Source organism: Henckelia pumila, unplaced genomic scaffold (genome assembly GCF_033568475.1).
Source record: "Henckelia pumila isolate YLH828 unplaced genomic scaffold, ASM3356847v2 CTG_461:::fragment_3, whole genome shotgun sequence".
Classification (NCBI taxonomy): Eukaryota; Viridiplantae; Streptophyta; class Magnoliopsida; order Lamiales; family Gesneriaceae; genus Henckelia; species Henckelia pumila.
The window spans coordinates 11,211,993-11,284,081 of NW_027331831.1; the positions used below are offsets into that span (position 1 = coordinate 11,211,993).

Sequence of the window (72,089 nt, forward strand, 5' to 3'; positions counted from 1 at the left end):
TATATTTTTATTGTTCATCATGCGCGCATATGTAGATCGAGCCACTCGGATTTGGGTCTCTTTAAATGTTGAAAGACAAATATATCTTCTTTTCTTTTTTCTTTTTTCTTTTTTGCTTTTTCGTTATTATTATTTTATTTAATGCCAGTCATCACCAACCATTAAACAATTTTTCTAATTGGCCCTTCATTTTAGTGCCCAATGACTTGCCTCAAAACTTTTCAAATTGTACAAATCAACCCTAAAATTGTAATAATTTTTTACTCTTTTTTGAGAGGAGTTGTGGCATATTTACTTTTAAATCGAAATCCAAATCTTTTTAGCAGGTATTCTGTAAGAAGATCTCACAGATATATATTATTTAGACGAGTTGACTCGATCTGATTCTACAATAAAAATAATAATTTTGGCATAAAAGTGAATTTTTATGAGTCAAATCGAATATGAGATTAATTTAACAAAATTGATACACGATACAGTTTTATAAGATTTTTTGTTTTATTTTTAAAAAGTGCATAAATGTCAAAGCCTCGAATTTAAAATATTTAACGAAAATTAGAGTTTGGATCACCTAAACACTAATAAATACTTATATGCATCAGATTAGAACGTTCAAATGTTATAATCAAAATACTTGCAATTTTACTTCTTTGTTATAATTCATTTCTACGATGAATTTCTTGGTGGTTCATAATCTAATATATATCAGAAATGTTACTCATTTCTATACAAAACACTCATATAAACATTTGCAATCAAAACAAAAAATTTGAGATCCACTGCTTTTTTGTTTTGAAATAAAAAAAATTAATATTAACATTTTTTATATAAAATAACAAATGTGGCTCAGGGATGAGTTTATGCTGCCCTTCAGGTAGCCACAGTTCATGCTGCTCTTCGGGTAGCCGATAGCCACAGGATGAGTTCATGCTGCCCTTCGGGTAGGCTACCCGAAGGGCAATTGGACGGTGGCAGATCAATTACAAATCAATTGATTTGATATGCAAATTGATCTGCCACCATTAATGTTGACAGATGGACAATGCCCCACTGCCAATATTGACTCATCCGTGGCTCAGACCAAACCTATCACAAGCTACACTATATGGCCTTGTCACTACTCACTAGTCAGCAAACATAGGACATAGTTTTGATTAGTTTGGTCTCTAAGGAAAAAGTAGTGATAGAGGACTAGATTGATATAATCAAGCAACGAGGGGGTAAAATGCAAATATCCGTGGTTGAGAACTGGAGACCACTTAAATGAGATGATAACATCCAACCCCGCATGTTTTTTTAATATTTTCAAGGGAGCGGGCCCCACAAAGCTCCACCGTCTCCGCGTATGATAGGGTGCACGGGGTGCGCAACACGCATACACGCTATGGGGCCCAAATCTGTATCGGGCCCCCACGACAATAAAGGCCAATTAAAAATTACTGAAGATTGGGCCCACAATCATGTGGATCCAGGCCACCGAATTCTGAATCGTGGGTGACAAAAAGTCAGCATGATGAACGGTGGATGATGACGGATGGTCAGATCTAAAGTAGGAAAATAGTTTTAATTTTTTTAAACAATAATAATAAATTAAATCAATCGTGTAGACAGTATGGAAGGGGTTTCATTTTTGGGTAAATTTTATTGGATCTTTGTGAATTTTTTTTGAATTTTTTTTCCTGCAAAATATTTTACTAAATTTAGTTTTTTGCAAAATATTTTAATAAATTAAGTAAAATTGCCTTCATACGTTGAACATATGGTTAGATTATGGAAGGTAAATTACATCAGAATCCTCTTCATATATTTTTAAAAACAAAAAAATCCACTCCGTGACTGAAATTAATTGCATTTAAAAATTTGTGTTTTACAAAATTAAGCGTAAAACTCCTTGTATAAGGTAAATGCGCTCGAGTTTCTTTTAACACATGGTTAAAGTAGTGTTTGGAAAAGCTTTTATAAACACTTCTTAGTTTTTTCTTTACAAAATTTTGAAAAAGTTGAGAAATACTTCTTAGAAGCTCAACCAAACAATATCTAAATGCACCTGTAATTTGGGAAAAAAAAAAAGAGGATACATTATATTATTAAAATTTTTTAATGGATTTCCTTTCAAATTTTTTTTTTTTTTATGGATTTTTATGGGTCCTTTTTTTTCTCCTATTTTATGTATGACCTGTAAATATATTTATACATCCACCAAAATTCAAATGGTAGACCAATTCTTTTTCTTTTATTTTTTTATGTTATACCAATTCTTTTTAATAATAATAATAATAATAATAATAATAATAATAATAATAATAAATTTTAAACGACCGACTTACATTCTACCATATTAAAATTTGATCCATACATCATAGTTTGTGTTGAATAAATCAAAAACCAATCCGTGTAATTCATATCCATCCTATGACATTAATTAATGCTCATTAATAAACAACCTTAATATTTAATTGCAAGATCTCATGAATCAAGGCTATAAATTTTTCTAATTTATTGTTTGTGAACAGTAGTGGTCCACGATTATTTTATGGACCCATAGAGTAGGCAAATGTTTATATATATTGGTGTGCTATATATTAATGCTTTTAATTGACTATACCTAGCTTTCAAACTTAAGTTTCATTAATAATTGATGTGTGAGTGTGACTTTGAAGTTAAGTCTATGGGGGTAATTTTTCTCACGATATCATTAGATCATGTGAGTTTCACATTTTAATGAAAGTTAATGTCATTTGTTGATGATCGAAAAGCTAAAATTTGGTCACGTTAATGTCATTTGTTGATGATCGAAGAGCTAAAATTTGGTCACATAATTGACAGAGAATACTCATGATGTAAGGTAGAAAATCCTGACTTTGATAACATAGGCACCAAGAATCAATCACGTCTTAAAGATTAGCTCAAATCAATTAGAACTGTCCCAACGCGTAGTAATTACTTCGATTGGTAAACAATTTATTAGTTCTTCAATAAAATCTTGGATTCGAGTATTTTATAAAGGGATAAAAAATATATTGAAAAAAAGAAAAAGAATCATAATGTGGGTACAAGGAATAAATTTGAGCCCAGGGCTTCGAGAATGATTGGTTGGATTTTAAACAAATGGAGCCATTTTTTTTATTTTAATGTGATTTAACCATTATTAAGTCGTAAATATGTGAGAAAATAACGGGTGATACTATGCTACACCGAGTGAAACAATCAATATTTTTTCTTCACATGTTCGCGCGAATATAATGATAACAAAAAAAAAATTTACAGGCGGGATTATCCACATTATTTTTTTTCAACGTAATGTTCGCGCGAACATCTCAACAAAAACACAAAAGAAATATATTTCACCTAATGTAGCATAGAATCACCCGAAAATAGCAAATTGAGCTTATCAGTTGGATTCAGTTGGGTTTGGACAATATAACTAGTTACAATTAAGTTTGAATAAATTGAATGTAATGATTAATATCTTCAAAATTTTCTGTCAAAAAAAAAACTTTAATATATATTTATAGTACGTATGAGTCATGACACTTGTTGTTGTTGGCATAAAGTCGGATATTACTAATATATCAACATCATATTTTGGTGAAAAAATAACAGAATAAATTTATAAATAAAGCTAAATTTATCTTGCTGAATTTGTTCGACCCAATGGATTTTATTATTAATAATTTTAAAAATATTAAAATTAGGTTGAACGATGCAGCCTTATTTTTTCTTTTAATTTTTTTTGTGGTTTGTTTTTTGTTTTATTTGAGGTCATATTTCCTTATTATTTAATAAATGGGACGAGAGATAACATATATCAAACATGAGAGCTTCGTTAATTTGAAAGATAATTAATTTTCAAAAGATTAAATATCTTATGAGAAGGTATCACAACTTATTATCTCTGTAAAATTGATCAATGTGGTACATACTACATACTTATAATGAAAACTAATATTTTTAACAAAAAGAATAATAATTTTTATGGGTTGGTCGGTCGGATCAGGATTTGTCTCACAACTGACATCTATTTTTTTAAAAAATACTTTATTTTAAAAATATTAAGTAATCAATCTTTGAGAAAAAGTGGTATAATCTTTTCATATTTTCTAAAATAAAGTTTTTAACTTATTTAAATATGTTTTGGTTTATATTTTTTGAAAAATATATAAATAAATGTGTATGTATGTCGGTCCATTTTATTTTTTTTTCCAATATATAATTAATAGTTGTAATACTGATAATAATAATAATAATTTAAACATGCAAAATTCTTGAAAAACAAATAAAGAATGATGTGTATGCATGTCAGTTAAATTTTTTTTACTAGTAGTATGATTAATAAAAAAAATAAAATGAAATGATATTCAGAATAATAAAAACTAATAATAATTATTATTATTATTTAAATATTCAAAATTCTAAAAAAATTTCACACAAACTTCTTGAATTTTTACATTTTAATTTTTTTAAAAAAATTCATTAACTTATTTAAGTATATAATATGCAAGTTTAGTTCTAAAAAAAAAAAAGAATAGATGTGTATATGTGTTTGACCACTTAAATTTTTTAATTTAATTTTACTAGTAATGTGATATAATAGGTAGAATTTCTAGTGATATGATTAATAATTGGTATTATTTTAAAAAAAAAAAATAGACAGACACATTTACACATAACACACCTTTCTTTATTTTTTTTTCAAGAATTTGTATGCCGAAATTCTAGAATTTTATTATTGTTATTATTCCAACTATTGAACATATTACTAGTAACAATAAAATGAAAAATAACGTGGTCCGAAACAATTCACCATAATTTTTAAAATCACAAAAATCTTAATGAGACGGTTTCACATATCAATTTTGTGATATAGATTTTATGTCCGATACATTTTGTCATGAAAAATATTATTTATATGTTAAAATTACTCACTCCATCCCGATTATATATTTCATGTTTTTTGTTTGTCCCAAATATATATGTATGCATCATATTTAGTAATAGTTTTTTACACTTTTTTTACCAATATATGAAATAATAATAATAATTGAAACATGCAAACATGAAATATGCATACTCAACTAGAATATCTCGAATAGTACTCCGTACCTCTACTCAAGCAACCTAGCAACTCGGATACTCAATTGCAAGTTTTTAAGCAAGTAATTTGTAATCACCATGTCACTCTTTGCATACTAAAAGTCTTACTAGACAAATAATTGTTTCCATAAGCTAATTAGGGTCTAGAATTATACCTACATTGTCAACTCTTTGATGGTGATGCCCTCAAACTCTAGGCACGTGCAACATCGCTACGATCTCGGTAGCGCCTTGCTATTGCCTGGCCCCCGAATCGACGCTTAGAAGCCCTCAAAACCAACTAGAAATGAGAGAAATGAAAAAGAAATGAGCAATTTCCAATGAAAGTTTCGATCCCTATTTATAGGCGGAGTTCGAAACTTTCGATCCCAAGTTCGGAGCTTTCGATCGCACTTTGGAGCTTTCGATCGCACTTCGAAGCTCCCGATCTCTATCCACCACACACATGTCCCGCGATTAGACAACTCACTCCGCCGACGAGTTCGAACCTTCCGATCTTAATATTCGGAGCTTCCGAACTGTCATCCATCAAATCACCAATCAAAATTCATATCTTGTCTGACCGAGAGAGTTCGGAGCTTCCAAACTCACCCTCTGTATTCGAACTGCATCGCCCCTTTCGAACACTTCGGATCTTCCGATCCTATCTTGGTTCAAGTTCGGACCTTTCGAACTACTCGAACCCTTGATGTCTTCCAAACCATTTTCAAACGTTCTGAATCCGATTTTCCACTCTATAATCCCAAATGATGGTCTCTTAATTATGTTTTGGTCAATCAAACATGTTTAGATAATTAATTAACTTAATTAAAAATGAGACTACTACAATATGTACCGAAATAACTCATCTCATGACATATAAAGATCGTGATACCTTCACAAAAGATATCTGTTTTTTTAAAATAAAAAATTTTAATTTTTTTTAATGAAACTGACATGTTTGGTATGTTACCTAGGTCATAGAGTCCCATTTTATGCATAATAAAAAAACATGACTTTAAATAAAATAAAAAACAAAAATAATTTTTTTTTTTTTTTTAAAAAAAAACAAGTCTGCAGCGGTGCAAATGCACCACTTTTACGGGTGAAGCTTTTCAGTACTTTTGCAAAATCCCACCATTCAAACTAATTTTAATATTTTTTATTATTTAAATTATTAGTAAAAATTTTTTTGATCCGATCCATATACACAATTAAAAGTAATTTTTGGATTTTCCTAAAACATTCTCCATCTTATCAAACTAACAACATTGTTTTACTATATTATGATAATAACTTTTATTTAATTTTTAAAAAAATAATTCATTTTTTATTTATTATTTTTATAAAACACACGAATCACAGACACATGTGCCACGATCCACTAGATAATATAAGTTCAATGACAAAATTACTTGACCAAGAAAAACAGGAAATTTATCATTTCTTACCGACAGTAGGGCCCAAAAACAAATAATAACAATACATCTTTAAAATATGAGTAAATATGAAGTAGCAGTCTTAAATATTTCTGTCACAATTCATGAGTATATATATAAAATTGATAGATGAAATAACATTAGTACGAATATTTAATTAAGGTGTGGATCGGAATATATTCTCCAATGGATCGGAGTCCAATAGTGATTGAATGTGACATTGCCAGTCCGATTGTATTCTTTGTCACAAAAATGTGTTCATAAAAGCTTTAGGCGTGGTCACCAAAGCATGTCGACACATTTTGTATGTGGTCCAGGTGTTTGAACAAAATTATAATGAATTACAATTAAATAAGCAAATAAAAGACAATCTTTTAGAAAAGAAACAATTTGGTAGATTTTGTTATCAATTTGGTATAAATATATTGTTGTGGTACAATAATTGTTCCTGTTTGGTAGAGCGGTCGAACCATGACGCTTGAGCTGCTGTGCGATTTAAAAAATTTGAGTTGCACCATTACCACCAGCTAAAGCTTTTGGTAAAACGGCAAGCGATCGGTCCTACAATTGATATCAGAGTCAAGGTCATGAGTTCGATTTCCAATGATTGCAAGGAGTGCAATTACTGGAAGGGAGATTGTTGAGGTGCAATAATTATCTCAACTTGGTAGAGCGGTCGAACCATGGCGCATGGGCTGCTGTGCGATTTATAAGATTTGAGTTACACAATTACCACCAGTTATTGTTTTTGGTAAAGCAACAAACGCTCGATCCAACATATACCTAAAGATCAAAAGAAATTAAATGAAAGATAGATCTTATAGATCTCATATAAAAAAATAGATTTTATAGAAAACATCGTAATTTATCTTACAAACAAAAATAAAGAAAATAAAATAAAAAAGAAATTCAAAAAAATAAAACGATATATCCAAGAAATAAAATTTTTTGTCATAAATGTGGTAAAAAAGTCATTATGCTAATAAGTGTTAGGCCAAAGAAAATATTAAAAATCTTGATGTTAATGATAATATTAAAGAAGAATTATTTAAAATATTTTTAAATTCTGAAGAAATTAATTCAAAAAATTAGTCTTATAATTCTGAGGATCTAAATGCTTTAGAATATGATTCGGTTATTTTCGAATAAAAAACTGAAGACTGTGATGTTTATATTCAAGGACAAACATTTATTTATCATATTAGTAATACTGAGAAAGATAATGACGAGTTTTATAAACTTATGTCTCAAAATATATGGAATTTCTCAAATAATAAATGATCCGAATTTAAGATCTGATGTTATTGATAAAATGGATAATAATCCTTTAATAAAATAAGACTAATAATATTATTAATCTAACTTATTCTGTGACTGAAGTTAAAAAACTTCTTAAATAAAAATATAATAATCAAACTCTAGTTACTAACAAGATTTAATTCATGAGATTAATAATCTTAAAAAGAAAATTAAAAATTTACAAAACAAGAATATAATTCTTCATAATAGATTAAATAAAATTGAAAAATTAAAAAATAATAAAATAAAAGATAATTGATCAAGAAAATTATCAGGATCTTAAGGATCAGGTAAATTCATATGAAAATATACCCTTATTTGGTCATAACGATCTTTCTGTTCTTAGTATGATAATATCACAGAAATGGTATACAAATATCATTCTTTTATTGATAATTCTTATAAAAAAATTTTATTGCTATGATTGAAAGTGATGTTTATTTAAATGATATTCAAGAAGGTTTAATACCTACTAAATATTTTCATAAAACTACTCATTCTCTATCTCATGCGGGAGGAACATTCCTAGATATCAACTATAAATTGCCGAAAGATTATATTTGCAAAGACAAAACTTGCATTGCAACAAGTTTTTTATTAGCCAAAGATATTTCTAGCCAACTTATTCTTGGCCTTTTTTTATTTATAAAATTTGTCATTTAACTCATATTGATGAAAAAGAAATTACTGATATTGATGAAAAAAGAATTACTGATACTTTTGATGGAAAACCTCTTACTTTCCAGTTTATAACAAAACCTATACATAAAATTTTAAATGAGACCCAGATTTTAAATGAGACCCAGATAAAATTGATAGAAAAATTTTTCATTCAAATTCTTTAAAATAAGATATGGTTGTTTTAACTATTGATGAAAAATAAAAAAAATCCAAATTATATGAAAAAATTAAACTTGTTCATAATAAGTTTTCTCTAGAAATTTGTAATAATCATCCTAATGCTTTTTGGGATAGAAAGAAACATATATATTGTTTCTCTTCCTTATGAAGATACATTTGATGAAAAGAATATTCCGAATAAGGCTCGAATTTGTCAAAGGAATTCTGAATATATAGAATTATGTAAGACTCAGATAAATTCTTTAGTAGAAAAAGGTTAATAACATCTTCTCAATTTTCTTGGTCTTGTACTGCCTTTTATGTTAATAAACATCCTGAACAAGAAAGAGGTATTCCTAGACTAGTTATAAACTATAAACCTCATAACAAAGTTTTAAAATGGATTAGACATCCTATTCTTAATAAAAAAAAATATTTATTAGATAGACTTGTTCATGCTTTGGAATTTTCAAAGTTTGATTTAAAATCATGATATTGGCATATTCAAATAAAAAAAATCCGATAGATATAAAACTGCTTTTAATATTTTTATAAGACATTATGAATTGACAGTTATGTCATTTGGCCTTAAAAATGTCCCTTCAGAATTCCAACAGATTATGAATGGTATTTTTTCAATCCTTTCAGCAATTTTATTATTGTATATATTGATGATGTCTTACCTTTTCTAAAGATATTGAATCTCATTTCAAACATTTGGAAATGTTTAGAAATTTTTTTATTCAAAACAGTCTTATTATATCAAAGCCTAAGATGGCCTTATTTCAGACTAATATTAGATTTTTTGACCATATGATAGAAAAATAGAATATTATTCCTATACAAAGAAGTATAAAATTTGGTAATAAATTTCCAGATGAAATAATTGATAAAACTTAGTGACAGGGATTTTGAGAAGTCTGAATTATATATCTCCTTATATTCAGAACCTGACAAATAATTCTGCTATTTTATAGAATCAACTTAAAAAGAATCTTTCTCCTTGGACTATAGATCATACAAAAGTTGTTCAAAGGATTAAAGAAAAGGTTAAAAATATTCCTTGTTTTATGTTAGCTGTAGCGACTCGCACCGGAATCACCTACTAATCAGAAGCTTAAGCATGCAGTTAAACAATAATAAATCATAATTAGAGATAAACTGTCGAAACTAAAATAACTAAAATACCAGCATGTTAAAACCTAGTGGCTGACTCTGCAACCCTGCCTTGGTCACCACCCAATCTCCAGATCCCTAGGAGGACTACCTGCAACTCCCCGTCGAATGGGGTGTCCAAAAACAACAGTATGAGGACGTGAGCATAAAACGCTCAGTACGAGAGTATGAGTATACAATATTATATGTGCATGTATGCAAGTGTACGAGTATCAAGACTCGAGGTCAAGAATATCTGATCAAGAACAAACTTGGGCCTTGGGTAGGTAGCATGTTGTGACGTCGCTTCAGGAGGTGACCTACATACCCAACTGATGGTAACCTAACATAAGTCTACGTCTCCAACTAATATTGGTGACCTGACACGAGTTTATATGTCCAACCATATACTGACAGGATAGGGTAACCACCCTATTACAGGATAACATAAGGATACAAGCTCAAGATGATCATGCATGTAGCATAATAACATGTAGATAAAATCATGTCATATAAATAATGCAACACATAATACATGCATATTCAGAAAGGATATCTCGAACAGTACTTTCGTACCTTTCTAAGACAGATCTTAGAAGCTCCCATCTAGGTTCCAAACCTATATGCAGCAATACAATACATAATAACCATGTATTATCTAACATGCCAAACATCACCTATTATGCTCTAAAAGCCTTAACTAAGTCATAACATACTCCATATTTTTTATAAGGATCCAGAGCTATACCTTCGTCCATCGTTAGCCCATTGATGTTGAATGCCTCAAAGTTTGGGCACAACCTTGATACGACTCCTGGACACCTCGCCAGAGCTCCGCCGCTTGGCCACTACTACAGACACTGTCTGTTATATAAAAACTACTACCTGATTTAACCCTTAAAATAAGAGTACTCAAAATCCCTTAAAACAAGCTAACATGGGCCAAAGAGAGGTTTATTTGCATCCAAATGAGGTCATCCTCGGCCTTATTTATAGACTTCGATCGGACGCTTCGACCCCTAGATCGGACGCTCCGACCTATGCATGAGTGCCATGTTCCGATTGGTCAAGATCGGATGCTCCGATCCCACTTTGGAGGCTCCCATCCCATGCATGCAGCTACATGTTCAATTTCTATTGACACGTGCATGGCACTACGATCGGAGGCTCCGATCTCAGTTCGGATGCTCCGATCTGCCCCGTAGCTTTCGAACTCCAACGATGGCTCCGATCTGGTTTGGACCCTCCGAACTGCCCGATCCCAAAATAAGTCCATTAACCATTTGTCGGGCGTTTTGGAATCAATTCCTTGGTCCGTTAGATCATATTAAAATCCATTAATCATGTTTATTATATCTAAACATGATTAAAAAATTAATCTTGTAAAATATAACCGGACAATTACATTCTCCCCCACTTAAGAGATTTCGTCCTCAAATCATATCTTAAGTACCGAATGAACTTGAATAAGATCAACAGATTCTTATTCTCTTATATCATTTTACAAGATCTCACTGTAATCCAAATAATTTCCAGTAACAACATGGTCCCTCCACACATGTTAAATCCGTATCCACTGTACCTTGGATGATTGCAAGATGTAAGACTCATCTACCACAAATCACCACCACAGTGATACATCGAACACATTGTGGATACTAGACCCATATAGCGGCAATGCTTGTCGGTACTATATCTCATTTATTGTCCAACATCCCATTTGGACCAATAAAATCTAGAGATATCTTTCTGGTAAATCAGCTATATCAACCCCTGGTTGAATTAATTCTAGTCCTTCTAACTGTCGCTTCCCCACTTCTTTCTAGAATTATGAAGTATGACATCGTCGTCCGTACAATGTCTCAATTGGTGTCATACCAATACTGTGGTGATAACTGTTGTTGTACGCGAATTTAATCAGTGTCAACTGATCTTGTCAAGCTGGACCAAAAATCCAAAGTGCAAACTCATAATATATTCTCAAAATAAAGATATTACGTGCTGACTGGTCATCATTCTCCGAATGATAGGCTGTACTCACATTTGAGAATATTACTTGACTCATACTTGGAACTCCCCCAGAATCTGGAATATTAAATCTGAAATCTCATTCCCTGAAAATGCTTACTGGTATGCCATGAAAACTCACTATTATCTGAATATGTAATCAATCACTACTGTCAAAAGTGAAGTCTCGATTACACAAAACGAAATGTGCTATCTTGGTGAGTAGATACATCACAACTCTGATAGTATCATAATCCCTCAAGAATACCAGCAAATGGGTCACAAAGTCCATCGTGATAACTCTCATTTCCGCTCAGGAATTGATAACTATGATACAAACTTCCAGATTGTCGATGTTCAGTCTAAATCTGTTGACACACCCAATATTAGGAAACATACTGATACTCAAAACGTTTCATACCTTTCTACCAGAACTGAGTACACAAGTCTTTGTACATCAAAAGGATTCTCGTACTAATGACTAACACTTTGTCATAACACATGTGACAATGTCGTTGTCCACAATTCCTGATTTCCTTAACCCTTCAGTTTCTCTTCTTGGAATAACAAAATTCTCATAAGTTCACTAATCTTTATCTCCAACGATGTCAGACGATAATCAAAATTAGCCACTGGTGCAATTACTGCACCAATCTGGACCTACCACCAAACTATTCATGTCCAAACCATAGACATAAGTTTTATTAATCTTTGGACTAATTTCAATTCAAATGATCATACTATATCTTGTACAACCTCTATTATCATGGAAATCTCATTCCATATCTTTGACGAAGCCAGACGATAATCTAATGATCAATGATAACTTACATGGCTCAATCAGCAACTTTGATCTCGTTGCCATAAGTCTGCTAATTCCTAACACTTATAATTACAAAGTTCGCACTGAACTCAACATTCCTATTTATGACAGAATCAGACAATAACAATTTCAAATCCCTTGACCAGCACTATCCCAATACCCAAACTAAATCCAAAGGATTCCAACTATCGCTAAACATCCTTCTAATTGTTATATTCTTTGTTAAGACTGCTCATTTATGACTGAAGTAGCCTTCCCCAATAGCCTATCTGAAGCAATCCTTCCAGAGAACACTGCGCAGGTCGCGCTTCCCTTCCCGTTTCGAATAAGCTAGCACAGTTCTCATCACCTGATATAACTCATCTCTGAGTCTCTAATGAAATCTATCATTACAGAGCAACACCCCTATCCGGGTCAAAGTCCCATTACTGGTCTAGGAAAACCACCTATAATTAATTGATATGAAAAGAAGCACAAATCAAATCCCGAGTCTACAAACATCTGATAAACCAACCCAGTACATACCTTACAATTGGAATTAAATCCTAAAATCCCAAATCGAAGGCCAAAACCTATCTGTTCATAACGATCACTTGTCAAGGAAAATTCCTTCCAAGACTAATTCTGACAGCAGAAAATCCTTAATCTATATCTATGACGAAGTCAGAAGATAACTAATTTCCTTGGATACTAAATTTCAATATTAACTAAATCTTCAAGAGAGATTTCAAATATCGAATATCTATACCCCTACTGTGACTGTTTCAAATTACCAGACTGAGATAGCCTCCCCCTGAATAGCTATCTGAAGCAAGAAAAGCTCACAGACACCCTCTGAAGCACGAAAAGGCTCCCAGAGTAATAAGCATGGGGTCATACTTCTTTTCCGTCTAGTCATATATCCACACAGTCCACAACACTTGGTATAATTCATAACTGTGCCCCTGATGAAAACACATCATACTTGTAAAACACTAAGTCTCCATAGAATATTCTAGGAAATACATATAGAACTATTCAACTGGGAACATGCATAATTCAATCCTAATTATACACATGTTTTAAACAAATAACTGATCCTTTATTAAATAATATCAAGATAATCCCAAAGATTACAATTATAATACTTGAACTACTAACCCAGGTTCTTATACAATCTTCATCACAATCCCATGAAATAAACAACTACATCCAATTACATCGGAAGATGTACAATGAAATGAGAACTGATACATCAAAATGTCTAGAATCATTAATACATATGATTCAAATACTTACAACTGAAATACTGTTTACAACAAAATTTAATACAGTATTTAAAACCCCAAATACAATGAAAATCTTACAATCTGACTAAATGCAAAAATCTCTCATTTCGTCTACTGATCTTGAACATGAGGTTTTCCGTCTGCCACACACGAAAGCATCAATGCAGGCATGTCAGTAGACCTTCTCCTTCGCAAGATCTAAAAGATTTTATCCTACTAGCGATGCCCAAAGTCATGAGGCATTCTCTTGGCAGGATCTTCTGACAATCTCTCCAACTACTTGTGGAGAGTCTTTCTTTGGTTAAAGTCGGATGGGTAGTAACACACCATGTGCTCCAACCAATCTTCGAGGTGGCTTCCTTGGTCGAAGTTGAATGAATGACTACATGTCACACATTCCATTCAACCCTTAGAAGTGCCTGGAGTTGATAACTGGATTTTATCTTCCAGTTCCATCATGCTGGGATCCATATAATACGAAATTCTGATGCCAACTTTTACGATCTTGGAAAAGCCTAGGTATTTTGCTATTCCAATTCCTGATACTGCTATTGTCATTGAATCCGACTTGTAATCCTACAAAGGATAACCCAATATCAACACTAAGTCCCAAAGAATCTTATTGCATGCGCTGATACCATAAATATAGTGACCTGCACCGAAATCACCTACTAATCAGATGCTTAAGCATGCAATTAAACAATAATCAATCATAATCAGAGATAAACCGTGGAAACTAAATAACTAAAATACCAACATGTTAAAACCTAGTGGCTGACTCTGCAACCCTGCCTTGGTTACCACTCAATCTCCAGATCCCTAGGAGGACTACCTGCAACTGCCCCGTCGAATGAGGTGTCCAAAAACAACAGTACGAGGACGTGAGCATAAAACGCTCAGTACGAGAGTATGAGTATACAATATTATATGTGCATGTATGCAAGTGTAGGGGTATCAAGACTCTAGGTCAAGAATATCTGATCAAGAACAGACTTGGGCGCTGGGTAGGTAGCACGTTGTGTCGTCGCTTCAGGAGGTGACCTACATACCCAACTGATGGTGACCTGACATAAGTCTACGTGCCCAACCAATATTGGTGACCTGACACGAGTTTATATGTCCAACCATCTAATGACAATAAAATAATCTCCCTGATTTTATAACTAGAGAATATTTATCATGTTTTCACATATGAGTTTTTCAGGTCGAGGTACTTACTCATATAGAGGAAGAGGTGGAAGAGGATTATCTCTCAAGTTATTGCTCAGCATGAAAATAACAAGCTATTAGCTCAACACGATTGTAACCCATCTGGGAGTAATACTCCAGAAAAAGATAATTCATTATATGATGAATTTCAGGAATTCTTAAAACCGAAAAAATAAAAAGAAGGAAATACTCCTTACTCATCGGCGTCATATTCCAATATTACAAAAGAAGATGAGAATGATTCTACATTTACTGAAAGTGAATGTCAAGATATAATTCTTCTAGCTTATAGAAGAAAAAAAATATACAATGGATGAAAACTCTCTGCACTATCATGAAAAGATATTTATCAAACACATCATATGTGAATGGATCTTTTTAAAAAAAGAGAAATATATGAAAATCTTCTTTTATCCACAAAAACTGCGGAAATTACTCTTTTTTCTGGGAATACCCAACAACAACGAGTTTATAACTTCTCAAAGTTTATTATTAAAAATATTATATCTATTAAAGAATGGATAATTTCTCCGTTGGTTGAAAAAAAATTATATTTTCTATTTATAAAATGAATTTCAAATTCAATTATTGGGATTATGTAAAAGGTTTTAATAAAACATTATTCTATGAAAAAAAAAAAGCATTCTTTGTTTTTAAAAATCTGCGAAAATATTTTTTGAATCCAATTTATAATTGATTTTTAGACTGGTGGAAAATATTCGGCCCCTCTACAAAAATTATTCTATCTTCACTTGGTTCAATGGATATGATAATGTATGCATAAAGTATATTGAGATTATTGAATGAATTGGATTGGATTGAAATAAATAATGATATGTTTGATTTGAATGATTAATAACAGGATTGAGATAATGATAAAATATAAATTTATTTTTTACTCTTAACATTATAAATAAAATTTAAATATTAATGTTAAATAAATAATATATTAATAATTAAAATATGGTGAATAGTAATTAAATTAATTATTAAATTAGTTATATTATAAATTTTATTTATTTATTTATTATTATATTAATAATTATTACATTTTCACTCTTTTCAACTCTCGTCTTCCTCCCCCTCCCATCCTCAAAATCTCTATGAATTTACAGAAAAAATCACCCACAACTGCCAAGAAAACCAATGATGACAGCCAAAATCTTGACCCCCGATCAAGATTCCTTGCCCGAACCACTACCGGATATCACCGACCCCCAAGCCTGAACTCCAATCTAACATTGGAGAGGAATTCAAGACAGCTGAAATCAACGTCCAGGCTCCAAGAATCGTCCCCCTTGCCTCCTGATCTCAACAAAGTTTATGAAGAAATCGATCAATACATTTCTAATCTATTGCATCGAAGGGAGATGATCAATATACCCCCTCGACGTCTCAATTTTCGTCGAGCAATTTCATCAAGAAATTTGTTGTTCTTGTTGAAGCCAAGGAAAAAAAGGATAGTCACGTAAAATGTGTAAACTGATGAGGGTAATATTGTAAATCGCAGCTACTATTTGGGGGTACTGTACAAATATGGATTCCGAATACCTTGTTCACGTAGGCCCAGTTTGACTCGCTGGATAAGAGTGTGATTGGGTTTTTAATCACTACTCATCCAACGTTTCTTTCGTTTTTGGTGTCTTTTATCTAGTCCATGGGCCCGACATTATATTCTGAAAAGTAGGCAGTAGACATCCCAATCTTGCCGTGTGATGATTTCTATCAACATCAATAGTGTCAAAGAATTTTACAATTTTACCCTCGTTTAAATATATGAAAATATTAAACCTCACCATTTTAGATCTGATTCATTAGAAAACGCATGTGTTGGGCTTCATCTGCAAAAAATGTAGAGAACGAGATCGATTTCCACAAGGTAAAAATCATCGAACTCTTCTTCAAACCATGTATATCTTTGGAAATGGTTTTCACACACTGGAAAAATGTGGCAGGAAGGAAACTTTCAAGTGTTGAAACCAGTTGGGCGATTTTCTAACTCTCGAAGCTCTGGGAGGAACTAGAACCAGTGAAACACGGTTTACTGCTGTTCGAAAGAGATATCAAAAGTTAAGAATCCCGGTAAGATGTTAGGTTACCCAAATACTAGACTAATTTTGTTGAAAAACACACGTATTGCTCTTGTTTTTTTTATTTATTTTATATATTTTTTCTTCAAGAAATAATTCTTGATAAAGAAAATTTCTTGAGTTCATCCCCATTAGTGTTACACTTTACTGCCAATATGCAAGTAATGTACTGTCCTGATTTTTTTTTATTTCTTTTAGTTCTGGAATGATATTTTTTATAGATTGGTTTTGAAAGAAAATATAATTACAGATTTGAACAAATGCATACATAATAATCTTCCTATGCGCAGACCTCTGTTATGGATGTGAATTGTGTAAAATTATTTATATTCATAATATGGCAGAGTTGGTTTGCCATGCCTGAAGAAGATGGATATGCCCAAGAGTTGCTAGTACTACAACAAATCCTTATATCTTCATTTGTGTTCATTACTGTTGTATCACGTTTCTACATTAAGTTTGTATCTCGAAAAAAAAGTAGACTGCATAGAAGAGGCGTACGACACAATGATTCTGAAAGAATAAATGCTCAAATCAGTCACTTACATAGGATAATTGAAGTCGGAGACATTCAGTGTGTTGTTAATTTGAGGATGACACGTAATGTGTTCGCATGACTATGTTACCTACTCACCCATATAGGTGGATTAGTGGAATCTAGGTACGTACGAGTTGAAGAGAAGGTTGCAATGTTCTTGTCTATTCTAGAGCACCATAAGAAAAATAGAATTATTGGCCACGACTACCGACGAAGTGGCCATACTGTTAGCAGTCATTTCCATGAAGTGCTTAGATGTGTTTTGAAACTACACCCACTACTTCTTGTGAAACCAACTCCTGTGGAAGATAATTGCTCAAGTGAAACTTGGAAATGGTTCAAGGTATGTTTACTTATGCTTCTGTACAATAATAAGTTATTTCAATTACCATTAAGTATTCATTTTCTTATTACTTTGAATCATTTAAATCCAGTGCTTTCATCATTTTTATATAGGGTTGTCTTGGCGCATTGGATGGTACCTATGTTAGTGTTCAAGTACCAAATAAAGACAAGGCAAGATATAGAACAAGGAAAGGAACAACGGCTCTTAATGTACTGGGTGTTTGTGACCGCAATATGAATTTTATTTACGCATTAACAGGTTGGGAAGGATCGGCTGCAGATGCTAGAGTTCTTCGAGATGCAATTACCCAGGAAGATGGTTTAAAGATTCCAAGAGGTAAAATTTACCTTTCCTCTAATCTTTATAATATTATTTTTATTATAAAAATCGTATAATTAAATTTAGTGTATTCATTGTAGGGTGTTATTATCTATGTGATAATGGTTATGCAAATGTGGAGGGCTTTTTAACACCATATAGGAGAACACGGTATCATCTGAATGATTGGACAATTGGAGCTACTGGTCCACAGAACTACAAAGAATATTTTAATTCAAAGCATTGTCGCGCACGAAATGTCATTGAACGAGCATTTAGTTTTCTAAAGAGATGATGGGCAGTTCTCAGGAGTCCAACATTTTACTCCTTACAAGTGCAGAACCGTATGATATTGGCATGTATGCTTCTACATAATTTTATTCGATCTGAAATGCCTGAAGATCCACTGGAGGAGGTTGACGAAGCAAGTAATTGCAATACGGAAAATATTGAAGAAGATTTCATTGATAACATTGAGTCATCTCCATCTTGGGAGTTGTGGCGAGATGACCTTGCGATGTCGATGTATAATAGTTAACGAAATACTCCTGTCATGACCTACAACCTAGTGTCCTAGTATATTTTGGTTGCCCTCTTGTGTATTTGGTTTCTGTATTGACTTAGAAAAATTCAATGCTTTATCGTGACATAAATAAGTTTTTGTGGTGGCTATGATACTGATGTTTGATATATTCTATGTGATACGTGCTTGCTGTTTTTTATGCAATAATGCACACATTTATTTTGTACTATCGTTATCATGGTCACTTTATTGTTTCTTACATGTTTATTATTGGTGGTAGGTATTCTGGTAACATAATTACACATGGACATCGGAGCTTCTACTAATACAGCGTCAAGTCGGAGAAAGAAATCAGATAAAAGTAGAAGGGCGTGGACTATGCAGGAGGAGGAAGTTCTGGTACAAGCATTGAAGGATGCAGTAGCTAATGGCTGGAAAAGCGAGAATGGTTTCAAATGTGGGTACCTGAATGTATTGGAAAAACATATAATGAAAATATTCCCACATACTGACTTACGTGGAATCCCTCATATCAACTCAAAAATACATGTGTGGAAAAAAACTCATGGAACGTTGGTTACAATGCTGAGTAGAAGTGGAATTGGTTGGAACGAGTCACAAAAAATGATCGAGGCAACAAATGAAGGTTGGGAAGCATTTGTGAAGGTAAATAAAGTAGTCAGAATGTTTCTATGTATACCGTAACCATATATTATTTATTTAACTTTACAAATTCTTTCCTTTGACAGATTGATAATAACGTGCGTACATGGCGCTACAAATCGTGGCCTTATTATCCAGATTGGTTTGAGATATTTGGATGCGATCGTGCAACAGGACAACATGCACAGAATTTTGCTACCGCAGTGCAACATGTGCTTGAAATTGGTGATGACAAGGCCGCTGAAATGGAAGTAGGCTTAGAAGACATATTCCGTGATATCGAGGGGGTGGTGAATGTAATTCAGTCAACAATCCAAGTCCATTAAATACCTCTGGGAGTCAGAAGTCGACTTCAAAGAAGCGTAAAAAGCCGACGAAAGGTGAAGAACTATTTGTCGATGTCATCAATAACTTTACTGCTATGACTAAGGAGGCGATATCCGATCTTGGTAAACGTATTAGCCACGACCACGAGATTGCGGTACCTGTTTCAAAGGATCTATTGGATGTGCTTCAAGGGATTACTGGGCTGACAAGGGATGAACGACAAATTGCAGCTGAGATATTGATGGAGAAGCCGAAAAAGTTAGCAGTGTTCTTGAGCCTCCAAGACGATGAGAAATTATCGTTTATAAGGAGGATTTCAAAAAATTAGTGGCAGTGTTTGGTTCGTAATGTCAACTATTTTGTTATGTTATCTTCCACCTTTTGTTAGTGAACCATATATATGACTCATTATTTTGGGTACTGCTGGTACTTGGAAGGTAAATGCTTAGGTATGTGGAAGGTAATTAATGCTGAAGATAGTGCATATTAGTATAAAAAAACTGTGTGTTTAATGTTGTACAAAGTAAGAGCCATTGAACTGTGTTCTGGCTATTGTGTTTTGGGTCATTTGTATTGATGTACTATTTTGGAAGCGCTATAAATATGCACTACGTTGGAAGATGGTGCTCTTGATTCTTTTGTTATGTTGCTTTTGACAAATTAAATGCAAATGGTTTATCAAGCAATACACATTTGACTGATAATGCCTCGTTCAAATTCTCACTGACTTTTTTTTTAAACATGTGACAAGCACAACGATGATGGACAATGCGCAAATTCCGTTAAATTTACAATAATGAATATGACCACAATGTATGTTATCCCAATTAGATATGTGATTAATCCAAAAGATTAATCAATTGAAAAGTAGAAACAATGAAAACAACAATTAAATACACATATATTTCAACAGTAATATAACATTAGATGGAACCTCTTATATATGCATCACAACATCACAATATTTCCCACAAAAACCATCACCCACCACTAACTTTAACAAGACATCAGACAACCATAATATATCACAAAAACCATGACCGAACACTAACTTAAACAACGCATCAGACAACCAGAATATATCACAAAAACCATGACACCGACCTAACATAAGTAGAAACCAACCAACCATAACCTATTAACATTGTCCAAAAACAGCAAAAGAGAGGTCCCATATCATAATACATAACATTTCCATATGCATATTCACCCAAGAAGTTTCACAGTCTCACAACTGGCTTGTGAGCTTTGAAGTTCTGTTGAACTTTCTAGGAATTCTTCTGTTTCAATGACTGCCATGGTACTAGTACCTACACACTCCGAAGTCTTCAACTTGTTCTTCACCACAGGTTCGAAGTTTACGTTGTCAAGTACAACAGTCTTGGTAACCAATTTATCCATAGTATTTCTTGTCAATGTCTCTTTCACAGAGAGGGGTTTGTTGATCGCATATTTGTTAACATGAGCTTCAAGCATGCTTGTGTTTGGACGTTTCGCAGGTGTGGTCATGACAACTATGTCATCATCTGAATCGACATAGATAACCTCCACATTCTTATTGGAGTGACTCGGCTGCACTTTCCACCAACAATTTGTAACACTCTCTTCAGAGGAATGCTGGTATTTTGCAGACATTCTTAGTTTTCAAGGGATGAGGAAGATATATTTCAGATAAATAAGAAGTGTTTCATTTGGCCGATATATTATGCACACTGCCTTAAATAAAAAATTACAAGTAAATATTTCACTTATGAAGCATTTACTCTGTTTCTACCTTCCACAACCACCACAATAATGTGACAAAACAACCACTAGTCAGAAGTAGAATTCATTTACACTCATGTCATTCTTGAACAGTGACCTTTGCATCAAAACTGAAGAGCTTCATGGGTTAGGCAAATTTTGAGTAATTAAAATATTTTTTACAATTTTAACTTGATTAATTAAAAAGCAAGACTGGAGTAGTAGAAGCAAAATATTTCATATTCAAAATATGATGATCCAATACATTACCGTCTATTACAACTACAAAAACACTTACACCACAAAGGTTACAAACACTGCTATAACATATTTCACTAATATTAATCATCATATTACTTGGAGACAACAATACATAATATCAAGAAAAGTAAAACACAAAGAACTGTTGACACACAACCGAAACAACAACAAATTTCATCTCCAGTATATGTTGGGGGTGTTCGAACGACTCGAGGGATGTGAGGAGGTGAAAGTGACCTGTGCTCAGCGGTTGGTGTGGAACTCTCAACATTGGATGATGTTTCATTGACAATCACCTCATGATTCACAACTTTTCTATTCACACAGTTGCCCGATGTTCCACCACTCGATGCATTTCCAGTATACATAGTCTGCATATTAGGCACATTATGGATCCGATGGTAGTCATCATACCAAATGAACTTGTTTGGATGTTTCAAAGATGCTGGACAGATGTAGTAATACTTTCCAGGATGGCTATGAGTTCACCAGCTTGTCGTAGAATCATTAAACCATTCCCACATTGACATTGGGGTGGATTTTGCGACTCCATATCACTGATCAGTTAATAAATTAAAATGATCCAACCATAAAATATAATTAAGAATTGTATATGAACCATAATTATAAATTCCATAATTTGACTAATATTACGTAATGTAACAAAACAGATGTATGCTAAAACAGATCAACCAGGCGCAAAAATTCGGTTCTCATTGATGTTTAGTCCTCGAAAATCTACTATATAATTTTTTATATTTATTTTTAACCAATAATTTACATAGTGCCACAAGTTATCTTCTTATGTACGTGAATCGGTGAAAACAAATGGTGACAATTGACAAACAACAAAGATGAAGGTATGAGTATTGTGTTACATACATATCATAAGCATCAACATATGACTTATTTCAATGTTTGAAAGCGAGAATAAACATCTTATCCTTATTACCCAGAATGACAACAAAATAAATAAACTGAATGGAATAAAAAATTTAAAGAAACCAATTTTAGCAAAAACCCTAATTTTAATTAGGTCACTTACCACACAAATCAAAAAACATAACATGGGCTTACCGATATTAGTGGAGTTGGGTTGCCTCGCCAATTGAGATGATAAGTACTATTTTCAGAAGAGAAGAAAACCTGTAGTGAAGCTCTTGGATGGTGGCGTGAGGTAAAGAAAAGATTGAAAGAAACCATGAACTACATGAAAAGGTGTGCAGGGGTATTTTTGGCAATGAAGTCAAATGTACATTATCAATCATTCAAAATAAAATTCAGTCAAACACCATATAACTCATACTAGTATATTAATTGTCTACCTGTTTTTTTTCACAATCCCAAATATAATCTATCAATCTTTCATCCCATCTCACGTATCAAACGATACTGTTCTTAAAAACCAGACAAACACTAGACAAATATGTAATCCTAAGGTAATCCCTTCTACCAAACCGGGCCTAATTAAGAATTAATGGAGGAATGGATTGGTTGCTCTCCAAAAATTCAAGAATCTTCCTCACATGCTATTGAGGAAAAACCACATATATCTTCTTTATTGAATTTGGCATTTCATGGATTCGGAAATGAAAACCTCACTAATCACTATGGGTATACAAAAAGAGGCATTCACTATTTATATGGTGATGAAACCATACATAATATAGAAGAAAAAAATCAAAGCTTATAAGCATTATTTTTTTAAAAAAGGACTCATAGTCCATTCAAAATGATTATTCATAAATATTTTGAGATATATTCAAAAGAATAATATAAAATAATAATTTTAATAAAAAAAGTAATAAAATTAAAATTGATGATAAATAATAAGAATAATAATGACCATTGTCGTCTCTGAATACTGCGGTCATTTATATTGAAAGTTTACTTTTTATTTAGTGTTAGGTCAAGACATTAATAATTTAAATAATAATAATAATAATAATAATAATAATAATAATAATAATAATAATAATAATAATAATAATAATAATAATAATAAATAAATAAATAAATAAGATATTATTAGATAAGGGAATTTTAGGACTTTAAAATAATATAAGGTTATATTATAAAATTTTAAGTAAATATGACCACTTTTAAAAATTGATGTTTTTTTTAAAGATAAATACAATCTATTCATTAGTTAAGTTATTCTAGCTTACATCCACCAGCCAAGTGGGATAAGGATCTCCAATTCAAAACATTGGTGAAGTTTGATATAAGGCAAATTGAGCAATCCAATGAGCAGTTATTTGCATTTTCACTCAAACAATGAAACCCAAGAAAATCCCCCTGATGGCCCAGTTCTAAAATGTCAGAAATCACGTTGGCTTCAATATGATATACTCATCTTTACCATTTTTTTTAATTCACTGCTTGAACTGCAGAGCTGCAATCAGAATACACCATAGTGTTAGAAAGATACATTCGTGTTGCCAACTGCATCCCAAATAGCATAGCTGCTAATTCAGCAGCCGTCACCGAGCCTGGATGTCGAATACCTTTAGGCACCGTTTGGTTCATAGATTGAACGATGATGGATTAATAATATAAGGATTTTAAATCAATATAACTTGGATTAGATAATGGTGCATGACACTAATACTTGGAAGAACTTGAGCCAAGCATTGGACAAAGCAAGAATGATTAATAACTTGGATAGCTGATGCTGCACAAGTCCTATCTCGATGATTTCGGATCACCGCTCCCACACTAAAGCTGTGAGGGCCCGTTTAGGGGTGAGAAAAATATCGATTTAACTGAAATAACCTACCGAACCGAATTAAATCAAAAATTCGATTCGGTTTAATCGGTCAATCATTTTTTTTCTTCAAAAATATCGGTTAATTCGATTTAGTCGGTTCGGTTTTGGTTTTGAATTTTAAAAAATTGGTTAAATCGATTTAATATATATTTTCTAAAAAATTATTCTTGGGCTTAATTTGAACTTTGAATTCAGATTATTTTATATTGGGCTTTATACAACATGTCCAAAACCAAAAAAGAAAACTCATTTGTTGCCCTAGCCCAACTCCAACTTCATCCTGGCATCGTCTTCTTCGCAAAACCTTTCTCTGCGTTCCAGAGAGTCCAGCCACAAGTCATACAACTTCTTCCTCTTTGAACCAATAGACTAAAAAGGTTAGAGGTAAATCGGTTTTTGTTTATGGAAAATAGGTAAATCTACTTCATCTTCGAACCAACTGTATCTTCTCGATTTTGGTCATTCTCCTCGATTTAGGTCATGATGTGGCTTAAACCCAGTGACATTATTGATTTGTGGTGGTCTCTAAATTGGTTTTTGTTTTCTTAAATTTTTTTTAAAACATCGGTTATTTCGGTCGTTAACCGAAATAACCGATGTTTAATCGATTCGGTTAAGTTGGTTTCTATGCTAAAGATCGATCGGTTCTGCTGTTCAAAAAAAGATTTCGGTCGGTTTGGTTTTGCTAATTTCGGTTCAGTCGATTCGGTTTTGACCGATTGCACAACCCTAGTTCCGTTTCTGATTTATATTTAATCAGCACGCATTCATGATTAATTAGTGTAAACAACGAAAACGAGTTAAAAATTTGCTTTCGGGCCTACCAAAAATTCGGCATAGCCTTTTGAGGTCCTGGGAACTGCTGCTGAGTAGAACATCTTGGTTGGGAGAAAGTGGGTTGTTGAGCCAACTGAGGAGCAAAATGTCAAGGTGCTGGAGCTTGTGGAAACTGGCTAAATTGAGACGAGTTATACTATTGTCCTACCCCATTGTGGAAAACCTTGGAATAATGTCCCGGTAGGCCACACGTACGACAAACTCCTATACAATGGTCGGAAGAATGCATGCCCCCACACCTATTACACGATTCTTTGGGAAACCCTATAGATCCCTCACCACGTGAACTACTAGAACTGGAGGAAGTGCTAAATCACTTCTTCTTGAATTGCTTTCCCCTAGGCTTAAATCTTTGCGGCCTAGGTTGCTGAAATGATTGCTGGGGTGCAAAAGATATGTTTGCTGAAAATTATTGTGAGACCTCGGTTCTAAACATCTAAACTCGAGTAATAAAATCATACATCGAATAAATCAATGCTCAAAATAATTCAAGCAAGGAAAGGAAATTTTTTTTAAATAGTGCTGCGCTCGGGCGGTAGAAAACTACCGCTCGGGTGTGGCCAAAATCGCAACCTTTCTATTTTGCTCAATTGGGGGTGCGCTCGGGCTGCCAAAATTGGCCGCCCGGGCACCCCCTGCTGCAGACCCATTTTTGAAAAACAAAGCTCTGAACCTGATTTTTCAATAGTAAATCCATTCCACAACATGCCGGGATAAAATTACACGCATTGAAAATATAAAATAACATTACGTAATCAAAACGATACGGTTCAAAACAAGAACAAGCTCTAAACATGCTTCAAAACAACCAAAAGTCGACATGCTAATAGCTCCTAAACCAAAGTCCCACTTCTATTCCTCGATCTCGATGCTAACCAAGTCTCCTCTGACTCTATCCTGCCCCACTTGTTTCCAAGTACACATACAAAACAAAGCAACATCCAGATAACTCCGGTGAGAATGATATTCACAGTAAAAGCAACATATCATGCAATAACAAGTAATATATCAAAGACATGATATAAAGATAACATATTAAATGTTAATACGAATAAAATGCATGCCTTTAAAATCGGGATATCAACTCTGAAAATCGAATGAATTTTTGCTATTCTCTTGGGATCCCGAGGATGAGATCACGTAACAACTCACCGACTCTCTCGATCGAGGTGGTGTCCCGTATCTCCATCCTCTAGACTTTGGTGCGACTATAAGGAGTATGCTGACACTGGGTGAACTTATACAACCCAGGCCACTCGAATATAGCCCCCAAAATGTCTAAACAAAAAGGGTCATTCAGCCCGCTGAAATCAAAGATTTAGGATCGAGATGAATGCATATAGAAAACTCAAAGCATAAAACCATAATTCAATTAATAACAAGAGTTCAATCAACATAATACAAGTTCCCCATTTTAGAACAAGTATTGATGCAAGTTTGTGATTTAGGGGAAACTCAAGAACTATCTATCTTGAGTGTTCATTCCCACTTAACCGATGTCTACTTATACCTTTCGATTCAAAAGCTCCAACTCTGGATAAGCTACAATAAGAGATTTATATCAAAATCTATTCAACCAAAAAATCAAACGATCAAGGTATAACTCTTTACCGCTCTTCAACTAACTCTTCGACGATTCGAATTCTGCTAACTCTGGGCTCAACAATCTTCAAACCAATCTGTACGGAGGCAAATAGAGGATAAAAAACGACAATCAAACTCAAACTAACACGGTTCAATCAATTAAAATCAAACGATAACCCAAAACTCAAACCGGCGGCATAACTGCTATATTCTGAACAATTTGAAATCACAGACAGCAGTATAATATCGAAACCAACTAAATACAATACCAAATCATCAATAACAATTCCAATCCAACAAATCTCAAAACTCCATTTTTTAAATAGGCTACCAAAAATCATAACAATTCCAAACGACGCTCTTTTTCCGATCCGACTGAGAATAAATGATAAGAACTAGTTCAAGAACATCATACTCGAAACTCATTCGATTCTAACAACATTCGAAAAATGAAATATAACTGATCGGAGAAAAACTTACAATAGAACGAAGCTATCGATGCCGGGATCTCTAAACTAACTTCGAATTAAAATTCTACCGAACGGATCGACCGAAAACCGAAGAAGAAAAGCTTGAAGATCTCGCTCTATGCTTCAATGGAGGAGACAGCTAAGGGAGAAGAAGGAGATGAGGTGGAAGTGAAGACCAAGTCAACTTCCAAGTTAAGATATTATAACAAATTCCAATTTTGCATTCTAGTCCCTGAAAAATCCAAAAATTGCAAAATAGATCCTGATCAATAACAAATCGATCCTCGAATTCTATAATCTCCGATTATCTCAAATAAACTCAATTAAGATAAATTGGGGCGTTACAATTATGCACTGTCAGCGGGTGCTTGAATTGTATAATTGTGGTAGGCCCTTCTCAACCCTTATTCATGCCTAATAGCTTTGTCCACCGCATTGGCATTGTAGCGCCCTTACTCGAGACATCACTAAACAGACTAATAATCATGCATAATTAAACTTAACAACAACATAAATTAAACTCCGGAAACAACTCAAGTACTTTTACAACCCCAAACGAAAAGACGGATGATAATCTCAATTTGTAATATTAATACAATCACAATAGAAATCATATCTCTGCACGAGAAACAAAACTTCAACTAGATCACCACCGAAAACTAAACTGCTCTAGCCACTGCCCCGGCTGTCCGATCCGTCCAACCTAAGACCAGTCCTATGGAATGAGATGTCAAAGATGAAAACAAGAGCGTGAGTAAAATAGCCCAATACGAGAATGTACGAGTATCAAAACCGATATGATGCATGCAAATGCGAAATTCTCGGATATCAAGGATCAAGTCTAGAATCTCATGCTCAGTCTAGAGGCGCCTGAGTGTGTATTCTCTGATCTGCCCGAGGCATGTTTTGGCTCCAACACTCAACAAGACGTGGACCTACAATGTACAGGGTCATCATAGCTCGCGGGTCCCATTGGATACTGTAACTCTCGATACCCAACAGTCCAAAAAACAGAACAGGGCTGAGCGGCCCCCAACAATTAGGTATATCTCAAAGATATTAGGTTCAACGTGATATGTCATCTATAATATGCCAAAACAACAATGTTGTAAATGGCGGGAGGCGGTGGCGGGGCGGTCAGTGACCGCCTACCGCCTCGGTCGCCTAGGCGGTTGAATTTTTTTAACAATATTTTATAGGTAAATTATATATAATCAAAAAATGTAATTACAAATTGTCATAATTTTTTATGTAATATATGTAATTAAATAATATTTATGCATAAAAAAGCTTTATACGATATAATAAAATATAAACAAAGTGCAAATAAATATATAAATGCAAACTAACAAGATTATTAAGGTGGTGGCAGATGGCGGCAGCGGCAGCGACAGCAAAAGCGGGCGGCAAGTGGAGGTTTGAGACAACTGGTGGCTGATGGTGGATGACACTTGAGAGAACTCGAGAGAGAAATCGAGGGAAATATGTGAAGGAAATCAATGAAATCGACTCCTATTTATAGTCTTGATCCAGTTTGGTTCAGAAGATCTTGACTCAATCTAATCTGACACGTGTCACAATTTCATCCATCTAGTTGGATTAATTAAGTTAAGATAATATGAATTATTGTCGGGTGGATCCCACATTTTGATCCTCAATTAACTGATTAATTAATAATGCTTAATTAAAAACTTTTTAATCTCATCTTGAATATACTTTATTCAAACAAGGATTCGGGTCATTACAGGCATAATCATCTGGGCTGCTAGCCAAAACCAAAGAGTACAATTTCTGATTCAACTCTTCCATAAACTTTTCAAGTTTTGATTCATCTTTGATAGCGATACGAGGCACATAAGTGAGCAGTGAAGACAACTTCCAGGCATAATCAGCAGCACTCAAGTCACCCTGTACTAGGTTGAATAAATAAGATGTTTTATCCGCTACAAAATAAGGTGGATCGTATTCTTGTCTAAATTTGGTGCAGAAAGCATCCCAAGTAACGGGTTTACCAGCTTCAAGCATAGCCTTTTGCATGGCCTCCCACCAGCGCTCAACAGTTTCTTTCAATTGTAAAACCACCAATATTATCCTTCGATCAAAACCATAGTTCACCAATCCGAACAAATTTTTATAGCCCTTAACCAAGATTCTGCTTTCTCACTACCTTCGTCCCCATTGAAGATAGGCGGGTTCAATCTCTAAAGTCTGGCAACCACCAACTCCATCTCAGTCACTTGTTGCGTCAACTGGTCTACTACATCGTGTATGTCTTGGCCTACGTCTCTAGCAGCACGACCACGTCTCCCACGAATGACTCCATCAAAGTCAATTTCATTCTGGGCACCGGATTCTTGGACAAAATTTTCCTTTTTCCATCTCTATGTCTAGGAGCCATCTAAAGAAAAAATCAAGATCAAATCCTCAAACAACAAGATAGCACTAGAAGATAGCATAACCCTAGGCATACAAGCTTAACAAAAAGTTAAAGCCTAGTTAACTACTAGTTCTAAATAAACAATTGAAATAAAACATAGCAAGTAAATTAAGAGCATGTAGTCAAACACATACGCAATCATCTTCATTCATGCCTAGACTCAAGTGTCTTAGAATCTAATTCGAGCATATCCCAGTTTATGCTCTGATGCCAAATGTGAGGGTCCGTTCTTGATTTATATTTAATTAGCATGCATTTAGGATTAATTAGTGTAAATAGCAAAAATGAGTTAAAAATTTTCTTTCGGAGCTACCGAAATTCGGCATGACATCCGCGTAAATAGGACATACCTAGGGAAATCAAAAACTCAAACAACAATACTTTACTCGAAAATAGTGTCATCACAACAATCACACACCTATAGCCACACTAACCAGGACTAAACATATGCATGCCGGCAAGGCTTAAACACACCAACAAGCAAATCCCAAACATCGTAAAAAAGTATATATATCGATACAGATACACAGGCATCTCCCTGGCAAATAAAAAGACTCCGAAATAACGACAGTATCTGGGGCCTCTGACAATAACTCAATACACTCATATGGCTCCACTGGCAGAAACACCGCCAGTTGCATCAGAACCACCTGTGTAACCTGCCATGGCAATAACGACAAAAACCACAGCAGTCCCAAGGAACAGGGGTCAAACCCCAGTACGAAGACCAAATAAATTACAACAAATATAAATGATATGTAAAATAACTAATGCAATGCAAGTGTGTGGTACCAAAGGAAAAACAGATATCGAATCTGGATCCAAAGAACAGTAGCTATAATTGTGGCCACCTGTGCTAGGGGTGAGACGCCTCAATTACGTCCTCGACCCTGCAACAGTATGTGTCAGGGGAGACATTTTGCATAACTGCGCGGCCCTTACGCTAGTCATCAGAGGTGAGACGTCAATATTCCCTCAGCTCTGATGTCTAAAACAACTCATCAACGAGTGGATAATAGTCTTAGAAATAAGAGGATAATGACCAATATGAATACAATGCATCAGCAAGCATAAACATCATTTAAAACATATAAGTAAGCCAAACACCTCAAATAGCAACTGCCACGTTACACATCGTTATAAACGTTGTAAGAAAGTTGATCAATCCGTACCTCAATAGTCAATAATTTACCACAATAATTCTTACAAAACTCGGTGTGTTTCTTGGTTATTCCGAACCTGTGGCAATTATCATTCTCATTAATTCTAATATATATCAACTTCCAAACAATCCAATTATGCCATCCTAGAATCGAAAATGCCCAAATCCAAATTTTGAAATTTTCGAAAAATGGCCATAAATTCCAGAACTATTATATACAATTTCTAAGGCATTTCAATATCCAAAATTCTAATAATTCAAATCAATAATTCAAAAATCCCTAAAAATGCATTCCGAAAATTCGTAATAAATTCCAGAAAAATAGAAAATTTGATCGATACCTCCAATCGGCTCAAATATATCACCTACAACCAACAAATAATCGCATATCAATCATATGATTTGGAGGAAAACAGTTGTCCAAGAATCCGTTTCCCAGAATGAGATTTACTTTGATGGAGTCATTCATGGGAGACGTGATCGTGTTGCTAGAGATGTAGGCCAAGACATCCACGCTGTAATAGACCAATTGTCACACCAAGTGAGTGAGATGAAGATGGTGGTTGCTAGATTTCAGAGATTGAACCCGCCTATCTTCAATGGGGACGGAGGTAGTGAGAAAGCATAATCTTGGTTAAGGGCTATGAACCTGTTCGTGTTGGTGAACTATGATTCTGATCGAAGGGTGAGATTTATGGTTTTACAATTGAAAAAAACTGTTGAACACTGGTGGGAGGCCATGTAAAAGGCTCTCCTTGAGGATTGTAAACTTGTTACCTGGGATGTTTTTTGCACCAAATTCAGAAAAGAATACGCTCCACCTTCTTTTGTAGCGGAGAAAACATCTGATTTCTTTAACCTAGTATAGGGTGACTTGAGTGTTGCAGAGTATGCCAGGAAGTTGTCTTCACTGCTCACTTATGTTGCTCACGTAGTTGCCCATGTGATCAAAATTCTATATATATATATATGTATATATATCAACTTCCAAACAATCCAGTTATACCATCCTAGGGTTGAAAATGTCTAAATCCAAATTCGAAATTTGCGAAAAATGCCCATAAATTCCAGAACTATTATATACAATTTTTAAGGCATTTCAATATCCAAATTTCTAATAATTCCACTCAATAATTCAAAATTACCTAAACATGTATTCTGAAAATTTGTAATAAATTTCAGAAAAATAGGAAATTCGATCGATACCCCCAATCCGCTCAACACTACAAGAAAATGTCAATTCAACAACACACAAAAGACAACGGTTTTATGGCAAAACCGTTGTCTTGAACTCTTTAACAACGGTTTTCACTAAAATCGTTGTCTTTAAACATTTTTTTTATCAAAGACAACGGTTTTTGAAAAACCGTTGTCTATTAGCGGGTTTTTTTGGAGCTACAACAACGGTTTTTGGCAACCGTTGTCTTTGTGCATTTTTTTTAAGGTCAAATACAACGGTTTTTAAAAACCGTTGTCTTTAAGCGGATTTTTTTGAAGCTACAACAACGATTTCTTATAATCCGTTGTCTTTGATATTTTTATTTTTATTTTTATTTTTATTTTTAAAAATGATATATTATTTTCCTTTTCCTGTACGTGCACCATCTATTCCATTTCAAGCTTCTTCTCTATATCGCGATTCTTTTTTCAACTCTCAACCCTAGCCGCCCACTCTTGTCGTCGAATCGCCGTCCTTTCTCCTGAATCATAAAAACTGTTTTGGGTTTTTTGTTTCACACATCATAATCTTCATTTTGAGCCAAAGATCGACTGATTCAAGCCCTTTTTTCGTGCGGCCGAAGTGTTGTCGCGACTTGCTTCTGTGAACTTCTTCTCCGGTGAGTTTCAACGCCGATTTTCGGTCGATTCTTGGTGTTCTAGCGTGGATTCAAAATTTAAAATATTATGTAACTGAAGTTGTGTTCTTGCCGCCCGTATGAATCATGATTCGGCAAGTATTGCTGTTGTTTCGTTCCAGCCTTCTTTAGCTTTGAGTTTTGGGATTATAAGTTCTGTTTAAATGTTTTTCCTAAAGATTTGTTTGATACCTTGCAAAATATTTAGTATATTTTGTTTCGAAAGTCTTTTAATATTTTTTATATTTAGCAAATGAGTAATGAGCATTTTGATTTCTCCGTTTGATCAATGCTTAGAGTTTTTTTTTTTCAAGGCTTAAGGAGTACGATTTTATTGATCTGTTTGTTACACGTGACATCTGAGTCATTCAGAGGATCTACGAAAAGCCAAACAAAGAATACATTCACATATAAACAAGGAGCGACATAACTATTCCGTTCTGATCTTTGTGAATCTACAAACCTGGTAAATTCTGCTTGATTTTGGGTAATGCGCTGATAGATATTGTCTTAATTGATAACTTGTATTACCGGTAAGCCAACTTTTGTAACTATATGGATGGGTAGAAATTTAGCAGGGAAGGTGGGACAAACATTTGAAGAAGCATAGATATGATTTTTGCCTTCCGCTGATCTGCTCCACTTTCTTGAGCGTCCATTTTCACTTGATTTTGCAGCTTCTCCATGATATTACTCATCTCCCGAGGTAGGTCGAAAGGGATAAAAACCACGTTATGATTTTTGGTGGAATGCATGCATCTTTATACTTGTGTGTGTATTCAACCCTATTATGGAAGTTACTTCTTTAGCATATTTATATGGAAATGATGATTGTAACTCAAAAGATCTGGTATGTAGAATCTAGTTATAAGCTTGGTCCATTAACTTTCAAACTCCAGAATTAAGGTTTATGAAAGCTTTATTAATTAATTTATTTGCTGCCAAATTTGGTAAAATATTGGCCTTCGTATTGTTGCTTTAATTGTTTTCTATGATTCTTTTTATGTTTGAAATAGATAGTACGGTTTTTGGTGTCCAAACTTGAACTCTACTTTGTAAATCTAGAATAGGTGTTGACTGTTGAGAATGTGAACTGCTCCCTCAAAACTTCTATTATTTTTAGATTGAGGTTTATTTATTTATATGGTGTGGGTGTTTATTCTAATCACTCTCTATCTGCTTACTAAGCATAAATTATGATGTTGAGAGATGCCACCCTCAATAGTTAAGTGTTTTTAATTTAGAAATTGTTTTCATAATCATTGAAAAATTTAATGGATATATTATATTATTTCATTTTGTAGGTTAATACAATGTCTAGACTAGGCGATTAAATGGTTTTAAATTCCATCCTTTGTTTTTAATGCAGGAGCTTTCTGTCATAGTGGCTAGAGGAAGAGATAATACTATGGTGTGCTATCCTGTTGTAGAAAATATCCACAGGCAATTACAGTCACTTTTTTTTATATATATAATTCTACACTCGACACGCTTGATGTGACTCAAATCCCAGGGTTCCAATTCTGGGAAACCTATTGCTCCATAAATATGCCGATTGGTTGGTCGTTGCTAATTTACTTTGGACCAGTACTAGTTTTTTTTTTTGGTGTGGTATCTATTTGTCTTTAACCATTTTTAGAACTTTTCACGTATTTTAAATGTTTTGGTACCTGCATTATATGTGTAGGGAGAACATTTGTCACATTGTCAAGTCCCCTGCCAATGTGTCGTGGAAGATTCTAAGGCTTGCAACTGATGTTGCATACAAGGCCGTGAGTTCTTTAGACGGTGCTGGTATATTTGCGGTTGAGTTGTTTTTGACAGCTGATGGCCAGGTTATACATTGATTCATATTGTTTCACTTGCATTACATACTCAATATTGATGCATCTTTACATATAAATAATTGCATACTGGTGTTTTAACTTTGCAGTTTTGTGTAGATTGTTCGTGCTTACTTAAATGTCCAATTTCCTTAGGTCTTACTCAATGAAGTGGCACCCAGACCTCATAATAGTGGGCATCACACAATTGAGTTGTGTTTTGCTTCACAATATGAGAACCATCTGAGGGCCGTTGTTGGTCTTACACTAGGCAATCCATCGATGAAGACTCCAGCAGCTATCGTGTACAATATACTGGGAGAAGAGGAGGTAATTTTACTATTCAAAAAACCCTTATGCATTGCCTTTGAGAACGACATAAACTGACCTCCTCTGGCCAATAAATATGAGATTTCCAAAAGAGTAGCTGTTTATTTTGTTTTTCACCACTTGAAATTTCCAAACTAAGTTTCTTTGTACTACAAAGATTCTCATCACATGCGGTATCATTACTCTTTATTTGGCAGCTGATATCTTTTGCTGGATTTAACATGTTAGGATAGATGATTCAGTTTTCTTATGAAGCCTCAAGGAATTCGATAAAAGATGGATGATTATTCAATGTTAAGGTGGTAGTTGGCATATCAATGAACTGTTGTGTTTAATTTTGTGTAACCTTCCTTATAGAGGAGATAGCGCTATTGATTGTCCCTGGTAGCTAATACTGTCTCTAATTCCAGAATTTGTCTTCAATTGCTACCAGCCTTTAAATAACATACAAGTCATTTCTGAATACAGGGAGAACTAGGTTTCCTACTTTTCAATCAATTAATTGGAAGTGCATTGAGAATCCCTGGAGCATCAGTTCATTGGTATGACAAACCAGGTTAGTCAATCTTGTGCTCAGGGCACATGTTCTATTTTATTTACTCTCTCGGGTCTGCATGGTTAATCATACAATTGTTGACCAACCTTTGAAGTTGTCTCTTCTCAATCCTGGAATTTGTTCATTAGACGTAACTGACAAAAGAGGTTGATCTTGCATATGAGTTTAATATATGATCTCCGTTTTTCTTGTAATGTTTATTCTATTTCTGTACTAATTCTCTAGAATTTGCATTTATTGTTGTTGTAATCTTGTTCTGAATTGTTGCAGAGGATAAAGGTGGATGTTAATCAATGGTGAAACGAGTATTCCAAGTTAATTTATATAGATTAGTTCATAACTCTATTTTCCAGTGTAGATTGAATTAAAATTAGAATTTTGATTGATTTGTAATATTGAAAAAATTTATATTAAATTTTATTTTGGAAATTTTAAATTGTGAGTGATTTATAATATTGAATATTTGAATATTAAAATTTAATTTTTTTTTGTTTTTATTTGAGAAACGACAACGGATTTAACCTGTTGCAAAATCGTTGTCGTATGTATTCAAAGACAACGGATTCAAACTGTTGCAGAACCGTTGTCATAAGCCTCAAAAGACAACGGATTTAAACTGTTGCAGAACCGTTGTCGTATGTCTCCTAAGACAACGGATATAAACTGTTGCAACACCGTTGTGGTATGTCTCCAAAGACAACGGATATAAACCGTTGTCGTAGGTCATGCTTTTTACAACACCAACAGTTACAACAGTTTTAACTCCCCCTACGACAACGGATTTTATCCGTTGTCGTTTTCCATTTTTCTTGTAGTGCAAATATATCACGTACAACCAACAAATAATCGCATATCAATCATATGATTTCGAATTAACCAAAAATCCCCAAATTCGAAACCCTACTATTCGATTTATACCTCATGGCTATGAAAACAAGCTCCAAACGACTAAACAACCTCGACCCAAGACTGAACGACGGTCACCGACAGCAGGGGTGGCGGCTGGGCGACGGCAGCCGAAAACGGTTTCGAAAGGCTGCGTTCGAAACTGAGAAAAATGAGTAGTGATGGAAAGCCCTTGATGAGAGGATTCCGGGACTGCTTTTGGTTTCGATAACGGATGACCGGTGAAGAAGTTATCGGCGATCAAAGGCGGCGAGGAACAGTGAAGAAAGGAAAAGAAAGAAGATGGGCAGATGGGTGGAGGAGGAGACAGGAATAATCTACTGTGTTATATAAAAACTAAATAAATATGTTTTTTAATACAAATAAATATGTATTTTTAATAACATATAATATTTAAATCAATATTTTTAATACATAACTTTTAACTTTCATCTCACAAATGATAATTAATGGGAGGCAGCATATGATGAAAAATTGAACTCTCACTATTTAATTATTTTTTTATCCCACTTATAAACAATGAGCAATAATCGATAATCAATCAGAAATATCTCTCTCTCATAGATCCCGCAAAAAACAAATCTTTCATTATTCTATAATGATCAAGTTTCACTATTACTTGATTTCTGTCTACCGATTCGTTTTAAAATATTTTCCAACACATGACTGTATGATTTTTTTGATCTATCAGAAGTTATTTTGAGGTTTTTTTTTTTCAATCTGAGGTTGTTCGAAACTTATCTCCGATCAAGTATTTTATAAGAAAGACTAAATGACTTGGCTATGTTAATGATCAAGAAAAACATGGTTGAGAATGTTGTTTATGCAATCTTAATCAATACTTACGCTTCCAAACTGCGAGACGAGTAAAATTCAAGCGACAATGTACTGGTTCAAAACCTGAATTTCATTTTTTTTTTGGATAGTCTTGACTCTATTAGTAATTTATTATGACATATTATCTTACTATATTATTATAGTGGATACTAATTAACTAGCTTTCAATTAATAGGTGAATTTGAGATGAAGTTACGATTATATCCTAAATTAATTCTAAAAAAACCAAAATTATTAGACAAATTAGTCATTTTATATAGTCTCTTTTTTTTAGTCATTACCAAAATGATACTCGTTGTCTTTGTTTGTATTTTAAAATTTTTAGATTAGATAAGTATCACTTTTAAACTTTTTAGTATCTAATTCGTCATGTGAGTTCCAAAATTAACATGAAAAATAATTAACATAAAAAATTTTATGTATATGCATGCATTGCGTGCAAGAGAAGCTAGTTTTAGATTATATATTTTGTCAACTTTTATTTAGAAATCACATTGTTTATACCATCATATTTATCAATGAAAAAATATATGAATATTACGCTTCAAGGACACCAATTTTTTGTGCTCGCCTCAGGTCTCAAAAACTCATGTCGGGCAATGGTTTGTGGGCTTCATTTTCTTGGGATTCTTCTTCATGTCCTAGTGCAACCCTTGAGCTGTGGACATGATAAATGAATCAATCAAATAGTGGGATTACAAAAAAGATTCGGATTCCATCTTTCTGCACTGAGAAGATTTGGTGGAATAATATCAACATATATAGGTTGGATCCATCACTTGTATGTGCCAATATCTGAGAAGGCTGACAGAATTTTTGTATGCTGAGGGACTAAAAAACTAATCAAAGATACTCGACTAGTGCATCACGCAAGCATCTGTCTGCCATTGATCTCTTTTGGAATTTTGTAACTGGAATGTTTTTTCCTTTAACTATGATAGGCTTAATGGGAATTTGCAACTCATGTACCAGACTACCAGTACTACTTGGTGGCAAAAGTTGAACAAGGGATTGGATCGGTGTGTCGCGCGAACCAAACCGAGGTAGGGAATGGGTTGATGCCAATGATTGATCTATCAATACCTTTGATGATTCGTTCTTTAAGTTGCACCAAGTTTGAACTTTTGACAACAGATGGATTAAAGATGCACATGAAACTACATATCAAAGGTGTGGCAAAGGGCTTGCTCACTTTAAAATGATCATGGAGCCAACATGTCTTTTTTACCATTTTTAGGCACTAAACGTGTGATATTTAAGAAGATACCATATTTAGAATGGGACAGAGGAGAAACAAAATACTGTTACATCGCTGAGACACCAAGAAACAATGAAATAACTGTACATTTTCGGCTCCGTACGTGGTTGCTTCCGGGGCCGGTTCCTAATGAACTATTCTACAATCATTATAAACATGCTAGATATGCAGCTACACCACAAATGACAAAACCTCTCTAGAACAGAAGGGTGAAGCCTGTACTCGATCAGCTGCGTGCGCAGATCATACCGTGTCTAGCTAGCTCCTTTCGGGCCTTTTGCTTGTGTCAAGTCCTGTTATGGATGGGATCTGATCCTCGTGGAACTCGTCTCATGCTCGACTGGTATGGATCGAGTTTCCTTCTCACAGGCACTGGTTTCTCGTCCAAATCCATGTTGTTGGCATCAGGTAGTACGCGAGGATTCGTTGCTACTACTTCAAGGTTGGCTTTCCTTGAGGCGCCGCAAACTATATGCGGTTGAGACGCCAACAATCCTATGCAGATGAACAACATGAACGCACCATGAACGTATAGCACCATGTTTTCTTGGGAAGATGAAGATAAAGGGACTATATATGGAGTTTATATTACACCTCTATATTTTTGGTGAATATATTTTTCCCATTTCTCTAAATATAATTTTTATAGAATTTGGAGGGAATTGAAGGCCTGAAGAATGGAGGGCCCAGAATTCATTCAAGAGTTTTAGATTCAAATCCATGTAGAATTTAAGGCTGTAAAAAAGGAAGAATCTCAATAAGGATGAATAAAGGTGTTTGGAACAACACCCTCGAGAAGCTAAGCATCTTTTTCCTCAATTTTCCCCTACATTTGCTCTGCTTTTGCCTTCTCAACAAAAACCAATATTCCAGTTACGTACTTTGGACTGCCATATCAGCAGGTGTATTCAATATAAGATAAAAGAAAATAATATAATATAAGATAATTTTATAATTTCTAACATAACGTGTATAACCGTTGTGTATTATATATATATATATATATATAGCATAAGTCCAATAAAATAACCTTGATATTTATTATTCTTTTGCCCAAAATAATTTTCACATTTATCTTTCGTTCTTCTGCTCATGATTTGATTTCTTTTTCTCCCCATTTTTTTTACGGGGACTTATTTTGCCAAAAAATTTAAGAGCTCAATTTCGACATAATATGTAATAAATTGTAGACTACTAAATAACTTATTGCATGTCCTCATATGTGTCACTTTTATTTTTTGGAGGCAGAGCTTTTTGTTTATTTTAATCGAAAGCTCATTCAAATGTCTCTCGATCATTAGGAAATATAAATATTTTTAAATTTTCCCCATTCTACCATGCTGACCATCTTTTTCTTTGTCAACTTTTTTTGTCTTTTTTTAAAAAAATTATTATTTTAGAATTACTTGTTCAGTTTCGAATCTGGTCAAAATAACATGAGACGGATTAAGATTCAGAAGTTACCCATGAATAAACCATCAATTTGCCAAATCCCTTGTACGCATTTACATGGGAAGCATGCGATATAAATTAATTATATATCTTAATTCATCGAATGTTTGACTCAAGTTGTATAAATGTTAAAGTTATAAATCAATATGTTATTTATACATAATCCAGATTATACATATAATTTTGTCATTTCAAATTTTCATCCACAGTCGGAAGTCGGAACCTTAAAAAACTTAGAGGTTTTGTTTGGACATATACTTTAAAAATATTTTTAGTAGTTTATCAGTGAAAAAATTTAAAATATATATGTGTTTGAACAATATTTTTGTCAAATGCATTTGAAAACTATTTTTAAAAAATGCTTTCAAACGATAATTTTTAAAACACAAAATTGTTTTTAGAATTGAAGGTAATGATAAGAATCAAAACATATTACTTTTTAATAATAAAAATATTTTTATAAAATAATTGTATAAAAAATATTGTTTTTAAAACAAATTTTTAAAGCATTTTATTAAATTTTTTTAAAAAACACTTTTATAAAAATATTTGTAAATAATTGTCCAAACATAACCTTATATTGAAGACCTTTTCCAACTTTTAATTGTTAGTGGTTTAGTTCAAAACCAAGCTGGTCAAAGCATTATCATTATGTAGATTTAATGAGCATCATTGTCTCAAAATATTTTTTATTTGGTTAAAATTAACTGAGTTATGAGCTCATGTTAGCATAAAACTAGTATCATAATGCAAAATCTAAAAATCAAAATTTATTTGGACATGTGACGTCCATAAAATATATAAATTATATCTAAATTAAAATTAGATCTTGGATTTATAGTGTGAAGCTATTATCCTTATGTTAACATCTCATTAACCGAGTCAAGCATGAAACACAATGCAGTTCGACCACTGATGAACATTAGACGCACAACTAAGGGTCGATTTTTGTAATAATCGAATACTTATAATTCCTAGTTAAAAGCATAAACTAATTCCGATTATTAATTTACTCCAAATTCTTATGGATGAGATTCGGAAGTGTCTGAAGTTGAGAGGACAACTTTCATTGGTCCAAAGTTTACAACCTTGACATTGAAAGCTCACAAAAGGACTGATTCTTTGCTTTTTTAAATCTTCCAATTTCATTAAAAAATTGAAATGAGCTACATTCAAAAAAATTTTTTGAAATTAGCCAGTTAATTTCCAGAAACTCACGTAATCAAATTAAAATTAGACATTTGAATGTAATAAATTAAACTTTTGAATGCAATACGTGCCTACTACATATTTAAAATAGGGAAAATGAGTTTTTTAGTCCAGTAACTTTACTCCCTTTGGTTTTTGGTCCAATAACTTTTTTGATGTGGGTTTTAGTACAATAACTTTGAATTTTCAGTGTTTTTTGGTCCAACTGCATACGTGTCAGCTTTTGATTGGTCCACATCATCATTTTGGATCAATCAGAACTTGACACGTATGCAGTTGGACCAAAAAACACTGAAAATACAAAGTTAGTGTACCAAAACCCACATCGAAAAAGTTAATGGACCAAAACCAAAATATGGAAAAGTTAATAGACCAAAAAACTTATTTTTCCTTTAAAATATTATCACCCCATCAACAGTACTTCTCAACACTTAGAAAAAACACATGATTTTAATAACTAATTATGATTATGATACATTGGTTCTTTTTTTTTTTTTTTTAGAGTATGATACATTGGTTTTTAACCACTCTTAAATATCAATTTTTTATCGATCAGTTTACTTAATTATTACTGTAATTTGTAGAATGCAAGATTAACTCGTCATTTACCAGCGTTGGCCGAAAGTCAACGGTTGCGGTTCTATCGTCATTAGAAACAATGATTATATATGATAAATACAGTCAGTGTCGGTCTTAGGAGGAGACCACCTAGACAGCTGCCTATGGCCTACCCTAGGATGTGGCCCCAAATTTTTTTTTTAAAAAAATATAGTAAATATATATATTTTTTATTCTTTCCGTTCAAAATTTTAAGTGTGTCATGGACATCTATATATTTTGTAGAAAATTTGAAAACTTGTTAATTTTTGTGTTTTTGGTTTTTTTTTCTTTTCTTTGCGTACAAATTAAAAGAGAAACAATCTATGGATACAAAGATCTTTTTGGTTAAATTTCTCCATTTAAGTGAGTAAGGCTGCTCAATATGTGACATTATCATGTTGTTTTTTTTATTGAATGTGATTTTTCTTGTATGTTTGTCATGTTGTGGTTGATGTTTTTATTTTGGTTTATAATTATTTGATTTTGGAATTAATTTGGTCTTCGGAATTTTATTTCCTTGCATATTTTATTTTAGTATTTAAATAAAGGGAAAATTGAGGGCATTGATCAATCAGAGGGTATGAAGGTGAAAACAATATTAAAATGATTTGTTCAAATAATTGTCAAAAATACTTTTTTTTTTATTCTGTAATATAATGACCAAAAATGGATTACTACAGTAATACTATTAGTATCCGAAGTTTACATGCATAATTATCCACCAAAATCATAGATTTTTTGGTTAATATTACAATATACTGGGAAGATCGATCACATCAAAATTCTTGAATTAAAATATGGAAAACCGGCCAAAAGTGTGTTAAAACCTGAATTTATTTTATTTTGTGATGAATTACATACATACGTTCCATAGCAGGCCGGCCATGCAATAAATTATTGGTCCAGGTTCACGCTCCAGAAACGTAACGTTTCGTTGGATTCTCTTCATATCATTAGCATTTATATTTCTGATTTCCCTTTCTTCCTGTATATAAATATGCGAATCAATTATATTATATATACATATTATTTTCCTAAAAGAAAAGAAATTATGCCATTTACTGCAAAAATGGAGACGAAATTTGAAATTTCCATCTTCGTGAAATTGTTGCTCCTGCAGTCTCTCTGTGTCTTAAGCACTGTTGCACAAGATTTTGATTTTTTCTACTTCGTTCAACAGGCAACTAATTAATATTTTTTATATATTTCGATTCGATTCGATTCATTCGTAGCTATGATATATTAAAGAAATTAAGCTAATGGTTTTTGAGTATATATACTGCAGTGGCCGGGGTCGTATTGTGACACCAAAAAAAGCTGTTGCTATCCTACGACGGGGAAGCCTTCGGCAGATTTTGGCATCCATGGATTATGGCCGAATTACGCCGACGGATCTTACCCTTCCAACTGTGATCCTAACAATGCTTATGATCAATCCAAGGTAATTAAATTTATTCGCCTATTCAAATATCACGAGTGCAGTGACATAAACATCTTCCAGTACATAATGACCGAAACATGAGTTTGATGTCACACGATAGCGAATTGAAGGGCGTGACATGAATTTATTACACGTACACATGATAAAATGTAATGAAATATATAGTAATTAGAAACGCAACAAATTGTGGCAGATTTCAGATTTGATAAGCAGAATGCAACAAGATTGGCCAACGCTCGGTTGCCCCAGCAATAGTGGGACAACATTCTGGTCGCACGAATGGGACAAACATGGGACTTGTTCTGAATCTGTCCTAAACCAACATGCCTATTTCAAATCTGCTCTCAACCTTAAATCTAAATTTGACCTCCTCCAAATTCTTCAAGGCGCAGGTAATTATTCAATCCGATATATCGCGTAAAATTTAGGAATACGCACTGGTCAACAACAAACTTTTTTTTTTAACTGATATTAGTCATTTAAAATATGTTGATTTCAGGGATTAATCCAGACGGGGGATTTTACAGTTTCGACAGCATAAGGGATACTCTTACTAATGCGATCGGATACGCCCCGGGTATAGAGTGCAATGTGGATGAAAATGGTAACAGCCAGTTGTATCAGGTTTATATTTGCGTGGACACATCTGGTTCCAACGTCATCGAGTGTCCGATCTTGCCAAATTCAAGAAAATGCACTTCCAGCGTCGAGTTCCCGACGTTTTAGCAATAGCTGTAGTAGTCGATGCTGACGTATATATTTTAATTAGTGGTTTGTATCAGTACATATGGGTCCTATTGGAGCAAGAGTACTCAAAATGATTCTAAAATTTTTAATGAAGGTTAAGTTAATGTTGCTTCCTCTGTGATATCTATGGGTTTTTTTTTTCATTCGCGAGGGTTGTCCATCACCACACGCGATGTAGCATAAAATCTCCTAATCTTTTGGTATTACTATCATGAATTCGACTTTTTCCTTGAAGATGACAACTGAAAACATGTGATTGTCACACAAATTAATTGCTTTAATGTGATTGATATTTTGAATTAAAGATTGTTCAAATTTTCCACGAAAATAAATAAGGTATTAAATATGAATCGTATCGTACATCCATGCATATAACTATGAAAGTGGAGCTCGCCCGACTCGAATGTGAGAATCTTAAAACGACACGATATATTCTTAACTACAACAAGTAATCGGTTGTTGATAATAATATAATCATGGGGGAGTTAATGCCAAATTTGATTGATTTTTTTTTTATATTTATTTTAAAAAAGAATAACAATCAGAATTCGTAAAATACAGTTTTTTACAAGAATTTATGTAGATCAAATAAATCTACAATAACTAAAACACTACGAATTCAAATTAACCAACAATTTATGTAGATCAAATAAATCGTACAATAACTAAAACACTACGAATTCAAATTAACCACCAAATAAACGTGGTTAAGAAAATAGAACTCTCAATAGTCACAATTCAATAAAGCGTGCACGCACGAGCAAATGTGAAATTGTTAAGAAAGCGTGTCAAGTTGTCAACAAAACTTGTTCCTAAATTCATGCGATGCTCACGCTTTCGTGCACAAAACATCAAATGACGAGTTTCTTTTCTGTTGGGTTGTGAGATCGTGAATATTTAATTAAATAGAAAATTAACTAGCAGTAAAAGTTACTTGAATAATGCAATTGAATGGGGGAAATTAAAATACTATTAAAATTGATGTAGCAAGTTAGTCCAATTCTATTGCAATTTAGGTCCTTATAGGAAGACACATCAACATATATGCATTGATATATGGTGTCATCAAGTAGATAATGATTAGTGTCACGTCAATAATAAGATGAAAATCACTATCATTATTAAAACTATGAACCCAAAACATATATCTAAGTCGAAAAATCATCATATAAATGTATCAAAATGAACTCAATTAAACCTACGAAACTTGTTCATGAACGTTAATTGTTATAATTGACATTAACAATAATTTACTGTGGTAGCCGTAGGAGAAAGCAATTAAAGCGTTATTAATTTGAGTAAGGCTTGTATTTAGATAGATAAATTTTTTAAATGATTAATTAATATATAGGAAAGCATATACTACTTGATACGTATATTCCTGCAGTTTGAATTCGAAAACTTTGCTTATAAATAAAGACTAGCTTAGCGAACTACCATTATATTATATATATATATATAAACACGATATTCTTGCATTACACAACATTCAATCTGAAGGAAAACTTGTTGAGAGATGGGATTCAAGAATTCAGTGCTCATCAAAATCTTCATTTCAATTACTCTATCTGCAGTTTTATGTTCTTCACAGGATTTTGATTTCTTCTACTTCGTCCAACAGGTAATTAATATAATTATCCCTCCCTCCCTCGCTTCATATATATATTAATATTAATACTTCGTAAATCATTCGCTCTTTCGATTTCTTAATACGATGACACATTCAGCTACTTTTAACATATTTGTAAAACGGCAAATGCTTGATCTCTTGGAGTCGAAATTCGACGTGAGACATAATCCATGGTAATAATATGCATGCTATTATCAGTGGCCTGCTTCATACTGCGATTCGAGAAGCAGTTGCTGCTATCCTACGACTGGAAAACCTGCGGACGATTTCAGTATTCATGGCTTGTGGCCCAATTACGACGACGGGAAATGGCCATCCAATTGTCAACGCCAGAGTTCACTGGACCAGTCACAGGTGATATCCTCGTTTCATTTCATGAGGTCAACTTCTTGTTATAGGCATGCACCTTAATAATATATGTTTTTTGTTCTTGACTTCACTGCCATTGTTAGGTTTGAGAATTGTCTCTGCATTCAATCAGTGACGTGGCCTTTTTGTTTTTTCATCATTTTTGTGATACATACAACTTATACCATTTACAAGATAATTTCATATATATATTTTTTTAATTTTCCAGACATAACGCTGATATATATATGTAGCCAGCATACACATAGCACTGATGTATATAGCGCCACAATTGGCGAAAAAAGACTAAAATTTTCACAAATTGAAGACGAATTCATATACAAGGTGCTGATGATCATGTTTAATAGATCATTAAGATAGAAACACACTATTTTGAATGTGAATATAAGGTTTTCAATGTGATGTTACTATCCTAATTCATTAATGTGAAACGAACATGCAGATATCAGATCTTATAAACAGAATGCACAAGGATTGGCCAACCCTTGCTTGCCCAAGCGCCGATGGGATAAGATTCTGGGGACACGAGTGGGCAAAACATGGAACATGCACCTCCCTCGATCAGCATACATATTTTCAAGTTGCTCTTGATTTCAAGAAAAGAGCCAACTTGCTTCGAATCCTTGAAAACGCAGGTAACGTTTCTTTGTTTATACTAACGATTCTTGACATGCGATACGTGTGTGTATATATGTTGACATATCTGACAAGATACATGATTTGAATATAGACCCGATGCATGTTAAGGAAGATATAAAATGTAAATTTTGCTGCAGGAATTCGACCCGGACACTTTTACAGCATGGAAAGCATGAAGCAAGCAATCGAAGATGCCGTCGGATACACTCCTTTCATAGAATGCAATGTAGATTCATCAGGCAATCACCAAATCTTCCAAGTTTATATGTGTGTGGATTCCTCAGCTTCAAGTTTCATCCAGTGCCCAGTTTTCCCACATGGAAGAGCATGTGGTTCCATTATTGAATTCCCTTCTTTTTCTTACCAATCAAATATTATTTCTCATGATGAATTATAATGATGATCAGACATATATCTATGTATATTATGTTCATTACTCAAGCATATATAATATAATATGATCTGTTGTGATTTGTAATCTCATAAATCATTTCCACACATTTAATTTATAACTACAACATTATATTATATCATATATATATATATATATACTAAGACTAAGACAAAAAAATTAAAATGTGACCTCTTATACAACTAGGCAGCCACACAACCAATTCCATATCTGGTGGTGGGAAACACAAGAAACAAGCCACTGCAAATGATCCCCACCATCAATGGTAAACTCTGCATCACTTCGCCTAATTCGTGGGCATGGCCCGGAAACAAGCACCCGGTGACCCGATGATCCGACAAAGCGATGGCCAGGAACACAAGAGAAGACATCATGGCATGAACAAAATCACTGAATCCGACCTTAAACTTGTCGTCTTTGGGCACCGCCACTTCCAGCCCTGTCTTGAAAACAGCCAACCCTTTGGGAGTCACGAAGCCGTAGTACAGTTTCCCGTCTTGGCCGCGGAACGAATCGGTGAAATGGAAGAAGAAGCAAGAGAGGGTGCATAGGATTAGCAAAGAGTGGATCATTAGGGTGGTCACATGGGAGCATTCCCCGTTGGAGTAGATCGATGGGAGGACCATTTCGAAGGTGAGAAGGGTTCCGGTGGGGAGGAAGTTTGCAAGCAACGACGTTTTCGACAGAGTCTTTTGGACGCCGCTGGCCACCGCCCTTCTTTTACGTCCACCACCGGCGGGGAGAGGGTTTTCCAGCGCGGTGGAGGGCGGCGGGGACGAAGGGTAGAGGGCCGGTGGGTCGAGTTGCGACGACGATGTTTCGTAGATTTTTATTCCCACCGTCTCTGCTGATGAGTTCTCCATGTTCGAAAATGTTCCGATTTTCGGGTATCGGGATCGGGATGATCAGAGGGATCGAAGCATGGATCGGAATACTTCTTCTTTTTGGAGTAATTAGATTAGATGTTAAGATTTTGATTCTGAGAGAGAGTGATGAATGAATTTTCCATTTAGGTGATTTATAGAGCGGTTTTTTAAAACAAAGTAACTGTAAATTTAAAATTATAACGATTAGTTGGACTTGTGGCGGGAACGGTTGCGAATCTTCAGGTGCTTTTGGAAATATCGATTCAGCCTCTGTAGTTTTCAAAATTACATGTTTCCCCCTTCTTTTGGTGCCCCATCAATAATGTGAGCCTTTAATAATTGTTTCGAAGTGAAATTCAATGCTTTTTTTTTTCTACTCCAAATATTTATCTAAAGTTCAAAAGTTTCCCAAAATTTGAAGGACGTCATGAAATTTAAATTATATCATTTTTTTTCTTTTTATTGAATCGAGTAATATTTATTTGAGCAAGAGACGTGTATCATAAAACTAATTCATGAGACGGTTTCATTCATGTTTTTGTATTAATTAAATTAAATAAATAGGAGAATTAATTATGCTATCATTATATATATGCTCGAATCATGACGAAAAGTCAATACATTAAATTTCATACTTTGAAAATTACGAATTTTTACCCAAAATCACTTGGGAGCTAAATTTGGAGGAACAAAGAGCATTCATGAAAGATAGACCCGTGCATTCGTAGATCCACACAAACGTGATGAATTCTACCACAAATTACTTTGTATCTGTGTTTATTAGATGACGAAAACAGTTAACCCAAGTCGCTGTAGGAGTTAATTAGAGCTACCATTTCAAACACCCCTCACAAATCGAAATAATAAAACAGAGGAATTGCACGTAGTAACTGTATACCCCGAAAGAGCAATATATAGGCATAGCTAGATAAATGCATGGGAATATGACATCAAGAATACCTTTGTAAACGATGCTAATTAATTACAAGTTCAGAACTTTGTTAGTCTCGGATTTGGTCCTCGTCCGTACAGCATGAACGTGTTACATATAAAATTATATATTATATAGACAGACAGATGAAGAATATACACAATTTTATTAGTACTGTAGTGCCTTTTACCATGTACTGATCCATTATAAAGTACTGCTATATATATATGATATATCCAAGAACATACATAAATACACTCAGAATTATATGCTTCGGATCATATATATATCTAACCAATTATTCATTCCAACACACGCATTAACTAGTTATTCATGAAAGAGTTCACCCCCATTGCAGTTCAAGTCTATGGCTTCTGGGCCGGAATCGAAATTATTCATAGATTTGCGATTTAAATCGATCAGAAGATCATGCTCATTAGTGTTGGTTATGCTCCTTTTCTTGCTGTTACATTCATTCGTCGATCCACTCCTATCCGCCGGATGCATTTCCATTAGCGAAAGCTCGACAGAACTTCTCTTCCCTTTGTTAGTTTTTCGACCTTCAACCTTACAATGAGTTTCTTCCATCCTGTCCGAGTTCTCAGAAGATGTTACCGAGCTCTCGAGCGATGATCTGTTATGTACTAATGGTTTTCTGGAACCAGTTCTTGGATCATTCAAGCCTTCGCTTTGTGTCAAGAATGAGATGGAGGAACTTTGACAACCGGAATACTCCACCATTGAAACTAGCTCCGAAAGCTGAGCTTTCGCGTTCTCCACTTCAATGGAACAAGAACTGTATCCTGTAAGCGCTTCTTGCGCCTTTTTCAGGACCGTTTGTAGGTACTTCCCTTGCGCTTCGATTCTTAGCTGCAAATGTCTTTGCACCTAAGATGTTTTTCGATATGATCGATCAATTTTCGTATGTGGGATGAAGCTTGAATCGGTTGATTAGTAGATATATATATATGATACATGGGCTGTTCTATCAACTTGTGCATGAATCTTTTTTACCTCAATTTGTTCATGTAGTTTCCTCTGCACCTCCATTTGCATTTGTAAAGTCTCAGCTATCTGCAAATTTCTGATTAAACAAACACAACCCTTAATTAGACATTCATTCTTTGTATGTTTCCTTCTCAAAACATTAAAAATTTTGAAGGCTTCATTCAAAACTCATTACTCATCAATCTGCTGATGCGCACCGTCACAAATCACGCCTGTGATCAAATGATCATTTCTCTGACTTTCTTGATGATCTGAATTCAGAACAACATACAAATCACAATCCATTGATTTTATTCTGAATCTCATGATACAGATCACATAAATATAAAGCAATGTTGCATACTTTCTTGTTTGATTTGGTGGCAGTTCTGTGACTGCTGACTTCTTCCGAGCCTATATTTCTGCAGCTCAATAACTCATTCAAGAAGCTTTTTCTTAAAGAAAATCGAGAAAGAATGCGGTGTGAAAAGACGATAACATCACCTGCAAATGGCTCTTGAGGTGATACAAAGTGAGTCCATGAATTCCCATCACCCTCATCAAAGATTTTGGTGTAGCCTCTGCATTTCAAAATATAATTATATCTCCAATAACAAAGTATGTGGTGTATATCTCTAATAGGCAGTGGCAGACAGGGATGTTAAATGTTTAATCCTGAGTAGTAATAGAAGAAGCTATATACTCAACTCTCTGCACCCCCGAGCTCGTTGACAGCATCGATGAACCGTTGATGCAATTCTTGAGTCCATTTCAATCTCGGTTTCGCGTCGCTTGATAGAACCAAGTTCATTTCTTTAGTTTGATCCTTTTGAAGAGGCATACCTGTTTGTTTGGAAAGAATAAGGTTTTGTGGAGTTTGATCATAGGTATAAGGATGTTTGTTTTTCTTGTTTTATAAGAGATTTTTAGCCTCTCACCTTATAAGGAAACAGGAGTGGGCCTATGCTTGGGGAAGAATATATTCTTCCCTGAGCTGTGGCCCTTCATTTCTCCCATTTTCCCATTTCATATCAAACTTTATTTTTTTCTGTTTACAACTCTTTCTCTTTTTTTTTTTTTTTTTGCATTTGACTTGAAAGGGTGGAGAGATTCTCTGATAGAGCAAAAAAAATAAAGAAAGCAACACACATCAAATTTGAGTCTCAAAAGGAGAGAAAAGAGGAAAAGTGTATGGTTTGTTTGTATCCAGATGTTTTCCCACCTACTGATTGTTATATTTTTTGTTCACGAGTGATATCAGAAATTTGATATACTTCGTATTTTTCGAGAAAAATTTAAACATAGAACACATCTTTGAGCTTAATTTATTCATCGTCGTTGGATTTACAGGGCGAATCGGTGCGAGCTATGCAGTCCCTACCATGATGGTATATTGGGTGCAACTTTTTCTATAAAACTCGAGATGTTTTGATGGAAAAAATGATGATGATGCTTTAATTGATGTTTCTTTTCAAAGATTGAAAGGGATAACCAATTTAAGTATTTTTCATTTTCTAATTTCCCATTATTTATTTTCTTGAATTTCTTTATTTTAATTACTTATTAAAGGGATTGGCCTATTGTTTTTGTTTCTTTAGGGATAAGGGAATCAAAGAATCTAGCATTGGATTTTAGGACAAGCAAGTATTTATGTTTATCACGAAGTACCTTTTAGAAAAGATAAGTGTTGATAATGTAGTACTATTATTGACATTATAATACATTGAAATCATCATTCTGCCAAACCTCTTCTGATATAAAAGTTTCTTGCTGGAAGTGTCCGGCATTGTGATCCAAACAAAATAGAAACTGTAGTAGGGGCTTTTGTCGAACCGAGTTCACGGCGATCGGTGACAATGGTAGCTCAAGTAAAAAAATACAATTCTTTGCGATTTTATTCTTTTATGACATCAAATTTTAATGTTTGTCTATATTTATATTTATATTTATTGGACGATGTGATGTTGATATACTATGCTTTCGTATGAAATCGTGGGATATATGAAGGGACTAAAAATGGTAAATTGTCACCTCAACTTTCACGTTTTACCATTCAAATGGTGAACAATATATGTGAATAAAAACCAGTGAGTTACATCATGAAAGTCATGTAAAAAGACCCATCTTTTTCGCTTTGCTTAAAGTCCAAGAATTGCATGGATTCTTGAATATGGATATCTATTTTATACAGTCCAATTGATAAAATGAGATTCGAGGCATTGACCAAGTCTTGTGATCGATCGAATAAAATATATTATCTTGCCTTGTTTTCTCTTACGTGGAGTAGTACTATGAACGAGATATTAATTCAGTTTAATTTGGCTTAATTATTTCAGTTAATCACATAATTAATTGCATATTACATTATTAAATGTTTTTTAATTTACTCTCGATTATAATCCCCAAAACAGAGGAAAATACCAAAAGAAAAGGCGTGGCTACATATATACATAGCTCCCCTTTTCTCCCACAAACGAAAAGGAATCCATGGAAAAGTGGACTATATGTAATAAATGGGAAAATGCATAGAAAAATTACTTTGCAATTACTTTGAAGCCCTTCATGAATTTATTTATACATATGTGTGTGTGTGTGTGTGTGTGTGTGTGTGTGTGTGTGTGTGTGTGTGTGTGTGTTAAGAGTACACTCTAGCTTCTCCGATCCAGACACAATTAAGTTGATATTGCTTTCGTAGATAAATAAAACATTGACATAATTTTTTATAAATTGTAGGCCAAGCCATGATTAATTTAGGTGTTATTTGATTTGTCGTTGAATGATTTCAACCCATCTCGCCTTAATAAGAAATATATTCTTATTTTATATATATACATGCAGCTTGAGACAAGCAAGGCATGAGATATAAATTGTAGCAAAATTAAAGTAGAAATGTAAAACGAAAAACAAAAGGAGTCACAATATAATGGCAAACAAAGGAATCAAGAAAGGGAGAAAATGTTTTTTTTTTTTTTTGAAAACAAAAAACATAAAATTGGAAAACAAAAGAGGGTCACAATGGCAAACAAACAAATCCTAAAAGCCATTAAGATCATATCATTTTTGCCCAGATTTTCTCGGGTTTCGGGCAAATAAGTTCGATCGTTTGGAATCAAAATCCAATGATTGATCTCCAAAGCATTGCCATCTCAGTGCCATACATTTACTTTCACTACCACATATTTGATAACAAATATTCGTGGCCAAGAATTTAAATTTTCCCATATATATACTAGCTAGGCTAGGCTAGCAAATGATGAATATTCTTGTTCTTTTCCATCTATCTTCGCGATCGAAATAAGCGTATATTTACAGACGACGTACGACATGTTTGTATTCATATAATTAATCAGTTCGATGCCTATTTATAAAGAAAATAATGTTGTGTATGATATTTTAAATTTCTTGGTATGGGAAAGACAATGTTTGCTTCTAATTCAGAAAAGGAATACAATTATTAGTGAAATGCATGATATTATGTGGCCCAAAGTTTGAAAAATATGAAGAAAAAGAGGAGTAAATGAAGTTGCTTTCCCTTTAACCAGCTGGTGTACTTGAAGCTCCTTTCTTGCTTTAATATATTCCATAACAAGTAAAGGAGATTCTAGGATATATGATGCACAACAACCCAACCCAACCCCTCACAATTTAATTTAATTTAAGGTGAAAAGTTTAACTACCTTCCATTTAATTACATTCGAAAATTCAGTACTTCTTCAAATAAAATCATTTACTATAATATTGAAATATTGAATTTTATCATTTTTTTTTGCCTCACATTGATTTATATATCATGCATTATTAATTCTGGTAGGGGACCCCATAATATGGGATGGAGTGAGATCTCACAAATCCAAAAGCAATAAAAGAGGATGAGAAGAATATGGCCTCAGGAATCAAGAAAAGTTGAACAAAAGGAACTTGTCAACATCCCACCCAAGAATAATTGCTATTAATGTTTCTAATAAATATATTTTACTTTTATTTTAAAAAATGCACGATTTTACTAAATTGCCATCTCTATGCAAGCATTGCGTCACATGGGGGCTCCTAGCATGCACCAGTACGTAGTAGACATTTATGAATATGAATTAACTTCTTGAGACCAATCAAGTGTACATGTCAAAACACACACACACACACACATATATATATATATATATATATATATATATATATATATATATACTATTATATAAAAGTTGAGCATATTATAATAACTAATTTTGAGGACACTAAATTTTTTATTTCATAATTATTTGTTCTTATCCACTATCTCAATAAACCTCCATCTCAATCTATTTTTTGGTTTAAAAAAATTACATAAAAAATTATTTATTTTTTAAATGCAAAGCATGTGCATGTTGCACTAGTATTAATTAAAATATAGGGCTGATAAAACATCTCTAAATCCTGACCATCTCGAATTCCTTTCCATTCTCATCTTTAAAAATTTTCGACCCAATGTTTTCTCGACGTGGATTGTCAGGATAGAGATCGGACATATGATCGTCTCCAGATAATCAGAGGCCCGACTAATTTTTAAGAGAAGATCTTTTATAATTTTTTTCATTAAATAAAAAATTATTATATCCGAGCTGATCATAAGCAAATAAATATGCACATAATTATCATCATGAATATTTAATTTAATAAACAAATATGCTATATAAATGTATTAATCTATAATAGTTGAAATATATGAATTAAAGTAAATCAAATAACAAAATGTCCATACAATTCGTGCTTTTTGTTCACAAAATTGTCAAATAAAACATCGTAATTAAGCTTAGGGTTTTAAAGTACAAAAAGGATAATAATAACTAGTGACACAGCACACGCGTTGCATGTGCAATATAATATATAATATAATATATATATATATATATACATAATTTTTTTAAAGGTGGTTGAGTTTTTTTTAGTGTGAAAGTTCTGTATAAATTTACATCATAAAAAGGCAAAATATGAAAAAAAATTTGGTGTGTTCATGCCACACCAAAAAATAGTTTTTATAATGCTCTCAACCTTATATAATAACTAGCAATCGATGTACACGCTATGCGTGTACGTAAATAATTTAATGTATAATTAAAATTATAATAAATATGAAATTTTAATATTTTGCAAATAATATGTCGATATTAAAAAAGTACAATGAAATTGGTTGGAATGAATCCTTAATTTTAGCAAGACATAAATAGTGGGTGATTTTTGATAGTAGGAGTGAGAAATATAACTACATTTTTATCATTTTACATAATACTCTATATGAAGTACAATGTATGTTTAGGGGTTAAATTTGTAAATTTATGTTGGTGTCATCAAATACACCAAAAGTAGTTTTTAAATGGGTCTCAACTTTTATATAATAGTATAGATATAGATTAATCACCGTTTCAAATTTTAAACAAAATAATTGTGAGATTCACACAAGATTTTAAACGAAGAAACGTGGAATAAGAAGAAGAAAATAATTTATTTACACTAAAACCGTCTGTGAAATTTCAAAATATATATGTATTTTATCCCTATAAAAATTTAATTAGGTATCTAAGCTCTTGACATTTAATAAATTGCAAGATCTACCCTTTTTTATCACGTCTTTGTTCTGCGATTAAGAAACCAACGTGAAATCATGGTTTCTTGCTTAAAGATTCCATGATTTGTTCCTCAACTTTATTTGTGTGGATCTAGAAAATTATATTCCACCTGAATAATATTTTAGATAAAAAAATCTATTTTTTATATTCGATATAATATTATTCAATTTTTGGGTTTTTAGATGCAATATGTGTGCATGTTCAAAAAATCGCATTAACAAGGATAAATCATGACTTTTTTTTTATAAAAAGTCAAGGGCTAAAAAAAACTATTTAATTTTCATGGTGGTGAATTATTTATTTTTTATATTTCACATGATATTTTGGTTTAAATAACTCGATTACGTTTACTTAGTGAGATATGTTTATACATGGATAAATCATACTAGGATTATTAAAATGAGTTTAATGGATATAAAATAATAATGGATAAACGGTAACATGTTTACTTCGAGTTATTATTTTTGACATTGAAGTAATGATTGGTGGACGAATTACAATTTTACTCTCCACCTATTATAAAAAATCTTATGTTTACTTTTGTATTCATAAAATTTGGATTAGCTTATTTTTGAAAATTTTAAATTGGGAGAGCGTAGATTAGGTTATCTATAGATTTTTTTTCCAAAAATAATGATAAAGATGAGTTATACCTAGAAATATGAAGGATGAGATATCACGTCAAATAAGGGTAAAAAAAAATGAAATGACGGGCTTTAATATTTGAGAAAAATTGATTTTTTTCAAGTAAACAAATGATGATATTAGATTAATAATCTCATCCTACCTTTATCAAGCCAAAAAATTTATAACAATAACAAAAAAAAAAAATAGATTCTACCAAGGAGAAGCCCTTGGAAGCTGCTACCTAGCTCTAATTGGGCATAAAATCTCAACTCGATGGGATTATCGATGAGAATCGAAATAATATTATTAATATATAGATTGGAGTTATTAGGCCAAAGCCCTAGAGAAATGAAAACTAAAGGGGTTATTCTAATTAATATTAATATGTTGATGTTATTGGGTCGAAGCACATTCTAATATTAATATGTTGGGATAGTTTGAAGTTTGAACTTATAATAATTTATATATGAGTGTTATTATTTAATTAATTCGACGAAACAGATAAATAAGACCCATTAGGTTCCTATTCTATGAATTAATTTTTCATCTTGAATACCTCAATTATTAACGTATATTTATCCTTAAAAAAAAAAGATTAGTGTGTATTATTCAGATTTAATTTATTCTTGGAGAGCGCCTCCATGAATTAAAATATATATGTATATCGGGATAGCTCTCTTGACGCGATAGGATCCTCGAACATTCGGATCCCAACATTTTTCGAGTATGGAGTTAGGGGAAAAAGAAAGCTCACAATTGTTAATTACTGGGACGATGATGAAGTAGCTAGGAGGATTATAGGATAGGTCCCTACTCTCGATTATAATCCCCAAAACAGAAGGAAATGTTGACGATTAAAAAAAATGTTGACAATCAAAGTAGGTTAGACATATTTTTTTGAATATTATGCTAAATTTTTTGAGAAGAATGTTGACGATCAAAATAAGTCAATCATGCATATTCTCTTCAAGAATTGTTTGATTTGTATGCTAGTGAACAAGGTGAACCGAGTGCACAACCGGAGGAGAGGCCGACGGAGAAAAGCAAAAGTGGAGCACTCAACTTCTTTCAAAGTTTGAAACGACAAAATTTCAAAGGAAAGTCGGCTATAGAAATAAATTACAATGCGATCTAAATTTATCTAAGTCAATACAGAGAATTTCGATGTTTTAGATTGGTGGAAAGTAAATTCACAACTTTATACAATGTTAGCATCAATTGCAAGAAGCATCCTAGCCGTTCAAAGTTCAAGTGTTGCTTCTGAATTAGCATTTTCGGACAGGGCTGGCATACCAAACCTAAAATACCGAATTTTTAAGATACCGTACCAAAATTTTTTTGATATACAAATATTTTTTCGGTATACAGAATTTTTTTCGGTATCTATACGATATCAATATGGATTTTTTCTATGTCAAAATTTTGGAATTTCAGTATCGGTACCGGTATGAATTTTTTTCATACCGATATTTTTGATATGGTATACCGAAAACCCACCCTTATTTTCGGTATGTGGCAGAATCATTTGTGAAACAAAAAACTAATTTAAAGTCAGAAACACTTAGCATGCTAACATGCCTCCAAGATTGGTTTGCAACCGAGAAAACGAATAAAACAGCTGGAGCAATCGACGAATTTCAAAGCTCGAGCTCCGATGAAGATACTGAGCATTCAAAATATATTTTAGTTATTCGTGATGAAATTTAGACGTTCAATTATAAAATTCAACGCTTAAGTTATTTTTTTGATGGTGTATTTTTCCATTCAAAATAGTCAATAAAAAAATTTGCCCATAATAATAATAATTGTATATTAAATATTTTAAATTTAATGGTTTTGGAACCAATTCGACCCGAATCGGAACCGGTCTATAACCTATAGAACCGGTCCGCGGTTCGGATTGGTTTCAAAGTAATTACCTTGGAATCAGAACTGATTCCGTACCGGTACTGTCCGATTCCCGACTGAGCTGATCCAGAACCGGGGAACCGTTAATCATGCCTAATTACGGGATAGGTCCCTACTCTATCACATCCCTATATTAATGAGCTAAGCTGGTGAATTCTTGTTGAATGAAAACAAATTTTTTTTATAAAAAGTGCTTTTTATATTTCCATGCCAAAATAGAGTAAATTATATCCTAAAGTTCAAAGTACAATACACTCATTTACACAAGAAGATCAAGAAATAAGTGCTCAGAACAATTAAATGAATACGTGTGTCAAGCCCACTCACACAGCCTAGGATAATTAGTTTATCTCTTAGCTTGAACTTAAGAATGAATCTCAAAAAGTTTCAACTATGTATGCATTGTTGGAAAAAGTGGGTTTTGAGGCCTATTAAGACTCAAAAAATTAATCGAGCATCACTCGTCCAATAAAACTTGAAATATACTTGAGAATTATAATCTACGTTTCGAGTAGATGATTTTGGTATATTAATTTGCTCAAAATAAATTTCGAGTGAATGAGAAATTAATTATTTAAGATCGATGTTAAGACCCAAATATTGTGTAGTAAGTAAGACGAGACTTGTCCCACATGGAAAGTTTAGTACTTTTTATTCCTACATATATATTGTTGTATAAATTGAATAACTGGTTCAAGTGAAGTTCAAAACGTTAGTCGTTGTAACATCTGTCAAGACTCATTTTGCACGGTACTCCGACCCAACCTACATAAGATTTAGATAGGAATTTGCGTGTTAAAAATAAATAATGGATTTCGGGATTGTATTTGGTATCTTTTGGCTCGGGACGTGACAGACATCGTGTTGAGAACGATTGGGGACTTAAAATTTTTCCAATTAATAAATCAGCTTACTCACCGTAATTCATTCATGAATTTTGAAATCAATAAAATCTTACATATTAGGCGTAATTCCGATCCTGTCCTAACTCAAAAGTTTTAGTGCAAGTGTTGTTTATGTGCATGATCAGATAAAATTGATTTTTTTTTTTACCGTGGAAAAATCTCAAATAATTTTATTTGCAAGTGGCGAATGTAGTATTGTAGTTGCAAATGTTATCACTTCTTTTGTTTATTCTTCTCCTATCTCATTTGTTGGGTACATAGAGAATTGAGTAAAATTCATTTTGGTACACGAACTATTGATAAAATATTAAATTGATACATGATTTCGAGGATTCTAGCTTCGAAGATTAATTTCGTTATTTCTAGCTCTACTTTGATGTGTGAATCTGAAAAAAAAAATTATATCGAATGAACATATTGAGCGGATCTAGAAAATGTTAAACATTTTTGTACATCAGACGTAATACTTTTCAGAAACTAATTTTATCTACAACATGGGCCGTTCGTTCAAAAATCATGTCAACAAGGATAAATCAACAAAAGGGTAATTTACACTAATTCATATAAACATTTATCGATTTACCATATATTTGTACACCAAAATAGCTATTTCTATGTAATAAAAGCCACAATTGAATAAAGGCAAAAACTCATATGAAACGGTCTCAAGGGTATATGAGACGGTCTCAAGGGTCATTTTCTTGAGACGAATCTTTTATATGGGTTATCCATTAAAATGTATTAAATTTTATGTAAAAAATATTACTTATTATTGTAAATATGGGTAGGATTGACCCGTCTCATTTGTGAGACTGTCTCATAAGAGTGTTACTCTTGAATAAAACATGAAACTTGTACTTGTAAACCTTTTATATTTTTTTTAAAAAAAGCTCGTAAGAGATGACTGATCAATTTTATGAGACGAATCTTATATATATCCGACATGACTCATGAAAAATACTACTTTTTATTTTAAAACCATTACTTTTCACTATATGTGAAACGACCCTAACTCTATAATAAATAAATATGCGGAATTTTTTTTTTTTTTTTATACTTACTAAATAAAATATGTACATATATGCCCATACATATATGCACAGAGTAAAAATATTTAAAATGAATAAACAATTAAATACTTAAATAAAAATGCATTCTTAAAAATATAATAAATATCTGAGTCAAACATTAATTAAAAATATACTGCATAAGTAAATAAAAGTTTGCATGCACTGAAAATATTAAATAAATATTCTAGACCCTCAATCACTGAAAATAATAAAAATGTATCATGCTGACAAAAACAATAACATGCATAGCGACTCAGAATATTTCACGGTCACGGGGCCACTGCATGCATGCTCATACGTCCTCGCCTCCGGTGGGTACAATGTCATCCTCAACGTACTCACCTGCACCATACCAGTGTAGTGAGCCTAGAGGCCCAACATGCTAACATAACAAGGGTTTAAAATAATTTAAACCAATTTAATACTAATACATACATATACATGAATGAGCATGCTTAAAAATTACATAACATAACTTACTTAAATAAACATAATACATAACATAATACATAACATTATTGAGCAATTTATTTTCTAAGATAGCATGGTTGTATCCGTAGTGTAACCTTAAATCATACATTAAATACTGATCAGCGTGGAAACCTACGTACGTGGCCGGTGACGAATCACCTCTTAAATTGGCAGTAAACTGCCCTTCAATCATATGGGGACGAATCCCCCTTAAATTGTCACACTACTTCAACTTCCAACATAAAATATTTTTATTGCTCAACTTAAACATTAAATCATGCATAAAATATTATTTCATGAATGCATGTACTTGAATAAAATGTGTGTCCATCATATATATTTAATTTAATTTCTTACTAACATATAAATATTAAAATAACTTAAATGCATATAAATAATTAAATATATATTCAGGACACATGCAAATTTTCTCATGGATGGTCCTGGACTGCTGGCCCTACACACAAGCCCATTAAAATTACACTAAGCCCAATAACACTTAAACTGGCCCAATGGGCCCAAAAACCCAAAGACTGGCCCATTAACTTGTATGGGCCCAAAATCCCATAAAATAAATGGACTAACTTAATTAAAATTTTAAAAGTCCAAATAAAATTATTTGGGAGTCCAAATAATTTTATTTCAATTTATTTGACCCAAAACACATAAATTCGTAAAATACTTTAAAAATAAAAAGACTCGAGCCCGGCCCACCAAACTCGGACCCAAACTCACTAACCCGACCCACTACCTAACCGCCCCGACCCGGACCCAAGACCCGACCTGGAACCACTAACCTAGCCCAACCCGATCCCCCCCTCTCCTATTGCCTCTCGGCCGTGAGCAGCAGGCCCTCTTGGCCTGCTGCCGGCCGGCTCCGGCCGCCCCTGGCCGGAGCGCCGCCGCCCGGACGTAGCCCACGTCCGGGCGGACCTAACCCAGCCAGGCCCCAACCCCCATGCAACCAGGAACCACCGAGCCGAACCCATAATCCCGAAACCCTAACCTGCGCTCCTCTTGCCCTTCTAGCTTAACCCTGTTCGGCCGAGCCCCAACCCAGCCTTAGCCCGGTCATGGTTCGACCCCAAGGCCCCTACCAGACCCAAGGAACATCTGCCAACAGCCCTTGACCAATCTATATCAAAAAAAACGTGAACATGAAGCAAAGCATGGAAAAATTTCGAACCCTTCAACCCTTTTCTGAAATAATTCGAAAGCTTTAATGCATAAACCATCAACACAATATAGATATCTGATTGGCACGAAAAGTTGAAAGAAAATCATGCCTTTCACCGATTTATAGAGCAACAAGCGTGTACGACGGGCTTCGGGACGACGGAACTCAAATACGGGACTCTTGGAGCTTCACGATCCTTGGCTATGGCTTTCTGGGTTTGCTGGGTCGAGAGGATGAAGGAAATGAGTGGGTGGCGGCTGAAGTTTGAGAGTGACGTGAGGTTTGGGTGGGGTTGGGTAGATTTAGGTTTTAATAATTAAGGAAATAGGTTTTTTTTTTTTTAGGTTAATAAATAGAATAATATAAAAATTTAAACATTCTAATAAAAATTTAAATCAGAAACTTAAATTAAAATTTATAAAATCCCGAAATTAAGAATTAGGGGAATTTTAAAGATAATTAAAAATCATTATTTTGGCTAATTTTGGATAAAAATGACCCCTAAAATTAAATAAAATTAAATACTTAAAATTTTGGGATAATAAAACTCAAAATAATATTTTAAGGCTCTAAAAAAGCTCATAAAATAATTTGGGTGGAAAGTTGTCATCCCGTCCGTCCACGGTCCCGTCTACGCGATTAAATAATAAAAATACTGAAAATCATAAAAATCACTAATTATGGGTTAAATGCTTAAAAATAAATTTAATCATGCACAAATAATTCACATAATTATTTAACCCATAAATCATAAATTTAAATAATTAAATATCTTAATTATGCAGGCGGATTTAAGTAATTAAAAATACCGGGTGTTACAATTCTCCCCCCCTTAAATTGAATTTCGTCCTCGAAATTAAAGTACTTACCCGAACATCTCCGGGTAGCGAGTCCTCATATCCTCCTCGGTCTCCCAAGTAGCTTCCTCCTCCGAGTGATTCAGCCACTGAACTCTGACCATCGGTATGACCCGCGTCCTAAGCCTCCGCTCCTCTCTAGCCAAGACCCGCACTGGTCTTTCCTCGTAAACAAGATCTGGCGGCAACTGTAAGGGCTCAAAATCCAACACATGCGACGGGTTGGAAACATATCTCCGAAGCATGGATACATGGAATACGTTGTGCACTGCCGCTAGACCTGGAGGTAGAGCTAAACGATAGGCCAACGTGCCAACTCGCTCCAAGATCTCGAATGGCCCTATGTATCTCGGATTAAGCTTGCCTCTCCGCCCAAAACGCGCTACTTCCTTCATAGGTGACACCTTCAAGAATACGTGATCACCTACCGCGAACTCCAAATCGCGTCGTCTGGCATCCGCATAACTCTTCTGCCGACTCTGCGCAGTCCTCATCCTGTCTCGAATCTGCGTCACAATGTCAGCTGTCTGCTGCACCATCTCTGGACCCAACAAAATCCTCTCTCCAACCTCATCCCAATGCACCGGAGATCTGCATCTCCTCCCATAGAGTGCTGCATATGGAGCCATACCTATAGACGACTGAAAGCTGTTGTTATAGGTAAACTCCACTAATGGCAGTCTAGTCTCCCAAGATCCTCGAAAATCGATAACACAAGCTCTCAGAAGATCCTCGAGAACCTGGATCACTCTCTCGGACTGACCATCTGTCTGGGGATGAAATGCTGTACTGAACAAAAGCCTAGTCCCCAAAGCTGTGTGCAGACTCTTCCAAAATGCTGAGGTGAACCTCGGATCTCTGTCTGATACAATAGACACTGGTATGCCATGCAGTCTAACAATCTCTCTGATGTAAAGCTCTGCATACTGTGTCAAAGTGTATGTAATCCTTACCGGCAAGAAATGAGCTGACTTGGTGAGTCTATCCACAATCACCCAAATCGCTGTACACCCTCTGGTACTCCTCGGTAAGCCAACCACAAAGTCCATCGTAATGTTCTCCCACTTCCATTCCGGAATGGGGAGAGGTCTAAGAAGTCCTGCTGGACGCTGATGCTCTGCTTTGACTTGCTGACAAGTCAAGCACTCTGACACCACTCTCCCGATGTCACTCTTCATACCGGGCCACCAATACAATAGCTGCAAGTCTTTGTACATCTTCGTACTTTCGGGGTGAATGGAGTACGGAGATGCGTGAGCCTCTGTCAAAATCTCAGCTCGCAACTGATCGACGTTCGGTACCCACATCCTACCACGGTACTGAACGATGCCATCCTCCACTGTATACAAGAGATTACCTCTAGCCTCATCTCTCTGTCTCCATCGCTGTAACTCCTCATCAGTGGACTGTCCCTCTCTAATCCGATCTCTCAAAACTGGCTGCACCGTCAACACTGACAAGCTCGGTGCATGGCCACTCGGATAGCACTCCAAACCAAATCTCTGAATCTCGGTCTGTAGTGGTAACTGCACAGTCAAACATGTTACCACTGATGACTTCCGACTCAAAGCATCGGCCACTACATTAGCTTTACCCGGATGGTAGCTAATGTCACAATCATAGTCCTTCACCAACTCCAACCATCTGCGCTGTCTCATGTTCAACTCCTTCTGGGTGAAGAAGTACTTGAGGCTCTTGTGATCGGTGAAAATCTTGCACTTCTCGCCGTAAAGATAGTGCCTCCAGATTTTCAAAGCGAAAACCACTGCTGCCAACTCCAAGTCATGCGTCGGGTAGTTCTGCTCATGAATCTTCAACTGTCTCGACGCATACGCAATAACCTTACCACACTGCATAAGCACTGCGCCTAAACCAAGTTTAGACGCGTCGGTGTAAACCACTAACTCCTCATGTGGTACTGTCATCGCTAACACTGGTGCTGTAGTGAGTGCTTCCTTCAGCTGATCGAAGCTCCTCTGACAGTCTGAACTCCATATAAACTTCGCATTCTTCTTGGTCAAGGAAGTCAAGGGTACTGCAATAGAGGAAAAACCCTTGATGAACTTCCTGTAGTATCCGGCCAAACCCAAGAAACTGCGAATCTCTGAAGCATTCTTCGGAATGCCCCAATTCTGCACTGCCTCCACCTTAGACTGATCGACTGCAACTCCATCTCTCGAAATAATGTGGCCAAGAAATGCCACCTGCTCAAGCCAAAACTCGCACTTGCTGAACTTGGCATACAACCGATGCTCCCTCAAAGTCTGCAATGCGGTCTGAAGGTGCTGTCTATGCTCCTCGATGCTCCTAGAATAGATCAAAATATCATCAATAAAGACTATGATGAACTGATCCAGATATGGCTGAAAGACTCGGTTCATGAGATCCATGAAAACCGCTGGAGCATTGGTCAACCCAAATGGCATCACCAAGAACTCGTAATGCTCATATCGTGTCCGGAAAGCAGTCTTGGACACATCTGCATCCCTAACACGCAACTGATGGTAACCAGATCGCAGATCGATCTTGGAGAACACTGAAGCTCCCTGCAACTGGTCAAACAAGTCCTCTATCCTCGGCAGTGGATACTTGTTCTTCACTGTGACTCTGTTAAGCTCTCGGTAATCGATGCACAGTCTCATACTGCCATCCTTCTTCTTCAAAAACAACACCGGAGCTCCCCAAGGAGAAAAGCTAGGTCGAACGAAGCCTTTCTCTAACAACTCCTGTATCTGCTCCTTCAACTCTTTCATCTCGGTAGGAGCAAGCCTGTACGGTGCCTTAGAGATAGGCACGGTGTCTGGCACTAAGTCAATACTGAACTCCACCTCTCTCACTGGTGGAATTCCTGCCACATCCTCCGGAAAGACATCCGGAAAGTCACGAACCACCTCTAACTCTGATAATGATCTGCTAGATGGCTCTGAAGTCGTGACAATACTCGCTAGAAACCCCTGGCAACCCCGTCTCAACAACTTCCTCGCCTGAATATAGGATATCACCTGAGGAATATCACTGCTCTGAGATGCATAAAAAGTGAACGGGTCGCCCCCTGTAGGTCTCACTGACACTGATCTCCGACGAAAATCAATCGAAGCTCCATTGACTGTCAACCAGTCCATACCCAAAATAAGATCAAAACCACTCAAAGGCAAGACTACTACATCTGCTCGAATGGAGTGTCCCTGCAGCTCTAACTCCAGTCCTCGAATAACCTTCGAGGTAGACATAATCTGCCCTGACGGCATAGTAACATCATACCCGCTGTCACTACTCTCAGGTGTGATGCCTACCCGCCTGATAAACTCCAGGGAGATAAACGAATGCGTAGCCCCTGAATCTAGCAACGCAAACGTGGAGTTGCCTCCAACTAGAATTCTCCCTGCACGCAGAAAATTCCCAACAGTTTCATACCACTTCTAATTTTTTCCCAAACGAGTCACTACAAGTTCTTAATTCTAATCACAAGTAAAACATGCTTTCTATTCTAACATGCAGTTAAATGACCCAAATAACAAGAATTTCAAATTAAATACTAAATCTTTAACCAACGGAGAATTTATTAAAATACTAGGGATAGGATGTACCGGTGATCAAGGAGGTGTCAGGATCGACCTCCTCAGCCTGCATCACGAACACCCTACCAGCGGTGTTCTTCTTCCTGGGGCAGTTAGCAATCTGATGCCCCGGCTCTCTGCAGTGGAAGCAAACTCCTGCTCCCAATAGGCAAGGTCCCGAATGCATCTTCTGGCACTTCGGGCAAGTGGGATGAGCTATGGCATTAGGGGCCCCGCCCCTCTGCTGCTGCTGCGGCCTCTGCTGCTGTGGCCTCTGCTGCTGATTCAAGCCCTTAGCCGGCCCTGTTCACTGCTTCTTCAGGTGGCTGCGAAGATGGTCGCTGATATCCTGTCTGTACAAACTGCCTCTTGCCCTGCTGCTCTCTCTGGATCGCTCTCCGACCCTCCTCAGAACGCAAGGCCCTGCTGACTGCAGACTCATATGTAAACACGTCTGCCATGCGCACGTCATGCCTGATCTCAGCCTTCAGGCCCTCAACAAACTGTCGCAGCTTCTCCTGCGGACTATCAGCAATCATGGGCACAAAACGACAGCCCCTCTCAAACTGGCTTATGTACTCCACCACAGATCTGTCCCCCTGACGGAGACTCATGAACTCTCGGATCATGCGACTGCGCACATCCTCAGTGAAATATTTGGCGTAGAAGATACGCCTGAACTCAGCCCATGTCAGAGTAGGTAGATGGACTCCTCGTACTGCACCCTCCCACCATGAGGCTGCATCGCCTCGCATCATGTAAGTAGCACAGCTCACCCTGTCGGCGTCTGTGATCCCCATATAGTCAAAGATGGACTCAAGTGAGCGAATCCATCCCTCAGCCACCAACGGATCGGTGGTCCCCAAGAACTCCTTAGGCCCCTTCTTCTGGAACCTCTCGGCGACGTCCTCCTCGTGGGACAGTCTGGGACGGGCTGCCTGCTGCTCCAGCAAGGCAGTAATACCTGCCATCATCGTGGCACTGGCCTGCTCCAGTGCTGTCATGGGGTGCTGCTGAGGTGGCGGTGGAGGTGGAGGTGGATGTGGAGGTCTCCCACGTCGATTCACCTGTCTGGGAGGCATTCTGCACCACCACATATTTATTTACGTAAATCGCCATGCATAACTAAGTGTTTTGAAATTAATACTAACTTAAATTCTAGAAATTAAATCATGCTACAAACATTTAAAACTTACATACCGGTAGCGTGGATTTCTGAGCTCGCATAGCAGTGAGGACCCCTCCGAGGACCGTGCTCTGATACCAACTGAAACGACCCTAACTCTATAATAAATAAATATGCGGAAATTTTTTTTTTTTTTTATACTTACTAAATAAAATATGTACATATATGCCCATACATATATGCACAGAGTAAAAATATTTAAAATGAATAAACAATTAAATACTTAAATAAAAATGCATTTTTAAAAATATAATAAATATCTGAGTCAAACATTAATTAAAAATATACTGCATAAGTAAATAAAAGTTTGCATGCACTGAAAATATTAAATAAATATTCTAGACCCTCAATCACTGAAAATAATAAAAATGTATCATGCTGACAAAAACAATAACATGCATAGCGACTCAGAATATTTCACGGTCACGGGGCCACTGCATGCATGCTCATACGTCCTCGCCTCCGGTGGGTACAATGTCATCCTCAACGTACTCACCTGCACCATACCAGTGTAGTGAGCCTAGAGGCCCAACATGCTAACATAACAAGGGTTTAAAATAATTTAAACCAATTTAATACTAATACATACATATACATGAATGAGCATGCTTAAAAATTACATAACATAACTTACTTAAATAAACATAATACATAACATAATACATAACATTATTGAGCAATTTATTTTCTAAGATAGCATGGTTGTATCCGTAGTGTAACCTTAAATCATACATTAAATACTGATCAGCGTGGAAACCTACGTACGTGGCCGGTGACGAATCACCTCTTAAATTGGCAGTAAACTGCCCTTCAATCATATGGGGACGAATCCCCCTTAAATTGTCACACTACTTCAACTTCCAACATAAAATATTTTTATTGCTCAACTTAAACATTAAATCATGCATAAAATATTATTTCATGAATGCATGTACTTGAATAAAATGTGTGTCCATCATATATATTTAATTTAATTTCTTACTAACATATAAATATTAAAATAACTTAAATGCATATAAATAATTAAATATATATTCAGGACACATGCAAATTTTCTCATGGATGGTCCTAGACTGCTGGCCCTACACACAAGCCCATTAAAATTACACTAAGCCCAATAACACTTAAACTGGCCCAATGGGCCCAAAAACCCAAAGACTGGCCCATTAACTTGTATGGGCCCAAAATCCCATAAAATAAATGGACTAACTTAATTAAAATTTTAAAAGTCCAAATAAAATTATTTGGGAGTCCAAATAATTTTATTTCAATTTATTTGACCCAAAACACATAAATTCGTAAAATACTTTAAAAATAAAAAGACTCGAGCCCGGCCCACCAAACTCGGACCCGAACTCACTAACCCGACCCACTACCTAACCGCCCCGACCCGGACCCAAGACCCGACCCGGAACCACTAACCTAGCCCAACCCGATCCCCCCCTCTCCTATTGCCTCTCGGCCGTGAGCAGCAGGCCCTCTTGGCCTGCTGCCGGCCGGCTCCGGCCGCCCCTGGCCGGAGCGCCGCTGCCCGGACGTAGCCCACGTCCGGGCGGACCTAACCCAGCCAGGCCCCAACCCCCATGCAACCAGGAACCACCGAGCCGAACCCATAATCCCGAAACCCTAACCTGCGCTCCTCTTGCCCTTCTAGCTTAACCCTGTTCGGCCGAGCCCCAACCCAGCCTTAGCCCGGTCATGGTTCGACCCCAAGGCCCCTACGAGACCCAAGGAACATCTGCCAACAGCCCTTGACCAATCTATATCAAAAAAAACGTGAACATGAAGCAAAGCATGGAAAAATTTCGAACCCTTCAACCCTTTTCTGAAATAATTCGAAAGCTTTAATGCATAAACCATCAACACAATATAGATATCTGATTGGCACGAAAAGTTGAAAGAAAATCATGCCTTTCACCGATTTATAGAGCAACAAGCGTGTACGACGGGCTTCGGGACGACGGAACTCAAATACGGGACTCTTGGAGCTTCACGATCCTTGGCTATGGCTTTCTGGGTTTGCTGGGTCGAAAGGATGAAGGAAATGAGTGGGGGTGGCGGCTGAAGTTTGAGAGTGACGTGAGGTTTGGGTGGGGTTGGGTAGATTTAGGTTTTAATAATTAAGGAAATAGGTTTTTTTTTTTTTTAGGTTAATAAATAGAATAATATAAAAATTTAAACATTCTAATAAAAATTTAAATCAGAAACTTAAATTAAAATTTATAAAATCCCGAAATTAAGAATTAGGGGAATTTTAAAGATAATTAAAAATCATTATTTTGGCTAATTTTGGATAAAAATGACCCCTAAAATTAAATAAAATTAAATACTTAAAATTTTGGGATAATAAAACTCAAAATAATATTTTAAGGCTCTAAAAAAGCTCATAAAATAATTTGGGTGGAAAGTTGTCATCCCGTCCGTCCACGGTCCCGTCTACGCGATTAAATAATAAAAATACTGAAAATCATAAAAATCACTAATTATGGGTTAAATGCTTAAAATAAATTTAATCATGCACAAATAATTCACATAATTATTTAACCCATAAATCATAAATTTAAATAATTAAATATCTTAATTATGCAGGCGGATTTAAGTAATTAAAAATACCGGGTGTTACAATATGTATGGATCAAATCCGTCTCAAGGAACTCACATCGGACGTATTCTTTCTATTTTAGTTGGGAAAGAACGGTATGTGCTATTAAACTTATTCAGTAGAAGCTGTATTACGAGGGAAATCACATAATTATAAAAACTCCATTTAATATGTAGCAAAATATGCTTTCACAATATTTATATATTTTGTATATTCTCGCGCAAAACATTTATCTCATTTTCAATATGTGTCCACAAAATAATTTAATTATCGGATTTCACACCGCACGACATACCGATTTCATTTCATTTAACTTTTTGAAACTTCTAAAAAGTATCTTTTATTCTGTTATATTTTATTCCAATACGCAATACTTTAAAATATTCAATTACAAATTATTATTTACGTAAATCTAATTCAAATATATTTTAACAGTATTCATAAAAATACAGTATGCATAAAGATCAGAGCCGTTAATTTGAATTGGGTCTGTCGGGTCGGCCCAACTAAAAGCGGGCCTAGGCGAGCCAACCCATGCGGGTCGCGGTCCTATGCGGGCCAACCCGAGGTGGGATGGGGTTGGCTCTCGAGCCTGGAAAAAAAATTTTAATTTTGTTTTTACTTCATGGTGATATATGGGTTAGTGTATGCTACACTAGATCATGTAGGTTCCTTGAATTTTTATGAAAATTGACATATGTGTGAATAATCCAAGGACTAATATTTGACCACATCATGGGGGAGAAATACTCCAGGTGTAGCATAGAATAATCCGTGATGATATATATACTTTTTAATGAAATTTGTGAATTTTTTTTCTATTAATTATTTTATATAAAACTTACATGTGTGAAATCAATAATTATAAATTTTATTAATATGTTTATATTAATATTTATTTATTTATTTATAATTAATTATAATGAATTATTTTATTTATTTATTTTATTTGTTGTGAGTCAACCCACCTTAAATTAGGTTGAGTTGGGATTTTCAGCTCGCCTTTGTCCCGCTAATCTAACACTTACTCGCGGACACCACATGCTTTCTTTTAATTAACATGGGAAGAGAGAAATAAAGAAAAAAATTCTTTCCATTTATATTCTTTTAAAAAAAATTGTCCTAAAAAATATTGATGCCTCTCCACATCTAAGAATTTAAGTTCCATCTTGTGAAAATTTAACTTAAAATTCATGCATGTTGGATACAATATAAATATATAATATACAATGAACACAAGCTGACTTCAATTAGCAAATAAAGAAAATCACCGTTTTGCTGCTTCTCTATATCATTGTCTTTTTTGTGATTATGATCATTTAGTTTGTCAAATTCCCGTCGTAATCCGCTATCTTTATATTTCTTAAAATTTTATTCATTTTGTTTTTTGCGTAACAATTAAATGTTTGATGTCATATCAGTATTTCTTTGAAAAAAAACTAAAATTGAAAAGTAAATTAGCAAAATAGAAAAAAAAAATATTTATCGACAGCATAAAAGAGAAAAAGGAAAGATAGAGAAAGAAAAACAAGTGAAAAGAAAAAAAGAAAAAAAAAAAAAAGAAGAAGAAGAAGAAACAATTTCCCCATAAAATAAAGTTGGAAAGCCTTTTAATCAAGAGGTGGATGCGGCGTGTGACGATCATTTGCTCCTGATCCCGGATAGTCTCTGTTCGTCTCAAGTTCCATCCTACCAATAATCAATGCATTTTCTACTATTTCCACATTTTCCTCTTCCTTATCCACCTGTTTCCATCAATCAAACAAAAGGAATTAACACCACGACACACACATATATATTCATACAAACTTTTGTTGTGAAAGTCTCACGGGTCAATTTTGCGATTCAGATCTCGTATATCCGACTTTTGAAAAATTAAATATTATTTTTCATTACATGATATATATAGATCGAACCGACCCATCTCACAAAAATATTTTCTCGTATATATTTTTATTATTAAGGTGGAAAAAAATAGTTCCTCACACTCCTTAATTTTTAGAAAATTGGGATCTGATTTTACACTGCCCCCAAACAGTAAAAATCACATATCTAATTACCTTTAAAAAAAATCACTGAATTAAGACATCTTCTAAGC

At 34.5% G+C, this 72,089-nt stretch overlaps 6 protein-coding genes and 1 pseudogene across 6 annotated transcripts in view; 4 read left to right on the forward strand and 3 right to left on the reverse strand.

Moving 5' to 3' along the window:
• Positions 1–81, reverse strand: part of LOC140872339 (probable methyltransferase PMT2) — a 4,126-nt gene extending 4,045 nt beyond the window's left edge. Inside the window, exon 1 of the mRNA XM_073275160.1 lies at positions 1–81. This exon is cut by the window's left edge and continues 176 nt beyond it. The gene's annotated coding sequence lies outside the window, so the exon portion shown is untranslated.
• A 17,478-nt stretch (positions 82–17,559) lies between these two features.
• On the forward strand, positions 17,560–18,943 carry LOC140871993 (uncharacterized; annotated as a pseudogene).
• Positions 18,944–33,828: 14,885 nt separating this feature from the next.
• Positions 33,829–36,037, forward strand: LOC140871994 (phosphoribosylaminoimidazole carboxylase, chloroplastic-like). Its single transcript, XM_073274735.1, has 6 exons — positions 33,829–33,888; positions 34,408–34,481; positions 34,726–34,873; positions 35,018–35,191; positions 35,660–35,747; positions 36,018–36,037. The coding sequence occupies exons 1-6, from the start codon at positions 33,829–33,831 to the stop codon at positions 36,035–36,037; spliced, it is 564 nt and encodes a 187-aa protein (XP_073130836.1).
• A 7,041-nt stretch (positions 36,038–43,078) lies between these two features.
• LOC140871995 (extracellular ribonuclease LE-like) lies at positions 43,079–44,247 on the forward strand. The gene is made up of 4 exons (XM_073274736.1): positions 43,079–43,189; positions 43,295–43,450; positions 43,644–43,842; positions 43,950–44,247. The coding sequence occupies exons 1-4, from the start codon at positions 43,079–43,081 to the stop codon at positions 44,174–44,176; spliced, it is 693 nt and encodes a 230-aa protein (XP_073130837.1). The 3' UTR covers positions 44,177–44,247.
• Positions 44,248–45,676: 1,429 nt separating this feature from the next.
• Positions 45,677–47,327, forward strand: LOC140871797 (intracellular ribonuclease LX-like). The gene is made up of 4 exons (XM_073274515.1): positions 45,677–45,818; positions 46,026–46,181; positions 46,639–46,831; positions 46,973–47,327. Exons 1-4 carry the CDS (start codon positions 45,714–45,716, stop codon positions 47,230–47,232), a joined length of 714 nt encoding a protein of 237 aa, XP_073130616.1. The 5' UTR covers positions 45,677–45,713; the 3' UTR covers positions 47,233–47,327.
• A 10-nt stretch (positions 47,328–47,337) lies between these two features.
• On the reverse strand, positions 47,338–48,203 carry LOC140871798 (protein DMP9-like). Its single transcript, XM_073274516.1, has one exon. It carries the CDS (start codon positions 48,108–48,110, stop codon positions 47,430–47,432), a length of 681 nt encoding a protein of 226 aa, XP_073130617.1. The 5' UTR covers positions 48,111–48,203; the 3' UTR covers positions 47,338–47,429.
• Positions 48,204–49,189: 986 nt separating this feature from the next.
• Positions 49,190–51,011, reverse strand: LOC140872074 (myb family transcription factor PHL8-like). The gene is made up of 6 exons (XM_073274805.1): positions 50,740–51,011; positions 50,536–50,612; positions 50,396–50,453; positions 50,228–50,303; positions 50,059–50,128; positions 49,190–49,932 (listed from the first exon to the last, which is right to left on the reverse strand). The coding sequence occupies exons 1-6, from the start codon at positions 50,870–50,872 to the stop codon at positions 49,372–49,374; spliced, it is 975 nt and encodes a 324-aa protein (XP_073130906.1). The 5' UTR covers positions 50,873–51,011; the 3' UTR covers positions 49,190–49,371.
• Between the last annotated feature and the right edge of the window lie 21,078 nt (positions 51,012–72,089).

Coding starts and splice junctions, on each gene's coding strand:
- LOC140871994 (XM_073274735.1), top strand. CDS start 33,829: ATGGAAGTTACTTCTTTAGCATATTTATATGGAAATGATGATTGTAAC. Junction 35,192..35,659: donor ATATACTGGGAGAAGAGGAG/GTAATTTTACTA, acceptor TTCTGAATACAG/GGAGAACTAGGTTTCCTACT. Junction 35,748..36,017: donor TCATTGGTATGACAAACCAG/GTTAGTCAATCT, acceptor GAATTGTTGCAG/AGGATAAAGGTGGATGTTAA.
- LOC140871995 (XM_073274736.1), top strand. CDS start 43,079: ATGGAGACGAAATTTGAAATTTCCATCTTCGTGAAATTGTTGCTCCTG. Junction 43,451..43,643: donor ATGCTTATGATCAATCCAAG/GTAATTAAATTT, acceptor AAATTGTGGCAG/ATTTCAGATTTGATAAGCAG. Junction 43,843..43,949: donor CCAAATTCTTCAAGGCGCAG/GTAATTATTCAA, acceptor TGTTGATTTCAG/GGATTAATCCAGACGGGGGA.
- LOC140871797 (XM_073274515.1), top strand. CDS start 45,714: ATGGGATTCAAGAATTCAGTGCTCATCAAAATCTTCATTTCAATTACT. Junction 45,819..46,025: donor TCTTCTACTTCGTCCAACAG/GTAATTAATATA, acceptor TGCTATTATCAG/TGGCCTGCTTCATACTGCGA. Junction 46,182..46,638: donor GTTCACTGGACCAGTCACAG/GTGATATCCTCG, acceptor ACGAACATGCAG/ATATCAGATCTTATAAACAG.
- LOC140871798 (XM_073274516.1), bottom strand. CDS start 48,110: ATGGAGAACTCATCAGCAGAGACGGTGGGAATAAAAATCTACGAAACA.
- LOC140872074 (XM_073274805.1), bottom strand. CDS start 50,872: ATGCCTCTTCAAAAGGATCAAACTAAAGAAATGAACTTGGTTCTATCA. Junction 50,613..50,739: donor CGAGCTCGGGGGTGCAGAGA/GTTGAGTATATA, acceptor TTTGAAATGCAG/AGGCTACACCAAAATCTTTG. Junction 50,304..50,395: donor CCACCAAATCAAACAAGAAA/GTATGCAACATT, acceptor TTCTGAATTCAG/ATCATCAAGAAAGTCAGAGA.